Source organism: Lutjanus erythropterus, chromosome 13 (assembly GCF_056507025.1).
Source record: "Lutjanus erythropterus isolate fLutEry1 chromosome 13, fLutEry1.hap2, whole genome shotgun sequence".
Classification (NCBI taxonomy): Eukaryota; Metazoa; Chordata; class Actinopteri; order Lutjaniformes; family Lutjanidae; genus Lutjanus; species Lutjanus erythropterus.
In genome coordinates, this window is record NC_139329.1 from 29450962 (window position 1) to 29515126 (window position 64165).

Consider the following 64165-nt stretch of genomic DNA (forward strand, 5'->3'; position numbering starts at 1 on the left):
AGGCTGACATTTGGCTGATGTCATTTTGCATGTAATGGGTCAAATTTTGGGCAAATACATTTTTTGATCTGATGATGGAACTAAATAAAAAGATCAGGCGACGCTGAACTTCACAATTCACCTGGAATGGGGCATGGATGTGTGCGTGCAACAGTTTGCAACCCAAGCAATCGTTGTTCATAAATATCATTTTGGACCGTAGTTGTGGACTGAAAAACAATTACACAGGTGCACATGGTCAACAATTCACCACTGTCATCAGTTTTTCTTTATTTTTGTATTAAATCATCAAATTGATTGAACATTTTGAATTGGTTTTCTAAAACAATTCAAAACAGACAGACCAAACTAAACTGATGGTTGAGTAATAATGGTGAAACTTGCACGGTGTTTATTTTTTAACTTTCACATCCTCACTCTCTGCCAGCTGGAGTCACTGACATGCCAAGAGTCAGATGACAAGCAAGAAGTAACATGTCTGTTTCGAGATCAGTTTTCTCATTTTTCCAACGTGAAGTGGCCATTTCACTCGAGTGTTTTCTACAATTTCTTTTAGAGTTGAACAAATTAGGAGAAGATAGAATTTAGAGAGCAAAATACAGGACAGATTTTACCTCTCAGAGTCAAGATGAAGATTGTTATTTTTCAGGTAACCACACAAAAGTCTCTTGAGCTGTCTCAAGCAGGCACAACCCCACCGCAGCTCAGGAGCCTTAACATTATTGCTGCGTCTCACGTCACAGGGGACAGCTAAGAAGGATGGGGCTACGTGGGATCACCGATGAAGCTGTTCCTTTGTCGTGTCCATTTAGATCTGCAGTAGCTTCTTGGATTACTGCTGGATCAGTTGGCATTTCAATAAGTGCCAGGGGAGTTTGAAAATGACTCTTTCACTCTGTCTCACCACAGTTGTTGGGCTGGTATCCCTGCCAAAGCCTGTGAGTTATGGCAGCCTTTTGGCCCCCTGACATCGCGTGGCTGCAGATTCCTGAAAAATGATAATAAAAAAGCTGATGAGATGCACGTCAGGCCAAGTGGCACACTGTTCTGTGGGACCGTGTGAGGACATGATGTTGTAGGAGAGCTCATGAAGCAAAAACACAGCAACAGAAAAACAATCTCTAATGAATGTTTAATTCAATTAAAATAGTGGATATTTACAATAAATCTATTTTTCTGACTTTATCTGCCCATGGGCTGCTGTTCTTCATGTTTTTGTTTTTCAGTGCCAGACATTTGTCATGTCCGTGAATGAGCCCTCTTAATTTCTTTCTCTCATGGTGCATTAAACGGACCCATAACATCTGAAAAAACAACTTTACATAAAACCTGAGATTCTGTGAGATTTACTTGGCTTATTTTGAACTACTACGTTTCCATTAGGCGCTCATAAGTCTATGTGACAGGTACAGAGTGAATATCTTAGATTCTTTGCCTTCAAACTGTGACTGATATACTGTCTGTATCTCTGTACACCTTACATAACATGTCTGAGCAGTTTAAGAGCCTCTTCATCTCAGCATCTCTTAAATTAAATCTAAACAGTGCATTAAAGAATCTGCCAGGGACAAGATGAGACAGTACAATAAATCCATGGAGACCTTTACATTGTAAATGTTTTTTCCTTAAGTGGAATAATGGTAAATTAAATAGATTTGAAGAAGCCAGAGAAGTGATATTATCATCTCATCCTGCATATTTTTTCTTTACATACTATCTCATATAAGAATGATGCAGAGAGCCCTACCATTTTTCAAACTCCAGCAACCAGTTAAGTTTTGCATTTCTTAGAAACATCACTTCAGACATTTAACATGCAGTAAATCTGTGACTGGTTCCATCAATCACCTTAAGTTTCATGTTTGTCCCCTAAGCAAAGGGATTCAAATAGGAGTGTTGCATAAATCCATTTAGGTTGTCGCCTTGTTTACATCAAAGGCCTTTTCACTCCAGTCGCATTGTTTTTCCATGTTTTTAATTTGCACATTAATAAAATCTTCCAAACCTGTATGTATCCAATGCAAGCTTTGACATCGCTGTTATTTTTTCCAACCAAGGTGGATGTTTTTGAAGTTTTGCTTCCGACATGAACACATCTGACCAATCCAACAGCATGTTGCCGAAGTTGCATTAAAAACATCCAACATGACAGATCGCTCGTTTCTCATATTTCTCCAGACTCATTTCTACATGAGAAAGGGGAGAAGCTACAGAGACAATTCAAAAACAATTTCAAAGACAACATGTGGAGAGGAAATAAGAAATAAGCTTCAGGAAATAAGAAATAAGCTTCAGTATGGTGATGGTGTGTATATAAAGCATCAACAGTCTAGGGAACATATTTTTGTTTAAACCAGACGAGGTTTAAACAACCAGGTACGTCCTGATGTGAAACAGTTTCAGCTCCTGAACCAAACAGTGAAACTTGCCAAGTACTCCTAATTCTCTGTATTGGCTGTGCCCAGATTGTAACGGGTACAGGTAAGACCGACTAGCAGCACACTGGCAACGTCAGACATTTGGTAATGACCTTTATTTAAACAACAGCCAAACAGGAACTAGAACAGTTTAAACAACACCGGTAACAGTTTGATCTTTAGGCCAGGAGCCCAAACGCAGTCTCTGGCTTGAGGAACAAGCCAAGCCGAACCCGCAAGCAGGGACGGACCCAAACAGTTCATTTTGTCTGTTGGTGATGGTACCTGAGAGGGACTGGCAGGAGACAAGGTCGATGAGGCAGAGGATCCAGAATAAGGCGAGCAGGCAGACAAGATAGAGGAGGGATGAGCAGGAGGAAGATCAGGGCCAGGCGGAGGAGTCTGAACCAGGCTGACGAGCTGACCGGGGACGAGCAGAAGGTAAGCAGAGGCTAGACAAGGGATCGATGAGCCGACAGGTAGGTAAATGGAGGACACACACAAAGGGACACGTGTGGTCTCTCACAGACAGTCTCTGAGCCACAACAGACAACAGGTGAGCAGGTGGAAGCACTCAAACTGAAACACTATCAAGTGGAAACACAGGAAAACAGAAACCAGAGACACTGAAGCAGAACTCATGGTCAGGGATGGAAGGCCGGTGTGTTTAGCAAGAGACAGACGAAGCAGGCAGATCAGAGGTGGGCGGAGTCAGCAAAGGGGAATCAAACAGGAGAGAAATGCTGGAAAGTCTTGCATCAGGGCAAAGAACAATCTGGCAATGAGTGAGTGAACTGGAAAGGCTTATATACTGGGCTGATTGGTTGATGAACTGCAGCTGTGGAGCCAGGTGAGTGGAGTGGGGTGATCAGGTGGGAGTGGCTGGCAGGTGGAGTGAGGCAGAGGCGCAGAGAGTGGAAAATTACTGGAAGAGCAGACACAGACAGATTTGTTTCTTCTTTTTATTTAGTAACAAGAGAACCAGGTCACGTTCACTTTATCAATTGATTACAATCTCTTTTATTGCCAAGGTGCAATTTATTTTTAGAAGCTTAATAATTTATTCACAAAATCGTGTCACACTTTAAGCAAATTGTCAGGCGGGTGAAAATGCCTCTAAAATATTTGCAATTTTATGCTGTTATTTGTGTCAGTTGCTGTCATAATACGCAGTTATCATGGTTACGCTTCGCTCATATCAATCTTTATCCAGAAAAAATACACACAAGCAGACACACTGTAGATTAAATAATGAAGAATAAAAAAATATTACTGTTGTAGCAAGAAAAGAAACATCCAAACATTGTCAACAGTCAACCAGAATGATGAGTTTGAATAAAACAAAGTTGCTACTGCGTAAAAGCTGTGCCCAACAAGTTGCATATCGCTTATAGTGTCCAGTGGGTTTTTCCTGTCCTTCAATATGCAGTCACCATAAATTCAGCCATTGCATTATGTTTCACAAATTGTTTCACCTTCAGGAAACTGTTATGTGTCCCTTAACATTTTCTGAGGAAAATGGTCGCCAAGGAACTTTTAGTAATACATAAGTGAAAGAGGAAATCCTCATGGCGATTTTATGCAACTCATTTTTTCCTCGGGGATCTTTAAAGAAAAAAAATCTTACCCAAGTAGTTTTATGCAACCAGCACATTTTTTTAAATTTATTTTTTTATTTTTTGGTGCCAGAAGCTGGCCAGAATTCATGTTTTTATTCTGGCTTGTGCGTTTGGCGTGTGTATTGTCGATAGCTGTCAAGAGTTTTGAAAGTCTCCCATTCTTTGAGATTAGAGTCACCACTAACTGAGCATTACAGAGTGAGCTGCTGCATTAGGTCACTGCCAGCGTGGAAAACGTCTGAGACTGCACAGACCGGCTCTCCAGTGTTGACTGAAGGGTCTGGATTGGACTCGACCGAGCTGTCGTCCTTCTCTCCACTCAGGGTGGATTGCTTTCAGGGTCTTGCAGGCGGTGTCACAAGGTTGTCTGCTGATAAGAGATTTATTTTTTAAACAGAGTGGTGGGGAGGATTGGTTTGCCTAGTGAGCTTGTATCTGGTCAAACCTCTGCTCAGTATCAGAGGTTTGATATATGGTGTTGGTTTAACCTCTGATTATTGACACAACTGTCGAAGTACACATTATATATGATAATGAAGATTTATGTCATGCAGAAAGGAATACTATAGATACATAAGCAAAGCCTACAAAGCACACAACCTGATCTCACAACATTTACACCTGGATGCACACACACTGTCAATACACCATCCTCAGTGGCCACGTTACACCCAGGCAATATCATGGTCATGGATGCATCATGGGAAATGTTGCAATGCTTACAAGTTAAAAATCAAGAATAATTTATTCAACAAATGCATTATTATTACGCTCATTCTTGAGCATTGGCACAAATCTGTATTTTTAGGGGTTTTTGATTTTTATTCATCAGTTACACTGAGGAAATATATTTTAAAAGATCAAACTCTTACTCTCCTTACAATGGGCCTCCTAGTGATTTATTTTTTGATAAACATAGATGCCAACATGGACAAAATGTTTTTTTTTTCATTTCCCACTATGGCTGTGGCAAGTAGCCATTTTATTTTTAAAGTTGCTAAGAGCTCTCCTAATGCTAATCAAAATACACATTTTTAAACCATAATTCTTATTCATTTTTAATTTAGAATGGCCACGGAGTTGACATGTTATGCTTGAGACACATCTGATAACAAAATTATTTAAGGAATTTGTTGAAAAATAGAAAGCTTATCAGTGTTTGAACAGTATTCCTGTAATTTTTTAAACCCGAAAGTGAGTAACTGATTAAACTGATTAAATAACATTTTTGAACAGAGTTAGAAGAATCTGGGACATGACTTTAAAGGGCCAACATTTTCATAACAGAATGATTTTAAAACAAATTATAATAGCAAATGTTTATATATTATCCATATGTATCGTTAGTTTTAGATCTTGAAAGCTGTGAATTCTTGTCTGGGCCAAGAACACAGAGCAAGTTTAGAAACAAACTTAAAGGAAAAACCAAAAGATGTTATAAATTACAGATATTTCATGGATATAAATCCTTAAATAATACATTTTCACAAAATAAAAAGGAAATTAGAGTATTGATATTCATAGTTTTTAAAGTTTGTTTTTTGGTAGGACATGATTTGTCCCAGTTCTCAAGAATGAGAGATTATTATTTATTTAGTGGTTCAATACCTACATGCCAAATTAAAATTTATGCAACTGAGAAACCGTCGTTGTTGGCACTAATCCCCCCTTTTCCTATCATGCCAACACAGGCAGCTCGACAGAACAGAGCTCAAATGAAGTGGCTCCTATTCTTGTCTCAGCTGACAGGACGTGTTTCCTTAGGCCACTTATCGTGTTTGTCTTGACATTCCAGACCCAAACAACGTGGCGAGGAGGCAGAAATAAGCTCGCTGTGAAGTGCGGCGTTGCACCTGTATTTCTAAAGGCAAATGTATTGATTGAACAAAAAAATATAAAGCTTTTATTCCGCTGCTTCACTGCCACAGAACTGTTCTTGAGGGTTTTTTAAACCAACCTGAAAATATTTTATGTTGCTGCCTATTTTGACCAAGGAGACACTTGAAAAGAACATTGTGTGGAGGAAGTGTTTGTGTGTTTGAGTCAACCACACTTTGGGTTGGGATTTATTATCTTATTATTATTATTATAACATGGCTACACATTGCAGCTGCCCTAAAGCTCACTGACAAAACACATTATACCTTGTTTGTTTAACCCACAAACTGGAGTGTAAAAGTGAAAAGGTGTGGTTTTACAGGAGGTGGTGCGTCGGACTATTTATCGTCTGGGAGCAGTGGCTTCCTTCCTCCTTTTTATGTTCATTCAACATGTCTGAATAACTCATAAAGTTTAGTTGTGTTTGACTACAAGTCACATGACCTTGGTACTGTAGAATCTTTTCAGCTTTAGTGAAACATTATAAGAACAGTTTTCTCACTTGTTGCATGTTAATGTATGTAATGTATGTAGTACTGAGAGTGAGGCATGTCACATTGAGTTGACTGCCTGAACTAGCTTGCAGGCGTCGCCACATTTTAGCGACCTACAAAAGGGTCCACCCAAAAAATTCAATATAATTTAAGTGTGTCATATATTTAGAATTTTTTCACCGCTTTACCTTGCCACCAGACTGGCGTTAGACTATTTATGCAAAATATTGCTCTCTCCTTTTTACAAAAACTGTAATTTTACCCTGCAGAACATGAGAATTGTTGGTCTACAGCTACCTCGATGTTGTTGTATGACTTTGGTAAATCTGAACTAACCTTTCCAAACACTGCAGTTACACAATAACAAAAACAAACAAACCAATCATGGCAGTGGGAGATCAACAAGTCCAGTGGTCCGCGAGTTAAATTACAAATTTGCCAGTGAAGTCTGGTTGAGCAAGAGAAAATGATATTTGGCTTATATAACAGTAGTTTTCCCATCGGTAAAAACCTGCCTAATGGCGAGGTAAATTATGAAAATATTAAAAATTTTGTCTTCTTCAAACTGGGAGCATATCTTCTGTAATCTACTGCAGGTAAAACACTGAATTACAAAATTACAAATCCAAACTATCCCTTTAATGAAACAGTAACTGAATTAAGTTATAAAACACACACAGTAGAAGTTACTGCAAGCACATTTTAGGACTTTTTATTTAAAAAAAAAGCCACAACAGAATATGACTTTTTTTTTAAGCTACCTGGGTGGTGTATTAAGAATTCAAACTGCTCATAGTTTCTGCGCTCTGTGATAGGAAACTGCACAACTTTTACTGTCTACCTTCCACATCAAGTACATATTTAATACTAAAAAGAAAAACAACAAAATGATAACAAACCAGGTAATTTGCTTCTGTCAGTCATTTTATTTTAGTTCGGCAAGTCATTTTCCATCTGCTTATTTTCTTTCATCTCTCCATACTGAGGCCCCCCGGCAGAGGAATGTTTTAATTAACTCTATTGAAATTCAAAACATGCCATAGTGTAACAGTAGCTAGTATGTGGCAGTTTTGAGAGCTAATTTAGAAAACCGTACAATTTCCAGCGGCCCAAGGCTCATTGCACTTGAGAACAGAGCCATTTACGTTTCTGTGATTTGAACACAGTTAATAGCTGCTGTGGATCGGGGAATGATTTCATCATGAATATTTTCTGTACTCACACACCGGCACATATACACGCTGTACTGTGAGGAACAAATAAAGCTTTAATATATGTGAGGGGAGCGGAGGTGATCGAGCTACATCAGCATGAAAGTCATTGTTGAGGATTAGACAGATTGTTCTCGTTATGGCTGCCGCTTCTGTGAGCAATTATCCCACCACACTACACTTCCAATAAGTGTTCATGCAACATGATTGTGTGGCAGCGAGGCAATTTTTTTTTTTCATCTGAGACATGTACACGTAATCCATCCTAATTCAGTTTTAATTGAACTGCAGCAGTGAGAGGACATTTCCACCTTTCATCAGGCACAGTGAGAGCTGAATGTGTACAGTGTGACCCAGGCATCACCCCTCTGACACTGCTATCTTGGTCTGGGTGATATTCCCAGCAGTGTCTTTTTACTGTTTGTTAGGATTTGTTGCTACAGACCCCTCAGGCAACAGTGTCGTGTCTCCATTTCATATCCTGAATCCCGTCACCGAATGTCGTAAAGGACAGCAAATATTGATCCTTCTTCTTTGGTACATGGCAGCACTCACGTCTCAAACAGGTCTTTGCTTCCGATAAGGCGGCATCAGTGGGAAAGGTCAACAAAATTTTGTCAAAAGAGCAAAAGATAAGAGAATCTTACACCTCGGGCTGTCTAATGCCCCTGACCTGACATATATTAAAATTATATAACTAGTTAGATTTATGATGCCTGTGCCACAATTTGGAAAAAGAACTGAATGAGGATTGAGTAATGCGTGCTTTATCATTTTTGCTTGCTGAAAGTGAACCCAAAGCCAAGTGCGTATTATGTTATTCAACTTTAAAATGTATATAATTTGACATCAAAAATCAATTTCTCACAAATCTAAATGGTTAAAGATTAACAGGCAAGTAAACTGGCTTCACACAGAAAGTTTGTTGGCCAACACTGAATAATAATAATGAGGGCAAACAAATACTAAGGTGTTAAGGAGGAGTGATGCAGTCTCAGTTTATTACTGGTGTGTCTATATCAGTTTCCCAGACTTTTATTCTAGGGACCCTCTGTTTTTTTTTTTTTAAAGACAAACCATCGCAACCTAATTCACAACAGGCCTTATCAATAAATCTCGGGGAGGAGTTAATTTCTGCCTAAGTCAACCTTCCTGACCATTTTAATGGTTTTTCCACATCACCTTATGTTATCTTGATGCGTACTATTGAGGATATACTTTAAATACTTTATAAATGAGCAATAAATGTTTTTAAGCTGACTTAACAAGCTATCTCATTGTTTTTACTGTTTCAGGACATTTTAGCCTACTTCATGAATGAAACATAATAAGTGCACTTTGATGGAATTATCAGGCTTTCATTTTTTCCTCTCATCAGAAAAGCAATATACACATTTTTGCACACATGCTTAATAAAAGTTGACCTGCAGATATAAATCTTAAATTTGCAGAATGTCTTTCCTAATCTTTCATTTATTTGGCAACCTGAATAAAATCTCTTGTGACCCACCTGTGGGTGTTGACAAGGCGTTCCACAAACTACTTCTATAATAGCTATTCTTAACGTCTGCTACCTGGTAGCATTTTCTGTGAAATCAGATGAGACGAACCGTTTACATTTTCCTAGTCAAAGTTATAGTGAGTAGTATATTAACCAGTTAAGAAGAAGCAGGATATTTTATTTAGAAAATTATATTTTGTGGTTATTATGGTAGAAACACCAACAACAAAAATATTAAAGTTCCTTGTAGTAGTTTAAGCATTATTTAAATAGTGCATGACACAATTCAATTTCAATTTCTTTTCTTTTTTCACTTTTCTTTCACTTTCACTTTATTAGCACAACATTTGACATGTTTGTTAAAGGACAATTACACCATTAAAAGTGATTAACAAAAATAATGTACATAGCAGTGATTCATAAAATTACATGGATAATGAAAAAGATACATTAAATAAAATATGCAGTGTATGAGTAGCCTATTTAAGTTATTATTCAATCAAATCAAGTTATTACTAAAATTTCAATATGATTATGACAGTAGCAATGAGGATGAACTCATGGTGATTTGATCAAGAGTTACTGAAGCCCATTCTAATGCCAAGACATTTAATAGACCGACAAAGCACTGGTGACTAAAACTAGTAAAACACATTTTTAAAACTACACAATTCATAATTTCTTCAGAATTGTTCACTGTGATTTGATCAGGTTAAGATTGAAAATGAATCAATCGAGAGAACCTGACATATTAACATCTAGTCACTGAGAGATGACAAACAAAACAAATAGCTGCACTGACACTTCTTCATCACCAGCGGATTAAAATGTGTATTTTGCATTCAATGTGCGCACATTTACTTTTATGGTAAAGGATGAGCAATTTGGAATCTTTATAAAATGTTGGTATGATTGTAAAAAAGTCCAAATATTGCCTTGAATCACTGCTGGCACTGACTTATTAGTAAATTCCAGGTCCATTCCAGGTCTACACTGTTACTGCTATTCCCACTGTCCTGTACTCAGCTGCTGGGAGACATACTGACAGAAACACACCCCTCCCTCCAGGTGACCAGTGGAGCTGGGCTGAGGGAAGGGATAGTGTCTTTTAGCGAGGCAGCAGGCGTAACCTGATGAGAAGAAGGTCAGAGCTCTTTGAAACGTTTCCTCAGCAACAACCTGCTCAGAAAATGTTTCTGCAAACTCTTGTTTGCAACCGTCCAGAGAAACATACACCAGATAGATTTTTGCATTGGACCGACAGCCCATCAACACTTTCTCCTCACAGAGGATGGCGTTTGCCTGACTTATAGCTTTCTGCATCTCTCTCAATATGTACTTCTCATCATCCTTCTGCCAGAGACACAGTTGAATAAGCACCCCAAATGGAAAACAGCAGAAACCAGAAATAATGATTACCCATACTCCAGTAGGGTATGTGTTTATATGTGCTGGTAGATCACGGATAAAACAAAATATAACTATCAAATATGCAGAAATAGATGCCAATATAAAAAAAAGTATTACACCAGTGATATAGAGCAGCACTCTGACCCAGAGTGGGCGCAGCCACACTTTATTTTGAGAGACACTATTGATCATCCTCACAGCCTTTTTGTACTTCTCATGGTCCTCAATGATCAGGCGCAGTTGGTCAGGCACCTCCATGTCACTGAATTGACCACAATCCCACTTATTGAGTCCCTCATCATTGACAGCACTCAAAGGCTGCAGGGCCTTCCCATTGTAGATAGAGGGAGGCTGGAAGGGTACCACAGTGGAGCCCTGAAGCTGCTGGTTTGGGGTGCAGAGCACCTTGAGCAGCTTATTCATAAAGTTTGGAGCACTGGCCTCCAGGTAGGTGAGGTGGCAGAGGTGCAGAGGAACAGACACTCCTGGCTCCAGCAGCACGGGGACGATGGGTTTCCTCTCCAGGCAGTCTCTGAGCAGAGACATGTTGGCCTCCAGGAGACACCAGCGGCTCCTCACAAACTCTGGGCTGAGAACCAGCAGCACCTTCTGACTCTCCTGGATGCAGTCAGACATGTTCTCCAACACGGTGCGGCCGGGAGTGAAGTCACGCTCATGGTAGCAGACCTGCAGGCCGCAGGACTCAAGCTGGTCGATGAGGGAGTGGGTCCACTGGTAGTCGGTGCTGCTGTAGCTGATGAAGACATGGTAACACTCACCATCCCTCAGTGTGGGGGAAACATAAACAGCAGGAGACAGTGGTGCAGCAGGCTGTGACTGAATGTGTGCAGTCTGGAAGCCATTGACTCCATTATCTATTAAGGAACTAAAGGGAGAAAAACAAATTGTTGGCATATTTTTTTTATGTATCCAAGTTGATTGAAGCAGCTGTTGATCACTTGGGACCCCTAGCAGCCAGTTAAGAAAATTGCAAAGTCTGCTATTAATAGCCGTATTATATTTGTTATACATTATGTTTTCAGGTCATCCCATTCTTGTGAACTTGGCACAAATGACCACTTGGATTCAAGAATGAACTGATTAGATTTTGGTGGTTAAAGGTCATAGTCACCGTGACCTTACTCAATGGGGAGCGCTTGTTTTGTGTCAGCGTGGCAGCAGGCGTCCAGCGAGAGTGGTGCAGGCAGAGGCAAGAGGAGAGAGAAAATGGAGGAAAGGTACAGTGGCAGCTCCCTAACGCCAAAAATGAAACATATGCACATCCTAATAAGATGTATCGATGCTTCATCGATTTGTTTCCGAATCATGTTCAGTTTTTTACCGATACAGGGCGTCTGAACTGATGCACTCATATCATACACATTAAAGTCTGATGCATCAGATGCATGAGTGAATTATTACACCCTTACCAGATAACCAAGGCATGCTAAAGGAGGGAAATTAATTAATTTCTGAGGACGCGCACAACCATCGTTCCAAATGGACGCAGGATACGCGAGGCAGCCATGAAGCGTAGGGATGCGTAGGGGTGCGTATGCGAACGTGTAGTTTAAAGCAAGTATATCTAAGCCCTAACTGGAGGAGAGCACCTAGCAAAAACAATTAGACAAGTAGCTCACCATGACAAAATAACCTTACACAAACAGGAAGAATAAACAACACCTAAACCTAAAGAATGAAGAGAAATCGAGGCAAAAAAAAATTAATAAAGTGCTGCAACTACAGGCAGGCTGAAACAGCAGACGTAAAGATGGAGCTTTAGCTACATAAAGATAGGCTAACAGCCAAAAATAGCAGCAAAGCATGGCAAAGCACCATCACGGCCCAGCTAAACACCCAAGTCAAGGTGCGAGAGAGTAAAGATAACTGGGCGGTAGCAAGGAGGAGGCTAACAGCTAATCTCAAGGCTGACTAACACTGAGAGACATCCACTATTACTCATAATGCTAATTTTTATGACCCGAATGACACACAGGTTAACCACAGTGTCTGCATCACTATGAGTGGGTCATTTCAGCGTCTTTGTTCACTTCTCCAATTCGCAGAATCTGTCATTTAAATATTGATGTGCCAGAGGGAAGCACACCTGGTTTGTAAAGGGAAAGGGAAATGACACTCTGACACTTCCTTTTTGTCACTGGCAGTTGAGACTCAGGATCATGAAAAGTCTAATTCTTATGAGTAAATCCACAATGAAAACAAAATACTTTGTTAATTTCTTCCAGTTTTCAGTCATATATTCATATTAATCAGTTCCTGCATTCACATTACAAATAAAGTTAGTTTCTAAACAAATCTAAAGTTCTTAAAGTCAATCTGATACTCACACACATAATACAGAACAAATTCATCTCAAACAAGTTTAGTTTAAAATTTTAAAGTTTAAAATTTTGAGATTTACAAAGATCCATGACTAAAAGTGTACATAACAGACTGAAAATCTTCATCAGAGAAATAAATACATTAAAAAAGTTCTACATTTTGTTATCTGTCATTTCATACCTCCACTGATTTTACTGAACTAAAACATCAACATGTGTCAAACTCCTCTAATCACACTGAAAGGATAACATACAGTAATGTATATGTCATACCTGTTCATGATACGGTAAATTCAAGCAAATATAATGAAGAATGATCACACTGTGTCTATGAGCTGAACGAAACAGGAAGAAGAAAGCGTAAACCCCCTTCTACCATTCTTCTTTTAGGTTTGTTAAAGGGGCAGCATCTGTTCTGATGTCTGAACCACATCTAACATGCATTATGTAACTGTGCTTTTAATGATTCTCATTGGCTGGTTTTAATCAAATAACCCCTTGCTCAGCTGCTGAGAGACACACCCCTCCCTCCATGTGACCAGTGGTGTTGGTTTGGGGAACAGGAAAAAGCTTGTTTATGTTGAATCTGTTTCAGACTTAGATAAATGTGTTTATTTTCAGGGGATTGCCCTGTGTGCTCTTTCGGGAAGAGTGCATTTTCCTGACCATTTACACATGCTGTCTCCACTTCACCTTATATTATCTTGAGGCATGTTATTTAAAACATATATATATTGTTTCCTCTTATTTCCTCTCATTTGGAAAACAATATAGGACCTTACATGGGAGCCTACTTCATCAATGAGACAACAAATGCATTTAGGCTGAGTTAACAGGCTCTTGTTCTTTTCCACTTATCAGTAAAACAATATACACATTTTAAATGCTTTATTAAAGGTGTGCTACTATAAATTTGCTGAACTTCCTCAAGTCTTTTCTGTATTTGGTGACCCAAATAAAATCTAGCAAAAGATACAAACCACAGAAAAGGAATCGGTTCAGAATAAAAAAAAAAAAAAGACTTGTGTCTATATATATATATGTTTACAGAGATATCAGAGTTTCCTATAATGTTGTAATGCCAGTTTTTCTGCTGCTGTCATACTGCACCAAATGTTGTGGTAGATAAGCTGACCTTAGCTCAGGTTGTCTTTTAGGCAAGTGAAAAAAGTGTGCAGTGTGAGCCTCCGACATGAACCATTACTCAATAAAACCTAAGAATTTCAATGTACGTATTGTAACAATAGATGGCTGGTGACTGATAATGCCCCTTTGGTCTAACTGATGACAATGGTTGGTCTTAACTGTCATTTTACAGTGTCACTGTTATGACTGTTCAGCTAAGGTTAAAAGGTCTGTCATTGCAGTTACTGAGTTTTCCAGGAAGTCACTGAATGTGTTATGATTAGTGAAGTGTGTGTGTGTGCTCAGAGGCTGTGAAGCCTGTCAGTCACATCAGCTATGACAGTGATTTGTGTCAGATAGCGCGCCTATGATTGGCAGAGGCTTTAGGAGGGAAGGTTGCTGTTGTTTGTAGCTGTGTCTTTTTGCTAGGGAGATGAAGTAGTTGAAGTTGAAGTTAAAGTGAGATGTTAAAGCTGAGAACACACTGTGGCTGTGGGGATGTCTGCAGAGGTTGGCTTGCTCTCCTCTGGTTCTTTCGGCAGTAAGAAAACAGTGGCGGCCAAATTTACAGACAGGAACAAACAGTTTGAGCTGGGTGGGGTAGCCTTCACACCTACGATAAAAACTCACAGGTATGATGGCAAAGATTTTCATGCCCAGGTTGTGAACTGTTAGCCCACTGGAGAGAAAGCCCTTCAGCTAGCAAGATGCCTACTGGTGATGTTTTGTCAAGCCTGCTACAACTGGGTCCTGACGATAGGAGTGACTGTGATGATTTAGTTGGAGCTCTAAAGAAGCAGTTTGGGTTTTGCTTAATTGCAAGCCTGCTGTGCTCTGTACTGTCCAGCCACCAGTCACGACGTGGGGAGCTGTCACATGTCTGCCATCCAGAGTGAATTACCCTGAGATCATTTCCTCCAGGCGTTGATACTGGTCGACCTGCATGTCCAGACACTACTGACTCACTGCAGGTCTCTCCGGGACGCTTTGCAGTTAGCTGCAAAGAGAGAGATGCTGTGAGTCCCTGGTCAAAGGTTGTGGTTGTGTTATTCACACGAGGACAGGGAAATCTCACTTTCCAGATGGACATGTTATCCGGATGTCATCTAAGCCAGCTGCCCTGTGATTCACACCATTGCAGTGCTAGCAGGTGAGATGACACACAACCCACAATCACAAACTTGATGCCTTCCTCCGGCAAAGCAGATGACAGCAGACAAAGCTCTGCAGATGATGTAACAGGCTGGACTCATAAAGCTCGAGTCTCTTGTATAGCTGCACCCCATTCCTTTAGTCTGCTGCAAAATGGGGAGACATTTTTGTGGACAGAGGATTGCCATTCATTTCATTATTGACACAGATGCCAGCAACGTTGGCTCAAGTGCTGTGCTGGCTCAGGTCTTTCAGGGAAATTGAAGGCCAGCTGGTGCGCTGGATCAAAGAGCTACACTTTCTCAACGCCACTGCAGCATCGACAGCTACCATTACTGTAAGGAAAAGACAATGAAGAGAAAGCGGCAGCAAATTAATATGAAATGTGTGGCAGGAGATGGTGCTCCAGGAGGTGCATGGAGCACCAGGATTTGGACACTCTGGGGTTGTCTGAGTAAGTGCTGCATCCCCAATGTCATGGACTATTTCACTATGAGGATGTTTCTGCAAACTCATATTCATCATCGACTCTCATCTACTTTTCTGCTGAACCATAATAATGGCAAAAAGCCCACTATAGTATACCAGCCCACCTGCTCCTGGTCAGATCGTTCAGATTAAAAAGTTGCTTCATGCCTTTGCTTTCCTCTTCTCCCTGAACCTGAATCAGCTATACCTGTCTGCCTCTGCCTGCCGTTCTACCTGCCGTGTCCCCTGTTAGAGCAGCCACCCAGCCCAAGTGAGCAGTGCGGCTCACACCCGTGTCACACGTCTGCATGCCTTCATCATAGTCTTGCCACTTTTTCCCGTGTGATACTCGCCGTTCTCAGCCAAAATACACAGGGAAAATGATCTGTTGACAGTCATATCGACATTATATCAGCAACACGACACCTTTCACTCCAGTTTCAAAGTTGATATCTGTATAAAATGCAGTAAGTGCGGCAGATGACGGAAGTATTTTTCGGTTGCGCTCTTTTTCGTTCTCTCTTATCTCTTCCTCTCTCCCCCCTCTCTGAACCAAGGAAAAAATCTGAGAAAATCCCACTGTTTTCTGGTCACAGATCTTTTCTTCTCTTCACTTGTCTTCTGTAAACTCAACGTAGAAAGACAGGGCTGGCTGGAGCAGAAATGCTGTCTGTGTGGACACTACCAGCATGTGAACTGATCCTGTCTGCCTGGGTAGACACACCACTGACACACATATATCAGTGAGGGTGGACTAAGTACAGCAAAAACATCTGATAAACACAAAACAATTCAATAAGACCACAAATGACAGAATACACCCCAAAATGACCACTTATTTGAATCCAACCTCCCTAAAACAGTTTTGACAAAAATTAAATATGAGAATTGTTTTAAAGTTTGAATTGTTTACATTCAAATTAAAATATTTAAATATATAGTTATATTCTATCAAATCATCAATCACAAAAAACAAACATTTTCTCATACCTGTAGAGCTGATGGTAATAAGCACATAAAGCAGTGCAGCAGTAGGTCACTAACAACAGCGTAAGGTAGTTGAGAAAGTGAGAGAAAAAAAGCACTTCTGTGTTGTTGTTTTTTATTAAAGGCATATACAATTGTACCAGTGGTTTTGAACACGCTGGTACAGTGACTTTGCCTTTAATGACAAGTTATCAATTCACATGATCGAGTTACGTCGTCCTCACCTTGCATGCTCTGATGCATCTTGCTGGTTGTTTCACTTTCATTTCACTAAACTGTTGCACAAACAATAACCAGAGAAACAAATCATAACTGAAAAACTGGTGTCAATAATAATAATAACAATAATAATAATAATAATAATAATAATAATAATATTACCTCTATAATAATAATAATAATAAGATGAAGAACTTTGTTCATGGAGAACTTATCCAAACAGAGTTGCAAAGTGCTTCACAAACAGAAAATAATAATATTAAAATAATAATAAAATACCAAGAGAGAGGTGAAATCCATATTCAATAATAAGCAAGAAATTAAAAACAATAAAATAAACAGGCAACTAGGGTACAATCGGGACATGCTTTCTGACAAAAGTAAGTTTTTAAAACATTCCTTTTAAGAAGACACTGACTCAGACAGACTTATTTCCTCTGGCTGAGCCTCAGGACCCTGATAATATAACTTCACTCCCTGACTGATGGAAGGAGAAGTCAGTTGTCAGAATAAATGCCAACTTGAAGCTTATGGATTTGGAACGTTGATACAATGGACCACTAGAGTTGCTGTTAGAAATGCTTTATTCCATTTGCAAAGCTTTCTCCAAACTACTACTTATCTTTGGTGATTTAGGGACTGTGGGGGGTGAGGAGGGGGGGCTAAATCTTATTGTTTTTATAGGCATAAATACTAAGAAATAAAATATATTAGACATAAGCATGAATCATTTACATTTCATTTATTTCACAAGCTTGATACGGTTGTATCATGTACTTCAATATCTTTTGGTGTAGAAATGACCCGAGCATACCTCATACAAAGAAAAGCTTCATGATTCACACCCTCCAATCCCAGTTGTGACTCCTCCATCTCCAAGAGGAGTGCCTCCAGACACAAAAATAACAACAATAATAATAATGTAAAATTACACTGTGTATGTACTCACATTCGTGAAATAGCTTGTGAAAGGGACATCAGCACATGAGAATTTGTAAAACCAAATATACACCTGCAGGCAGCAACTATAAATTGAACATTTACATACAAAGCATAGAATAAAAAGGATAGAAAATGATTTATGTATAACCAACACTGAATGTCTGTGACCTTTGACCCCTTCGGTAGCACTTCACTAAAAACCCACACAACTGTCTAAAGGATACTACATGGGCTGAGGAAAACTCTTTCATATTTCCACATTTCAGATATCAGAGCTCATGGATGTTGTGTCCTCTGTGCTAAAGAGGTAAAGGACCATACAGATTGTGTTAGTTCCCATGGCATTATGGGTAAGTGTCACATCTGTGAAGGCCCCATTAATACTTAAAGGTACACACAGGTTTAAAGCAAGATATGCTGCCATCCAGACGACGTCTTTTTCAGAGACGTCTCTGTCCCACTTTTTGAAAAGTTTTATAGGCATCAAATTCAGAGAGAGTGTTTACAAAAACAGTATCTGTTTTAACATGACATATCTTGTCTTTGTACTGTATTCAACTGAACATAGGTTGAAAAGTTTTTGCAAATCTTTGCGTTCTGTTTTTATTTATCATTTACACAACATCCCAGCTTTTTTGGAATAGGGCTTGTAATGACAAAATTTTGCCATGATGTAAACCACCTGTTTAAAATCACACCAATCGTAATTTGTTTTAAAAAATTGTTCACACACCATTAATATGACCTGTAACGTTAGCAGCAATTTAAATTGAGAGATGACAAAACAAACAGCCTTTTGTATATTAATACTACATTTTGTCACTTTAACAATGTGTTGTATTTGTATTGAATCTTTATAACATGTATTGTTTCTAAAAAAAATAATCCTGACTTACTTTTACTAAATCATACAGGTCCATTCTAGGTCTACACTGTTACTGCTATTCCCACTGTCCTGTACTCAGCTGCTGGGAGACATACTGACAGAAACACACCCCTCCCTCCAGGTGACCAGTGGAGCTGGGCTGAGGGAAGGGAAAGTGTCTTTTAGCGAGGCAGCAGGCGTAACCTGATGAGAAGAAGGTCAGAGCTCTTTGAAACATTTCCTCAGCAACAACCTGCTCAAAAAATGTTTCTGCAAACTCTTGTTTGCAACCATCCAGAGAAACATACACCAGATAGATCTGTGAATTGGCCCGACAGCCCATCAACACCTTCTCCTCACAGAGGATGGCGTTTGCCTGACTTATAGCTTTCTGCATCTCCGTCACTGCATTCTTCATTAAATCTCGCTTCAAGAGAGTGAGCTGAATAATGAACCCTAAAGAAACACAGCAGACACAAGAAAGAATGAGTGCATAAAGGATGGTTCCTGGTGTGTTCTTGCCAGCACTTACAGTAAATGCTAACTTAATCACTGTATAATATACAAGACCATTCAAAATTAAAAAAAATACTACAAAAGTAATGACCATCAGTACTTTAACCCAGAATGGATACATTTTATTTTGAGAGACACTATTGATCATCCTCACAGCCTTTTTGTACTTCTCATGGTCCTCAATGATCAGGCGCAGTTGGTCAGGCACCTCAATGTCACTGAATTGACCACAATCCCACTTATTGAGTCCCTCATTATTGACAGCACTCAAAGGCTGCAGGGCCTTCCCATTGTAGATAGAGGGAGGCTGGAAGGGCACCACAGTGGAGCCCTGAAGCTGCTGGTTTGGGGTGCAGAGCACCTTGAGCAACTTATCCATAAAGTCTGGGTCACTGGCCTCCAGGTAGGTGAGGTGGCAGAGGTGGAGAGGAACAGACACTCCTGGCTCCAGCAGCACGGGGACGATAGGTTTCCTCTCCAGGCAGTCTCTGAACAGAGACATGTTGGCCTCCAGGAGACACCAGCGGCTCCTCACAAACTCTGGGCTGAGAACCAGCAGCACCTTCTGGCTCTCCTGGATGCAGTCAGACATGTTCTCCAACACGGTGCGGCCGGGAATGAAGTCACGCTCATGGTAGCAGACCTGCAGGCCGCAGGACTCAAGCTGGTCGATGAGGGTGTGGGTCCACTGGTAGTCGGTGCTGCTGTAGCTGATGAAGACATGGTAACACTCACCATCCCTCAGTGTGGGGGAAACATAAACAGCAGGAGACAGTGGTGCAACAGGCTGTGACTGAATGTCTGCAGTCTCATAGGAATTCATTGGCTCCATTATCTAAAGAAAAGACATGTGAGAACATCAGAAGCATCCATTAATGCTCAACAAGAATACTATTCAACCATTATGGTACTGCTACAAAGTGTATTTAAAAGTATATTTACCTACAACAGTATGCAAGACATAAGTTAGAGTGGCCCCACAATGTCTTAGCAGTGTGGTTTTACATGAGATATTTATCTTCTCACTAGCTGAGAGTATGGAAGAGAAACTGAAGTCAAAATTATAGTCACAGGAATTTGACACAACATCAACACAGGTTATATTATCTATGTGTCAGAGATGTAAAAATATTTCTACTGAGATGTAGTGAATTGCCTCATATCTTAAAGTATTTCTGTAAGTTCAAAAACATGTCTGTTCAGTTCAAAAATCAATGTTGTTATGTATTTCATGGATGCAAAATCACAACAGCCACTTGCTGTTGTTGTCTTTGTGATGGCCACAGGCCTCAGATCAGTTCCTGCTCCTGCCTCTGCTTTCCCTTGCAGGTTCCCTCCCTGGTTGCTTGCCCCTCCCTCCTCATTGGTGGATTGCTTCCACCTGGGCAGGGCCTTTAAAAGCTGGGGAGAATCCAAGATGGCTCTCTCTCTCCCTCCTGGACGGCTGGTGCCTTTCAGGCACCCACTGGTTTTGTTTGGTTTGGTTTGGTTTGACTTTGTTTAGCTTAGCCTTGGTTTTCCTTTTTACACATAGTTTATGTTATGTTATGCTCTCCAACGAGCTGGGCATAACATCTTTCAGTGTGCACAAATTTGGAAATAAAACATGTTGCTAATATTTTAAAATTCCACTCAAGCTTCATATAGATACACTCATTTTAAAGTTTATTAGGGACACATAACTCAGACTAATACAGTCTCTTCTAACAAATCCTACTTTCGTGAAGATCATAATGTTTTAATGTATTGTTTATGCTTCCATACATAATCCTTACCATATGGTGACAACAGCTGCCTGACTTTTCATGCTTCCTTACGTGTCTGTGAGCGCATGCGTGTGTGTGTGTGTGTGTGTGTGTGTGTGTGTGTGTGTGTGTGTGTGTGTGTGTGTGTGTGTGTGTGTGAGGCAGTGCTTGCCTTGAAGTGTTGCAATGCTATGCCTGCAGTGTGTTTTAGCCAAAACCATTATCTGCCTGTCCCTGCCTGTCTGATTGTACATTTTCCTGCCTTGTTCCCTGTTAACCTGTGGATTCATGCTTGCTTCTGTTTGCAATTGCTGTGTTGATCTGTAAGCCTTTCTATGATTTTACCATTAAAATCACTGAAAAGATCTTGTGTCCCTGGTTGGATCCTTTTCCCTGTTACCTTGTACACGTACCCCACAACACATACACAATTTATCAAACAGGGTGGACTAAATGTAGCAAAATCCTCTCATTGAAACACAGTAAAACTCAATAAGACCACAAATTACAGAAGATGTGAACATATATTTGAATCCATACCTCTCTTTTTCAACAAAAACTAAATGTCAGGATTCAGATATCTTTTACGTTCAAATGTAATTTTTTTCATACAGTTATATTCTGTCGCATCATTAAAAAAGAAACATATCCACATACCTGTACATTCGTAGGTAAACATAAACCAGTAAAGCAAAGGTCACAAACAACAGTATAAGGAAGTTGGAATAATAAAAAAAAAACCTCACCCTTGCTCTGTTGAGCGTCTTGTTAAAGGCATAGTGTTATTTTGTCTTCTGCCAGTGGCTTTATAACAAGCTGGTACAGTGACTTTACCTTTAAATACCATAACTATCAACTTACATCATCCTCACTCTGCATGTTCAAACTTGGCTGAATGGCTGGCATGTTTCTCTTTCATTTCAGTGTAAAGCATAACCAGAGGAACTACAAAACCCAGATCCTAACTGGGATACTAGAGTCAGTTTATATGCACTCCCTGATTGGTGCCAAGTCAGTAGTCAGAAAGTAAAGCTTTTTATGATTACTAACTTGAAGCTTATTGATCACAAAATTTGGGGGAATTGCCACAATGATAGGATGAACGCTAATAATGCATTGGAGGTCTCTCTTTTCTTTTTTATTGTTTTATTCCATTTTATAAACAAATGCTATGGCAAAGTTTTCACCATGGAAAAACTGCCTTTAAACATGACGGACAGAAAACAAAACCACTGATTTTTGTTGACTTAGGGACTGTACGAGAATTACTGAGGTTGGGAGCGGGGCAGGGATTGCCCTGTCGTTCGGCGGGTTGGTCAATCCACAAAAATTCCCCACACTTTGGCGGCCACGGTTTTTGGCTGAGGAGGCTGACACTCAGACAGAATCATGGGATGCAGTGATCAGCTGCAGGGCTGTGAGGCGGTGTGTGTGCGTGTGTGCGTATTTGTGCTCAGAACATGACCCCTGTGAAACAATAAGAAAATAATGTTTTATTTCTCTGATTCATCGGACTTTCCCCCAGTTCAGTCTGTACCCTGCACGGTTTCTCTCCCCCTCTTGTTCCATCTCAAACACACTGACACAAACAAATATTTTATCAGTAACAATCTGATAAAATCTGATAGCTAATGTTAGCAAAATGCTAGCTAACTAGCTGGCTAATATTCATCAATCATTAGCTAGCTTACAATGGGTTAATTGGCTACTGGGGGCCATGGCAATGGGAGTGGCTTATCACAAAAATGTGATAACTTCCACATGAATTTGCAGACTTGTACAATATTTTGTGGAAAGGTTGGTCATTACCCAAAGGACCACTGATTAACTGTTTAAGTCAACTGGCAAAAAAGTGGCATGGCAGGGGGCGCAGCCTATTAGCAAAAAGCAAAAATGGATCCACATAACGTGACCAAACTAATGGACCATTTGTCACAGACTCTTGTAGGAGGCACTGGACTCACTGGACTCCACAGAGTTCCTTCTTCACTGATGCCACATAGACCCTCCCCCTACACATTAGCCACACACATTAAATAACTCATTATCTGTCTGTTTTAGCCCCTTCTGGAAGTCTGGTCTAAGCAGAGTATATATAAAGAAGCCAAAGAACAGATAGAGATTTAGAAATATTAATTAATCCATTTAAAGTAAATTTATTTCATAAGGTAGATAAAGTTGTATCATGTAATTCTGTTGCCGTACTTATTAAAGGCCTGTAGATGAGGTTCTATGACAGCCCAAACATATATCATATAAAGAACACCTTCATGATTCATACTCCCCAATCCCAGCTGTGAATCTTCTACCTCCAAGAGGAGTGACCCAATAAAGATTAGCAAGCAAAGCCTGTCTGTGTCAAGGACCTAAGGCCCTTTTAATATCTGTGAGGTATTGAAAACCAAGGAGAATTTCATTCATCAGAACCAACTTCCTATCCTAGCTGACATTAAAGACCAATTTAGAGGATAGGAAATCAAACTGCCATCTCTGCTTTGGCTTATGTTCAGAAAAATTGGGTTCTCTGAATCCTTACACCTGGACAAACACAAAAAAATATGAAAGTTCTTGACCTCAGGGCTGGGAAAACATGTTCTTTTTTTTGTTCAGCCTCAATGTTTTCATACAGACTGGTAACCACTTCTAATCTTTTGGTGACAGAGCTGAACAAGTGCCGCAGGGTAAAGAGGAAAGCAGCTCTAACAATGTAACACAGCTGTAATCTCGACCGACATCTGCTGCTCTCTTGATGCACCCGGGCTGGAAGAGCATTGAGCGGGCAGGATTCTGAACGCCTTAACACCCATCACTCAAGTCAACCGCAGACGGAAAATTAAAGTTTTAAAAGCTGACAGAATGAAAGAAACTCCACTTACTGTGTACAGTAAGCACTCAGGGGTTTATCTCACCTGCACTAATACATACATTTTGACCTGCTGAAAAATATTTGTGGACTTTTTAGTACAGGCGTAAGAGTAGAAGTGATTTTAAGAATTTTTGCATGGTGAACAAATCACTGTTAGATGATTTTTTTCCCAGCTTTTTGCATGGAAAAGAAAAGAAAACAAACACAACTTGTTATTCAAATGAAAATTTGGAGGGGATCTTAAATAAAGAACCTATTTATTCCTTAATGATTATAAGCAATTAGGACAAAACTTTGGGTTGCCAGGTCTGAAAAATCCTTCCAGCACACTCAAATTGTCTTTTTAACACTTTAATTCATCAGGAAAACAGCTTCAGTAAGCTGCACCTTCTGGAGGGTTTGCAGAGAATTTTAAAAGCAAACATTAAATTTTTAGTAACATTATCAACTATTGACTTATATATCTTATAACACTTTATAAGAGCAGATTTCATAACCTCTAACGGATCTATAAATCATTAGCAAATAATTTATTAACTATTATTAAAACCATTGGTTACAAGCTTAGAGTGTACAGTTAAGTTTATACTGGTGGCAAAAAATAAACTTCTCACTTGAAGTATGACCTTAGTAAACAGTTTACTAATGAATGTATGGTCTCAATATTTAGTTTTAAGTCTTCTTCTATACAGCATGATGTTCATTTAGAAAATTATGGTCTCATCTGCAGTAAAATAAATGTGATAAATTGAAGTATATTTTATTGCTTGACTTACAAGCCTTTCTCACTGAACAAAACACAGGTCTTAAGACAGCCAGAGAAAACCGTCAAACTAGACAATGTTGATCAAATATGAATCAAGATTATGCCTGTTTCTTGCCTATTATGTTTTAGTGCACTGTTTTGTTGTAATATGAGAAACTTTGTGGTCAGGCATTGTGTGTGTGGTTTCCAAAATAAAAGAAACCGTCAAACCAGGCAGAGCTGATCAAATATGGATCAGTATTCTTCTACTAAATCGCCAATCTCCTGCCTCAAATGTTTTTAGAAACACATTTTAATGTATTATTTAACTGCAATACAAGAAACTTTGCGGCCAGGCAGGCCGCCATTATTTCTTGCTGAATGAACGAGCCAAACCAAGCGCCGCCGAGTCTCAGTACTTCATCCACCAACTCCCCACGCTGCTGCACAGGCTCACACTTGGGTTACTACTGATGAATACTGAAAATCCATACTCTCAAAAACTATTCAAAGTATTAGTTACCTTTTAACTATTGATGTTTGATGCATTATCAATAGCCGGTATTCAACTGAAAGGAGTTTCTGTTTCTCAGAATCTTCAGTCTAAATAATTCCCAACATGATCCTGTGCCGTTGTCATCAGCAGTCATGGTCACCTCTCCAAACATCAGGTCATGGTTTTGACTGGCTCATTAAGTCTTACTGGCCATAAAGATGCAAGTGAAAGGTTTGGATATTAATTCCAATTGTAGGCCTACTCAGTTGTAAATTGTGATTTTAAAGGTAACTAAGTAGATTACATAGCACAATGCATATAGTTAAGTCCTATTAAAATGACAGACTTGAAAAATATTCATAAAAGTACAAGCACCCCCCAAAAAATGACTTAATTACAGTAATTTGAGTATATGTAATCTATTACTTCCACCCCTGACTACATATAAACCATGATAAAGTATGCCTTTACAGATGGTATCATTGTTTGTCATATTCCATATGCACAATATCCCCTGTAAATAGCAGCTCCACAAATATTCAAATCAACAAAAAATTGGTTTCTGTCCAAAAGACAGTTCATATATTCCATCTGTGGATGGCTGATCAAGTATGACAGTCCTATAAGAAATGTCATCTCAGTTTACATTTTGAGTCAACTGAACCTATACGGCAAACACTTCCACAGCATCATATTCTACACTCCAGCAATATTTTCCACTTGCATAAGCACATAAATCCCAGGTCCTGCAGTGCATAAACCATTATTCATGCATTTTTCTTTTTACTTTGGCTGCGACAAAAGCATTAAAACTATTTATTAGTTGTGACAGTTTTAGGACAGGTAGATCACTAATGAGAAGATGGAACAGGCAGTGGAACATCATGCGTGTGTGCGTCTGTGTTTGTGTCTGCGTCTCCAGGTTAGTTTTAGGCATTACATATTGTCTGAGCTATGAGGATGAAAAATGAAGTTTGACCCAGCTTCTTTTGTCACCACCTCTACTTGCTAACATAAATTAGCAGTCATGGCTGCTGTAGTCTTCTTTGTCTTTGTTTATATGCCAACTGAGACTCAATTAATCGTCTTCTCCTGTCTTGGCAGACATCAGTGGCCTCGTGGTCTGCCTGTCGTTAAGATGAATATGGTACTGTTATGATATGGCTTATGTATGTCTGTTTTTGTTCAGGCGTGGTCCATGTGTATTTGAATTATATGCATTTGTGCATGAAAGCATAGCTGAGCATTGACATCTAACGGTGATTTGTTCACCAATTTTAATACTTGTCTTTTTTTTAACCAGTCCAGCTGCATGGCTCAAGGGATGTAACATCAGTCTGACAGTCTGTCTGTCCACCACTTTGATCCAGATTGAAATATTTCAACAACTATTGGATGGATTGCCATGAACCTTTTTACAAACATTCATGTTTACCACAGGAAAACTCCTACTGCCTTTGGTAATCTCCTGACTTTTCCATGAGTTTGACATTTGTTTTTTTTTTAAGTGAGTGAAATATCTCAATGACTGCCCTGACATTTTGACAGGTAAGCTAACAGCTGTGTATAGCCGCCCTGTCTGCCCCTTGAATTGGGTTGTGGGTTGCCAGGTTACAGTGACAGATGAGTTGAAATTGTGTGTGGTGTGTGCATTGTGCGTGAGAGTTTCACAGACTAAACTTATGGATCTGTTTACGACAGTTATTCATAATGGGAGTTTCCCAGGAGAAACAACAAAATGGGACAGTGTTTGGAGTTGGACTTGAAAGACGGGATAAACCTGTGAAAAATGGGAGTATTTATCACAAATGCTATTTTATTCCCATCTCATATGGTTTAATTTCAGGCTTGAAATCATAAGATGTGGATTTTAATGTTAACAGAAAATTGAGTACTATATATCATTAACATTAAGGCTGGGATGAATATTTAATGTTATGTGCTAGAGGTGCACAGAAACATCATTAACTGCATCTCCTCACCCAAAAAAAAAAAATGTATCTAAATTCAGACAGAAGACCAGAAGTGTCAGTGGTTTAAGTCACATTAAATCTGGCAAATGTTTTATTTTCTTATGCAATATACAGTGACAATCCAATTACTGTGCCTTCAGAGCGTCAAGTTGATTTAAAGGACCAGTGTGAAGAATTTAGTGGCATCTAGTGATATAGTATATTGTAGCCAACTCACCTGCCAAACATGGAGAAGAAGAAGTTGTTTTATGAAGTGAATTCCATCACCACCACTCCTTTAAATATGGCACACTGAGCAATAAGAAGCAAAGAAAAAGTTTTATGAATGCTAAATGCTCCACTGTTTACGTCTGTACTGTCTTATTATCAGCATGCCAGTCATCTGTGAAGTACTTTGAATTTCACTAACCTGTATTAATGGTGATATAAAAAATAAAGCTTGATTGATTAATTACTTTTGGCCCTTGTGTTATGGGTTTTCATGTCACAAAAGAATAGTGTTCAAATAATGATCAGATGCACTTGTGGCATAGAGGGATTGAAAGCTTAAAATTTATGCAGACGTCAATGTCCAGCACTCACACTGAGGTCACAATAAAGCACGGCATGTTCCAAAATTGTTCTAGTGATAAAAGTAATTGAAATATTTTATTTCAATATGCAGCTGACAAAGAGCTTTTACCAAAGTGGGTCATCAGAAATAAGCTTATTGTATACATATGATGATAAGACTGCATTATCATAACAAATCCCTTGACAAACAAAGTATATAATCACAGCCAATATTTAGCTTTCGTCTCGGTGCATAATCAGCCCAGATTATGGAGTTTATTTAAAGAGATAATTGAATGAACAGGTTTAAAAAGGTGCAAGTGGGTGGAGGAGGACTGTGTTCTATACAGTAATTTGATATAAACAGAGGAAAGTGACATCAAGGTTCTTTTTTTATGATAGATGAAGTCAGAAACCTTAAGAGCAGCAGAGGAAAAAAGGAACCTCAGAGATTAGGATCTTCTGAAGAAACAGTGGCAAGTCTTGAAAGAGTATGGAAAGGCTTTTTGCGAGACAGCCGGATATTTATCTTTTTACGGCACGTCTGGATCTCTGCGCGTGCACACACACTGAGAAATGTGTGCTTTTAGCAGCCCTGAAACTTCCATAAAGGCAAAAAGAAAAAAAAAAACATAAAGGGAGCATATGAATTCAAAGAAATCTTACTAACACAGATAACCTGATTGACACTAAGACCTTTTTCTTAAATTTCCATTGCAAATTTGTACAAGGACAAATTTCGCATCTCTGCCTTAGAAAGACTCTTGTCATTCACTTGAAGAAAATAACTCAGCTGTTTTAATCAGACCAACTCATCAACCGATGTTCATACAGGACTAAATTCTGAAACATCATCGCTAACTTGATTTTATACAGAAGAAACGTTTTTTTGAGTGAATGACTTTGACACAATTCTCCAGCGTTTGCACACATGTTCCCATCTAAGGTTAGGGTTAGGCAACATGAACACTTTGGCTAAAAGAGATAATATTTACACCCAAACTTCTGTGTATCTGCAATAGATGACCCATTTTTATGGACATCCATGAATATAATAATGAACCAAAAACTATAGATTCCTTTACTACTACCTTTTGAATGATGTCGAGCAGCGCAAGCTTTCCAGGTGATTTCTTTATTGTGTGTTGAAGTGATGTATGAGTGTTTTCTTTAACAATTTACTTTAATGATTAGTATTTTACTTGCTGCAGTAATCAATATGCAATGGAAAGAATGACTGTTAGGTAGATAAAAGGTCTTACTCACAACGGCTACACAAGAATTCTGCTGCTCGATGGAGCGTGTCAGCTGTTTTCATCTTATTGTCTTATTGTCTTGTCTTACTCTCATCATGATTTCCAGCCACAGCAGGTTTTCAACAAAACATTACTCTGATAAACCCTCCATGCTACTTGTCCGGCACCAAAGGGCAGACAGACAAAGTTAGCAAGTAGCTGAAGAGCAAAGGAGTGGGAGGCGGGCCTCTCCAGGGGCTCCAAACGGTTTCAGAAGAGGCTCAGAGAATGGCAGTGACGTAGTATCACATTAGTTATCAAAAGATCATGAAAGCCTAAATGTGTGTGTTTTGGGTTAAAGAGATAGTATTGGGGAAGTTTACTGATTTTTCGACTAAAACATGCCTCTGGACAGAACTGTTTCTTTGTATAACGTGTGTAGACTGAAGTTATGTCAGACATAGTAATACTGGGCGATCTTGGCTCAATTACTCAGTGTTTGTGGGCTCAAACAACATGATCATGATCCTACAGAGATCCAGGAATGGAGCCAAACTGAGTAAATTAAGGGGAGGTGCCTGGGGACATTTTCCTTGTGGTAGATGGAGACTGTGAAAAAAGCTAAAATGACAGGAACTATTGGACTTACATTCATCATCTGACCAGAAATATGACTCCAGATAAATGCTAATGATGTTCAACATGGCCAATATATCATATAAAGTAATAATATGTCAACACTGTGTTTACAGCCACAAAATCAATTAAAAACTGCTATTAGCAGATAGCAAATAAAACCAAAAATTACTGTTATTGAGTGGAACTTGTCTCTCAGGAGAGTGACACCAGCTTACTAAATGATCTGCTGACAAAACCAGGGAGATGAATGCAGATAAATTTATTCTTCAAACTCAAAACTTTTAAACTTGAGGCCCCTTGGGCTTTTTTCTGAAAACATATGATACTTCAAAAAGGCAAAGTCACCCAGGACACAAATAGTTTTAAATTCACTGAAAATAAACAAAAATCTTCAGCAAATCTTTCCGGTGTGATCGGCCCGTGACTCCAACAGACAGATACTCACGTTCACTCTCTAAAACCAGTAAACTTCCCGTTCCAAATCTAATTGACTGGTATCAAATTGATAGAGCCAGGTTCATCTGTGATGTAACAATGGTAAGCAGACACTAGGAAATCTAATGAGCACGTCTGCCTTGTGTTTATTCAGTGTTCCCATATTGTTCATTGGCGTATATCCTGTGCAAATACATTATGGCAATCTGTGTTGACACTGGGAATACACAGACAGGGGAGGGCATTATTTGCCCAGTTTTAAAATAGGTCAGCTGGAGGTGCCGCAGACAAGGACCACAGCACAGCCACATCTCCAAAAATTTAATTAAGTTAAGCCTTTGTCTACAGCATAAAGACAGTATGAACATGAATAATTACTTTTACCATCAAAAAAGTAAATTAAGGGACAATGACATTGAAGTACTGGTGTGGTCATTGTGGTTATGGATGAGTGGTGTTGCGATGTTTGCCCTCAGCTCTGATGAAAGTATTTAAAAGTATGACAGTATTTAAATATTGTTTTAAGTTGAGAGGCTTAATAAATAACTTAATTTTAATTTCACAGTTTCTTTCTTTTAATCTATAAGATTATCTTCCCCAATCTGAAAGTTTTAAAGCCTTTTATTTTGTCTTATTGTCATCTTATTTTTTGTTGATTTTCCTTTCATTTGACTTTGTAATTGACTCGATGTCACTGGAAATGAAAGTCGTCCCTCAATGATTCTTGAGTATAAATAAAGGTTGAATGAATAAATGAATGAATGAGCTTTGCTCTGCAGGACTCACCATTTAGAAAATCAGAACTGATTCAGCAGAACCAGCAGAGGTGGCAAAAGTACATACATTCTGTACTCATGTACTTGTGTAAAAAATGACAGGTAAAAGTAGAAGTACTGATTAAAGTTGTTTACTCAAGTGAAAGTGAGAAGGTACAGGCTCCAAAGTATAAAAGTATAAAATTCTACCTGCTTTTTCTGTGCAAACCTCACATTTTCATCTGCTTTGTTTGTTTCATCTTGTTAAGTCTGTTGTATGTCATATGCACTGATGGAGGAATCATCTGTTCTATGTGTTATTGTCCCATCCACTTAAGATGAAATCAGTCTTGACGTTGGGAAGGTGGCACGTAATGATGCAAAATAAAAATAATCAACAATTCCCCTCACATGCATTTTAGCTCAAGTAACGAGCCTGTCAGTGCAGATGTTTGTGTTCAAATGTAGTGTGACGCAAAGTGAACGAAAGACCTGTAAGTAATATGAACCTGAATGTATACATGGATTGAATGTTGTGTGGATCTTGGTGTGCAGGGGTTTGGAGAGTCTAATTAGCATTCCATTTTTTGTTATTATCTCAGCATTTTAAGAGTCTGTATATAAGTGTTTCCCCTTTATTTATTTGTCTTTTTATGTTTTAATTGATGTTGTTTGTTCTATTATCCATTATTTGGTATTCACTTTGGTTATATATTACAATGGTGCTTCACATTTTGAAAAATGCAGCATAAAAAAATAGGTGCCTACAAATAACACAACTCAACTGACAGTTTGATCGGGTTGTAAGGTTTTATAGTGGCTAATGTAGCCTCAAGTAGCAACGAGGAGTGGGCTACAGAGGACTGTTGACCTCACCTCTTTCTAACTCCACACTCTCAGATTTGCTCAGATTTGTAGCCTTCAAGCCCCAAATGACTGAAGTGACATCAGTTCTTTCTCCCTCTGGAGCCACAAAGAGGCCTTATACATCTTTTACCATCTACTATATGCAGCAGCACTCCCCAAAACTTTGTTGTGTAAAATCAGCAGGGTTTCCCTTTAATTTAAGTATTATTATCTGCTGCGCTTTTATTTTGCATCCTGTGTTTATTCCTTTAGGAAATTTTACACACAAATGTTTCTGGTTTGGGAATTCACCACAGCGGTGCTTACTGGCAACTGGCTCTGTGGTAATGAGAAACTGTGGAGAAATCTAATTTCAGACAAACCGGCAGACAGACCACTGTGTCAATCTGCTGACCTGCCTCTCCAGAGGTTTCCTCCACTTACTTCACTTCCAAGTTTTTCCTCGTCTTCTGAGAGAGTTCGCACTGGGTCAGGGAGCCGTGCTGTTGTGGGCCTATAAAACCCTATGAGACATTATAAATGAAGCTGAACTCCAAAAATAAACTTGACATGACTTGGCTACTGCCTGATAACAATCACCCAACCTGTGCAACAGGCAGTCAAAAGCATTTTGTCAAATCCACGTCCCACGGGGGGCAATCTGGCCCACTGGGAAACTGTTGAAATTGCACTTAATTTTCTTAAGACATCTCAGGTTTTTTGTCACCTGTTTTGTAAATGAATGGTTCATTCATTGTGAGTTCATTTTAGTTCATTGTTTTTTTCAGAATGTTTCAATTAGTTTTCAATTAGTCTCATTATACCTTATTTTTCTTCCTATAAAATGCTTGTAATTCTCATGTCTTGCTTCTTTACTTAATTTATTTTATTTTGTATCCCAATTGGTTTTAATTCCAGTATTTTTAATCATCTGTTCTTGTGGTTTCATGGCTCTCTTTCAGCACATTGTGCCTCCATGCAGAATGCCATGTGCTATACTGCATAAATAAAGGTTTGCTTGCTGTACTTCTTCACTAAAAGGGGGGGAAATGGAGGTGGTGTTACTTACAGGTTATTTTTCAGTGCTTTTACTGGTCTGGCCCATTTGAAATCAAATTGGGCTGCATGTGACTAAAAATAAACCGAAATAGCATGGAGCATGGAGACCTTTTTGTTGTTCCTATGCACGATATTTACTTTATTTGTTATTTTGTACTAGTATCCATAAAAAAAACTATTCAGTGAGTTCAAGCAAATGTTGAGTTGAGATGCAGTTTACATTCATAGCTCAAGGACATACAGTTCATTAACCTGTGGCCATTTGACATTTACATAATGTTCTTTTGCAACCGTCTTGGAGACTTTTGCAGTATGTACAGACAATACATTTGAGTGAATCTGTCAACATTTTTTTAGTACATGACTCCATGTAATTATCTTGTTGAAACCTCTCAACCTTTGTTATGTAATAGAATAATATCCTCCAGACATGCATCACTTCAGACTGTGCAGCAGGGATTTTCACAGCTTTATTGCTATTCTCTGATGCTGTAATCATCAAGTTCCACATTTCCTCAAATTTAAAATGTAATTAAATGTAATCTAATCAATACATATACCTCAATATTCAGAAATATGTCCAGGAGCAGACTGTGATTGCAAAATTTGCCTTACTTTTTTTTTGTTGTGCAATCATAGAGGATTGTATCTAGAGGGGTACAAGGGGATGTATTTGACTTGTTTAATCCTCAATGTTTGTTTCTCTGAAAAGAGCAGTTTAGTGCTCTGTTGAAGTGACACATCAGACACAACAAGTCACAGCAGATAAAATCATCCAGTGATAGTGACTCACATCAATTTCCAGCCTTGTCTCACTCCCAATTCATCAGATATTGATGAAGTGTCACCTCAGCGACATTTCATCAGTACCATCAGTACCTACAGATGCAGGCAGCACCCATTCGCGGCTGAAACTGACTTTCCGGACTTTTCAGTTGATTTCAATGTAAACCCATCCATGGTTGTATAAGACACCCTGGGCTGTTGACATAGCATAAAGAAGGAGAAAGTCCACGCACGGAGGAGGTCGGGTGGATGGATTGTTCAAACAAATGCAGGACTTTCAACTAAGGCTCATGTCCGGTGTGAAACCAAAAAGTCGTGAGGTACGTTATCTGTGGCATTACAGAGTGACACGTGAGTCAGCAAGCACGGAGTGACATGTGAGTTATGTAGTGTATGTCACGTGACTTTCGTAATGTGGATCGCTGCAGCGAGACTTGACTTTTATCGCGTGACTTTTGTAGTCATGGTAACCCCAAACAGGGTTTTATCCTAACAGTAACTGTAAGCACCATTTACTGCTGGAAAGTTTATTTTATTGTTAGATGATAATAGTTGTTTAGGGAATAGTCAATATAATGTCTTGGAATATTGTTGAATATTTGATGTAAACTCTTCCTTGTATATTTGGACCCCTGTGAGTTTTTTGTGGTCATCCTGTGCGGCCTCCGTAGACCTCTAACAAATTAACAGGAAGTGGAAGTTTATTGTGAAAGGTTCTGTTGAGTAAATAATTGAGTGGATGATGGAGCAACACAATAGTTTACCGTTGGCACTGCCACCAAGCTGACTCAATGTGTAAATCAGTCTCACGTTGTCCCCAGAATGTGGTTAATACAGTGAGTAAGTTGTGAAAAGGAAGATAAGAACAATACAGACTCCACTGACCAAGTAGTTTTAGTTTCCTAAACCTTACCACAGTAGAGCTGTAAGAAGATTTGAATCATCAGTCAGAGACTCAATTAATTCTTCCCCTTTGTCAGTCAGTGTGCATCACAGTGGCAGGATAAAACAGAATGCAAACAGAGGTAACATTTCAATGAGGAATTAAAAGGCATCAAATACATTTAATATTAGCTAGTGCACATATGAGCAAAAGAAAATATCCCTTGGGACCAAATAAGCTATTGGTTGACTGATAAGTGAGGGTGAAATGAGCGGTTGGTAAACAAGTTTCAGTTCTTTTTTTTTTTTTCATCTGCGTTGTTTTATCCAGAGCAATGCAACAGCATGACAGACTGTAAACTTTACAAACCGATCCTTAAAGTCACCACAAACCACAAAACTAACTGCGATGGAAGCAGAGAAGAGTGATAGAAATTGGAATTGTTAGTGTCTGACTACATTATGTAAAGGATCACAACAGTGGCAGACGTCAAGATATGTTTTGTTTAACCAGAAACAGCTGTTTAATTGCTCTCGCAAAATTCACCAGAATACTTATGCATCAGTTACAGAATCTAATATCCATATCTGTTCAAACTGTGACCCTTTCTTAGTCTTTATCATGTGTTACAAATGGCTTTCTAACAGATACTTTCTGGCCGCGTCGGACACTGCAGCTAAAGGGTACCGTCTGCCTCAGTATCAGCCGCTGAGAGGCGCTGACATTCCCTCGGTATGTGACGAGTTTGGATGAAAAGGCGTTTCAGTTTATTAAACATGCTTTATCTACTGTATATACTGCAGAGAGTGAGCTGGCATCTACAAAACGCCACACACCACTTTAAGGAAATTAAAGAAAAACATGCTCTGAATAAACCATGACTGCAAAAATAACACATTTGTCTTGATTTCCAGTTTGAAAATACTGTCATTGGCTCTTAAGTCCTTTGAAATGTTTTGGCGTCTCTCTAGAAATGCTTAATTGTAGTGTTTGCATTAAAGCGTTAATCTATGAGTACCTGTGCTTACACTTTGCTTGTCGTGTGTGGTAAGTCCCATCAGCCTCTGAAATTTCAAATATGTAAACCTGACCAGGGTGAATTTACTATTACAGGCTGCAGCAACAGTGTGTTCAAATATTTTTATGACCCATAACGGTAACATGACATATGAGTATGAGAACTATATGAATTTGGATGTTGTGCAGATCTCGAGGGACCTTACAAGGCTTTTGCTGGAATGCTGAGTTCTGTAAGGACTGGACGAGAACGCAATCAGGATTTGTTTAGTCAAGTCTTTAAATATTCAAGCATGTCAGTATATCTATAAGACATTTTCCTACATACAGTGTTGTGGCTGTTTTCTGCTAATTCCCCAAAATCTGACTGTCAGAGCTGAATTGCTGAGAAGAAAGTGACCTTACACCATCTACTCCCTCCTATTGGCTCTGACCGGATCACAAAATATCACAAATGTCCCAGACACATTCTTCCCTCTGGGCTCTTGGTTCCTGTGGTTGAAAAAGACAAAAGGCAACATTAAATCTGTTTCTTGGAAAACTGCAGCCAAGACTGGAGGAACAATAGCCAAACTTGACATTCAATACTATGAAGAGATAGACATTAAAATAACCACAGATACTGGATTTTCTGTGTCTATATGAGACAATGTTGCACATGAATGCTAATATTTTCGCTGAAATTCCAAGAAATCATGTATCATAATCACACAAATAAAGCACACATGGTCATGGTTTCCAGTTTGGCCAGTTTGGTATTACTTTACATTAAACATTACCATGAAGCTACTTCTGTCAGCCAACTCATATGGAATAGATTGTTGTGTGAATATATGAAGCATTAATGTTCTGGCTCTGACCTCATCACTTCCCAAAGAGAAACGGCACAGCTGAGAGTGTTGAGTGAACATAAACTTACCTCCTTCTGTCGGTAAACTCAGGTGGATGCTGTGGCTGGAGGTTTGGTTTTTGAAGTGCTAAATGAACAGCAGCACTGGTATCAGCAAGTGACAGTGTGGCAGCAGGCGTGATCGTTTACGTGCAGAAAGGGCTGTCATTGCTTATAACCACCTTACAGCTGGTGTTGATTCTTGGTTTGTAAAACTGGACCTGTGCAGAACTCAGTCTTGTGTTATCTGGAACAGACTAAGAAAGAGAGCCAAACTGAAGACCGAGCATTAAACCAAGGAAACCTCTCCAGGTATAGTGGTAGATTTTAGTTTGATTGATTTATTAGCTGCTATATCCTGGCTTGGGTTATGTAAGTTCTATATTATACAGCATAACATGAAGAAAAATTACATTTAAAAGCAATATCCATGACAGTGAGTGCACTCATGACATAGAGGCATGATAAGAGAGAATTTTAAATCAATAGGTGTTGACATTATGTAAGAGTATTACAGTAAATTCAGGGAACATCAGAACATGGGCTGCTTTTCATCTCAGGAAAACTTGACCTTTTGTTTGTGCCAAGGTTCCCTGATGTCATGCCAAAGAAATATTACGCATCGATCACTGTAATGTATACAACATGTCTCTGTGAAGGTACACGCAGCTGTAGAAATTTACAGCTCTATACACTTCCCTCAATAAATTCCTTAGTGTGTTTAACATGCCAAGATGTTAACAGGTTCGAATATATTTTTACTTTAAAAGGCATAGGGAGTCTTTCGTTTGACCTGCCGTCACTATTAATATGTCTCATAAAAGATAAGAAAAAAAAGCAGCATGTAAGTTTTCTTAAGAAATTGTTTCTGCTAAACAGTTTTTTTTCTCATATTCAACAGGAGTGTTAATCATCAAGGCATGACAGCACAAAACACTCTGAAGCCCTGTGAGAATGGTCAACCTTTTTCAAAATCCAATAAGCTTCTAAAGTACTTGTCTTTTTTTCTAATTTCGTCTTTGTTTCCAGATACGTCTGTGAGCTAATGGCGGGGGTTATGCACACAGTCAGGTTTTTGAAACTATCTCATTTGTTGTCATTAAAGCTGTGTTATTGCAGAGCATGCATTCATTTGTCCCCTGCTACCTTTCTGTCTTTATTAAAAATGAATGATAAAAGCTATGAACAACAACCCAGAGGAGACAAGAGACGGACAGTCCCTCATCTCCCTGTGAGTCAGTGCTGATGTTGTAATTGATCCAATCAGTTTTTATTACACTTCCAATATGAAGGCTGTGGAGGATAAAGTGTTCATGTTGTTTTATAAAAGTTGTGGCAGAGGCTTACTTGTCCTGTCATTTATCTTCATAGAGTCTTCATTTTGTGATTGTCTTATTAGAGAAGCTGCAAGATAGCAGAGTACTGAGCCAGAGCAATGTTAAAAAAAAAAACTTTATGGCTTGGGACCATTAAAAAAATGTCACACAGCTGTCAGTCTCTGCATCACAACATACTGTCTAGGCAGTGGCAGACTTGATATATGACACAATCAAGATGCAAGGATTAGAAATTCAGAAGCAGAATTCAGAGTCTTTATTGCAGCAGGACGAAACTGATGTTGCTGTCTTACATGATGACCGTCAATGGCAGATTATCAGCTAGTAAAAATAAAAGTTTGCTCCCAACATTCCCACCTCACTCATTTTAAAATGGAAAATCTTCAAAAGGGGTCTTAAATATACAGTTGATTGACTGATTGATTGATTGAGATACATGATATTGTGCTGAGGCAATTGTGCATTGCACCAGTTGATGATCCAGAAGACATAATTCTAGATAAAGAAACAGCATTTTTATTGTAGTGTAGAGCTAGTTAGTCCTAGTGTGATAAGTAAATCCTCTTTGGCTGCTGAGCTCACATACTTGTTTGTGGGTTTTTAGGCAGTCTGTACTCAGCAGAAATATGACTGTCTAGGTCAAATGTGCAAGCAGCTTATCCTGACTTATATTTCCATTTATTACAAAGCAGAAACCTCTAGTGACCATAGTAATAAAGACAGACAAGTATAAAGAATAAAATATAAATTGGAAGATTATTTGGAAGAAGTGGGATGAATGGATGGCTTGAACAAGCACAGGCCTTTCAGCCAGAAGACCAGGGTTTGAATACTTAAAGAAAGTAACCAAAAGTTTTGTTATGTTCTTCCACTGTGTCACTTCCATCACATGACCTACAGAACATACTTATTTTAACCACAACTATGATCTTTTCCTCAATCTGCCCAAGTAGTTGTTGGCTAAACTTGCAAGATAGTTTTTATGGCTAAACAGAACCACACTGTGACCATTTTACAACATGAACCACCTGCGTAATGTCAATCAATTGTCATGTGACCTTTGGTGGGGTCCAGACCCCAAGGTTGGGAACCACTGATTTAGACTTTACACAGTCCAAAAGCAAGAAAGCGAATCCCTTCCAGACTCTCTGCAGTCTGCAGCGATCAGGAAAATCACCGTTTCGGAAACTTAAAATCATAATTTAAAGAAATGTTTTTGATCTTGCTTATGTTGAGTGCATGTTGCATAACTGTCTCCATCTAAAACGCTTTTCAGTCCACACTAAAACCCTAAAATCAGTCTTACCAAGAACTATCACTTTCATCAGTTCTTTGTAAGCACTAACATGTGTTAGACCCAAAATAAAATCCTTTGAAAAGCCAATAATCCATAAATTTTATTGTCCTCTGCATTGCAACAAAACCAACAGGTGTCTGGCACAACCTGTTTTTGATTGAAGTGCTTAAATCCCATTTTCACACACTGATGAGTGTGTGTGTGTTTTGTAAACACTGTACTGTGGAGAGCCATCAGGAAAACAGTGATGTCTTTTTAAGAGCTAATATTTCACAACACAGAATGCTTTCTAATAAAATAAATTTTGTCATTTGCTTTTTTGGCTTGAGAACACATGCATGAGCGTGTTTCTTCTGAGTAAAGAATATGAGCTGCAAAGTGAATTCAGACAGACAAAAGTCTCAGCATCTGGCAAAACAATCATTGCATAACTTATTGATCAGTGACAAACAACCCCATCAAACCTTCACCAGTGTAGTCTGCTCTTCAGGGAAAAGGATAATTCATTGCAGTTTTCAATTTATAGGTCAGAAATACTCTGAGAGATAGTTATTATCAAACCCTTTAACAAAAAACTATCGGACAATGACCCCAGATAGTTTTGGCAAACTTCTGTAAAAAACAATGATAATTCAGGATCTCTCTGACAGATTTATTATCTTCTCATGGAACATTCAGCAGGAAAAGTTGGAATATATCAGCTACCAAACTGCTGATAGAAAAGAGGCTTAATCAAAACCAGATTTTTCATTCATCGCCAAATTTCAGCTTTGTCATCAATCTTCACCTAAGTTCTGTTACTAATCAGAAACAAAAGCACAAAGAAAGAGACAAATAAGTTAACAATATTGTTTTGTTTTCTAGGATGGTCTAAAGTTATTACAAACTTCTTATCCAATCCTTTAACAACGTCAAGCAATTAGAATACTTAAAAACTTTATTAGTGGGTGTTTCGTGGGTCTGCATGTCAGGCACAGGGAAAAAAAAGTTGTCAACAGTCTTAAGTGAAAACAGTATGTTGTTGCTTTTCAGAAACAGTTTGCCTTATGGGTCAGAATGGCACCAATGATATGTTAAATCCGCGGCATCTAAGAAGTGCCACAGCAGAGAGCACCGCTGTTACGCACAGTCCTTCACTGTGTTTATCTTCATTATACAGCCTGAAAACGTGACCGTTTTAACTCTGTATTCTGCTAATCAGGAGACATCTCATTACCAGGGCTCATTGTTGACTCTTTTCCAACTTTCTTTTTATCCTATAAACACATTTCAGTGCAAACTCTGTTGTGCAACATGAATTACTACACTATGTGATCATATAATAGATGAGAAGCATTAGAATTATTGCTGAGGGTGAAAAAAATGGTCACAATGCATGCTTTTGCAACGTCGTAGAACCGAGCCTGAAAACAGGGCTGCTAGCTATGCACTGAAATGGGAATGACGATGTTCTAGAAGATACAATTTCACTAAAAAAGTTTACAACAAAACAAATTGCATGATTTTGTGGGGTTACTGGTTATGTTACAAAAAAAAAATCACAATCAGCACATTCACTATGTAATATATTCTGACAGTGTGGAAAGCCGATCATAGATGCTAAATGGGGTAATATTAGCAGATCTGTCCAGCTCTGGATTTTATCTGGGGAAGTTTGCAGTCAGTGTTTCCTAAGATATTGTTACAAGTGACAAACACATGAGCCCTAATCCTAAGAGCCCTTAACGTTACTCTTAAAGTTAAAAGTGAAAACATATGGCAACAGTTGGGTAAGCTAAGAAGTCAAACATGATTATGTTAGAATGAAATAACAGTTCTACACTGCAATACAAGAGCAGAGCTGTTTCTGTATTTCCATTTCTTCTATACATAATTCATAAACTGATGAGGGTGCTGACTTCAGCCTGGGACATGCAGCTTTAGCCTCAGTTTTTAAACATATATCATGTACGTAGCCATTGAGTACAGATTTTAATTTAACCTTTTTTCCAAAATTCCCACTTTGGAAATAATTTGGAAACATTAATCAAATCTATTGGAGGATCGTTTGTTTTCCAAAACTATACTACTAACTTTAAGTTGTACATCTGCTATTATCATCATTGTAAAGTGCATTGTGTGATGTGCTTCAGTGGAGCGTTTTACAGGCCTAGCAACATCTCTACAGATGCAAGTGGTTACTTATAACATTTTTGGTGGTGCTACTTATAATTACCCACCCAGCAGAGGAAAATATACATAATATTTCAGGAAACATATCACTCGTTATTAGTTTAGTGTCCTTTCACATGTCTGTCCAACAGCTGCAGGAAGAGAAACTTATGGAATTATTTTTTTAAACTCTACAAAATGGCCACAAAATTGATTTTTCCTTAAGTGGGTCAGCTTGAATTACTATATTTTTCATTTCACTTCAACAAGCTCAGACAATAAAATTATAAGGTTCTATCTGCATCAATTATTAGATATGGGTGGGGTGTGAGACATTTTTCCAAAGATCCTTTTTTGATGATAACTAAGAGATTTTAAAAGGCACTTACCAGGACATTTCAGTTTATGGACTAAAGACGTTCTATAGATCATAGAATTGGAAGAGATTTATATGTTACAGTATTCTAGGAAAACATTTTTAAAAGTTAAATGTTTTGACGATGGTTCTGCAATGACAGCACGTCTGTCAACACGTGACATTGCATGTGCGCACAACTCTCTGTGCACATTATATTTGGATAGACAGATGATCTGCAGCCCAGTTCTTTTGCTGTCAGATAAAAGGCCAAACTAAGTGGAAACATGCCTTCAGATGATGAAATGGACACCAACCTGGCATGCCATCTTCTTCACCCCTAATCCATCTTAATCCCGGCCTGCTCAGGTCAAGCATCATTCCAGATGAGCTGTCTGGAGGAGACAGCTGCTGTCTTCAGTGTAACGGGGCTGCAACAAGCAAGCAAGCACAGAGAGCAGTTTGGCTTTCGAGGTCCACTCATCAGGAGGATTTCATGGCTGTCACCTTCCTGTGTCTACCGCACAGCGTCAGTTTACCCTCATTTATATGATAATTGAACTCTGGTTGTGCCAAATACACTAGAGGGAAGAGCAACAGAGGCATTTAATGTGGTCATAGTGGGATATTAACTCGGCCTTTCTTGGGCTTTGTTCCCCTCTTCTGAATGACTGAGGCCCACGGGCCATGTAAATTTACGATATTGTGAGTTTGTTGAGTGAATCCTGGACCCTGGCTTGCTATTGCTCAACTCAGTTTCGAACACAAAGCACGCAGAGGCCATGCAGAGAGGCCGGGGAAAAAAGGTCGACAGAGGGTTGGCATTGATCATAAACTGGTTCAGCGGGAGGTAATGACACATGATGCGAGTTACCTGACCTGCTGCTTTGAGTATAGGGACCGGCCTTCACCCACACTGAGCACAGTCACTATGAAGTGAACATATGTATCACATTGGCTACACTGGAAATCATATTTCTTTGCAGATGTTCACGTTTTTCCTCTTTTTTTCCCTCTCTTTGTAAGTGGTGAACCGATACCAGAAAAGGGGAGGCTTTCTCATTCACAGCTGCAATAAACAGCATCCATGCCAAGTTTCTGCTATCACTCTCTAATCTACAGTATTTAGCCATGTTTTGCAATATCTAGAATGATCATATATTAGTTTTGAGTGTCTGCCAGGTTTTGACCCCCTTATCACACTTGATGATGATCTGCTGGGAGAGACAATGGCATAAATCATAAATCATAAAACACTGTTGAACACACACCTCTGTAAAAAATCATTGGTTGGTGACAGAGTTGGAAGGTAAATCTTGACTGTAAAGGCTCATTCACACCTTCGGTTTATTGCTGACAGGTGCGCAGCTGGAAATATCTATAGGCAAGAGAAGACAGAACTCCAGCAGGTTGTCCTTGTCGATGTAATTGAGGTCAAAGGAATTATTTGGGACACTGTTATAAAATCTTTCAACAGTGAAATTTAATGGCACCTTTATGGCAAGTCCAAATTGTACCACTGAAACTGCGGTCAAGGAAATTATTCATGATACAATTATAGTCTCATGACAGCCAGTGTCAGAACCAACCCCATTTGACAGCTTAATTTACTGTTAACACGAAAAGCTTAATAGTTTCTTTAGTTTGATAATTATGCCTGTTAATGACAGGTTATGTCTTGGTTATGTCATGTTGTTACAATAAAGACATCTCAAACAATGTTAGTTGTTTTGTTTTTTTTTAATAATGACATCATTGACTGAATTAGTGGAAACATTCTTTAAGACTCCTTCATGACAGGTGTCATGTTATGGTTACGACCAAATACTGTCACGCACCTTGGCAGCTCATACAGACGCACAAGGTAGCCGTTAGCAGCTGTATGAGATGCACCGGAGCTTTCGATGTGTAAACAGGAAGAAAGTCTGCATATAAAGGAGGTGGGTTGGCTGGTCGGGTGGGTCAAACACACACAGGACTTCATGTCCATCTATTGGTCAACTACTGGACTACAAATCTAATCAGTCAAACTCCACTGCATCTGTCACACTAAGAACATTTCATCCAATGAAAGCAAATTGCAAAACACTTAAAAATATTTAAAGAATTCAACGAGTAGCTTAGATTTAACTACAGAATACACACAGTGGTACTCTGAGGCATTCAGTTTCAACACGTTCCATCTGACCTCATTTCCACAGTAACATCTCAGTGTTGTCTGTAAATAGCTGGCATAAATGGGTTACATCAACTGATCAACATGTCGAGCATTTACATTTCACCAGCTGTTAGAGCAGCTGAAGCGATGGGAGGAATGTCAGAGGCAAGAAGAAGCCTCAGTGGTGTCTGTGAACACTAAGCCAATGAAGTCTATCGACTTCCTGCTGCTTGAGTGTGCAGGGCTGAAAGGATTATTGACCGCTGTATTGAATTCATCTGTTTGTCACCGAAACCCCACTTTATACCTGCCTGCTTAAGTTTTGCTTATCTAGGTTCTTCAAAAAATCCCTGGATCAATAAGTGCTGTAAATGCAATATGTCCCTGACCTGTGCTCTGTTGTTGCAGTGGTGGAATGTAACTAAGTAGATTTACTCAGATACTGTACATAAGTGCAAATTTGAGGTATTTATACTTTAGTTTAGTATTGAATATTTCTTTAGTATATCGTGTATTATAACAGTCAGAGGGGACATTTTTCTGCATTGAATACTACTTTAAGTAGTAGACTGGATAAAGTTGGAACAGTTTTGTTGACTTCTAAATTCATGGTTCGCATGAGTCCAGGTCAGTGTGTCTGGCTCGCACATGATGTTCTGTCACGGCTGATATGATGAAAATGGTAAATAGTTGTTTGCAGCCGCCCCAAAGCCAAGCAGCCATATCAAAACAGACTACGCAACAATATTTGTCAACATAAACAAGTCATTGTGGGGTACATAAAAGGATAGTTCACCCAAGTACAAATTTGTAATGCTCTTTTCAACATACAAAACTCATTTCGAGGTAAATAAAGTTACAGGACAGTTCACACACTGGAGTAACAAAAATCATTATTCAAAACAGATGTAACATTAATTTATAATAATAAAAGTTGCACTGCAAATTGCTCAATTCTTCCAGTCTAACACTGAAATAGAGAGAGATTGAAGAGCATCTGTAACATCTGCACATCGACTCAAGGTATGCATATCTTCCACAAATGAAAAGAAGAAAAAAAACATAAATTATACTATAATATTATTGTGTAATAAATAATACTATTATATATATATATATATATATATATATATATATATATATATATATATATATATATATATATATATAAAACTACATAATACTAATCTTGTAAAACAGTGCATATTTTCAGAATACTGACACAAAAAGCAAAAAGTTAATTAATAAACGTTAATGTATTTTTGACATATTTCAACCGTCCATTGATTGTGTTGCAGCTGTCCCCAGTGTTGCAGTCAATTGGCTTCTTCCATTCAAATAAATATTGTGAACAATCTGTCATATATTATCATCTTTAAATGGTATGGGTAATTAGCAGGCAGATGTAAGAATAATATATAAAAATTTGGTCGGTGTGGTCCAAATAGTTTCTTGTAACTGAGAGAAAAGCAACAAAAAAGTGTTGCAACTGTCCCTAGTCTCCCCTACATACATCTTAATTGTACTAATATACGTTATAGTAAAGTCACATTTTCAGTGCAGTATTTATATTTGTAACAGAGCATGTTTATAATGTAGTATTAGTACTTTTTACTGAAGTGAATGATCTGGATACGGTCTTCATCACTGTGTTCTTGTTACCACTTCATAGATGGTCGCATAGCTGACACATGTTTGTTGTTTCCTAAGTAGTTTCACTGTTGGCTCTGACAAAATGAGGATTACACACTTCTTCCATTGAAGAATTCATTGTCTTCTTTCCAGTTTAATGACTGTGCCAACAACACTTTCCCAAAAGAAAAAAAAAAAAATCCAGACTGCCTGACTCTCATCTGTCACTTCACAGTGGTGTTCTGCTGGGAGTTGCTCCTCGCTGAATACCAGACTGATGTGCCTTTATAAATTGTATCTTGCCATTACTGAGCCACCATATGCTTCAATCTGCTCAAGAACTAAATTGCTGCTGACATATACTGTATGTGGAGCTTTTGTAATTCACTACCCTCTGTGGAGCTTTATATCTGTGTGTTAACACGGTACAATTCAGTCTGTACTTGTGTGCAGAAAGTAGCAAATATTTCACAGTGCTAGATCATTTTGTTGGAACGAACACTTCCATATGATTATTAGTAATTACAAACAGGCAAAGCATATTCTTTGAACTTAACGGCAGTTGACACAAAATTTCAGGGTCTGTGATCACTCGGTACATCTGTAGCATTTTAACCCAGATATTCCAGACTAGTTTTCAGAATAAAACCAAAACTATTGACATAAATGCACACATACGCATGGCCGAAAATATGTGCACATCTCCCTTCACATACTTCATTGTCTTTTGCTGTGAGGTTTGGTTTCTTTATTCCTTCCTTTTGTTTTAAAAATCTCACTTGCATTTTAATCATGATATTCTTACAATATTGAGGCAAAAGGTTGGGTAAGGATTTTCGTGTTTCAGCATGACAATGCTCCGATGCACAAACCACAAACAAATTGTTTTCAAAAGTTTGATCTGGTAAAACACGACTGGCATATGCAGTCAACAAGCAATTTATTTGAATTAATTTGAAAGCAGCCTACGTAGTTTATCCTAAAATTCAGTGCTATGGCAGCAGCCACACACCAGATTTTTGCACAGAGGATGATTTAAAGTAGAAAATGTAAATATGCAATATATTGCACAGGGCAGTTACACAATAGAGATGTGAAGGTTTAACAGTATTTATAAAAATAAGAGTATATGAGGATATAATATGTCATATTGTAATGTAATGTGTATATTAGTAGGTACAGTATACACCCTGAGACAAAATAGTGCAAAGAAGCTGTATGCTGATGTTTTAAGTGATGAATGATATAACAGACACATAACAGTGCCACATTAAGTCCTGCTGGTGTTAAATAGTCTTAGCCCTGTGACAGACTGCGATCCTGTCCTGGGATGTACCCTTTCTTGAGGGAACACTGACTGCAAGCCAGGCTTTGTCATTTCAACATGTGCGCTCACATATGCTTCTGTGGCTGAATGGGAGCAAATCCCTGTGGTTAGGTTCCAAAAAATCCTTCCCCGGGGATTATTTTCAACACCTAAAACAAGCAAAGGTGCCATTACCTCATTATCACCCTCTACTTTTCCACAAAGCTCCTTATTGCTGTACTCTTTTGACAGTTTCTCATTCAGTCTTTCGTAGTTTAGTCCTAATCACATGTATGTTAAAGGCTCTGGAGAAAACCCCAGAAGCTGATGCCCATCAGTCTCCTGCTGTGATTCTCCTGCTGTATCCACTAAGCTGTTATTAGTGGTAAAAGGGGCCTGAACTGAAGTCACAGGGCCAGCCTTATGTATATATACCTCAAGAAGTGTCTGTTCAAAAAAATCTCTTGAATATATAAACCCTCAGTTAAGTGCATTAGAGACCAGACAAGGGAGGAAATAGTATGGAGTCTTACATAATCTGAGTCCAAACAATGTCCAATTATGTCTATTAAATTCTCATAATTAATATACATTTTAAAAGCAAATTAGTGTCAGGCGTCATGCCAAACCCATTACTCTTCTATATTACTGCAGGAGTTCAGTGAATGATGCATATAATTTGGATGTAAGCTACTCCAACACAAACATGCTATTACCTCAGCATGCCTGAGAATGTTTAAAGTACAAAGCAAGATGCCAAACTGTCTTTGTTAGTCAAATAGTCTATAGATATTGTTTTTAGACGGCAAAAATAAAGTTCAAAGCAATTTAAACTTTACTAAAGGCTTTGCTCTTGTAGATAAATTGAAATTAAACAAACTAAATGATAAAATGGCATTTTTTTAAGAAAGTGCAAACTTGTATCCATAAGAAACAAATACTCTGTGTTTACTCTAGCCACAAAAATACAAGTGTAGACATTCATTCATTCATTCATTTTCTGTAACCGCTTATTCCGTAAGGGTCGCGGGGGGCTGGAGCCTATCCCAGCTGACATTGGGCGAATTAAGTGTAGACATAATATATATATTTATCTTACTAATAGATGTTCCATTTTTCATTATATTGCTATATGAACCCTCTCACAACCTACTTCATGAGGAACCAGATGACTGAAATAATTACTTCGATCCTTCCTGTCACTTTAGATCTTCACCCTCCACTGACATGAAACACATCTCTAGGTCCCATTTCCCAGAACACTGGCTTTTGCACAACAGCTGCCTTACGTGCAGTATAATCCTCAAATGTTTTTTCCAGAGGCATTAGGTTTATATGCTGTGGTATTCTTACAGATTATAACAGCATGGAAATCAGGAACCGACGTGAAAAATCATCACAAGTAAGGAGGAAAAAAAAGGAGAAAAATTGCAGTGTGGCTTTTACAGGTCAGGAAGCACTATTAAAATGTCTCTGAGGAAACCTTTTGATGATAATGGAGTTTGGCAAAGAGGCTCAGAACAATCTAGCGATGATAAAGGAGTTGTTTTATGGCCTCAGAGGCAAATAAACTTCATTAATGGAAGCATCTGAGTATTTTATGTACAGCTACACTGCATTCCTTTGTTGTTGACAATGCACAAAGCCACACTGAATAAAAATCTAATTAATTTTTAGAAATACACGGTGCGGTCGCATAAGATGTAGCAAGCTGTACTTTGTATCAAATTACACAAAAACTAGAAATAATATGTTTACTTTATTAGACATTAAACAAACACAATTATATTAGATGCAGTACACCCAACGGCACACTTATAAAGATGTAATGAGCTGTACTTTCTATCAAATGGACAGAAACTAGAAATGTTTTCTTTATCAGACAGTATACGACCCTTTATTTGACTTTATTGACTGTACTATAAACTAAAGAGTATTGTTTTCCACTGTAAGACCCATATCAGATTCTATCCCTATTGTTACTATAAACTACAGAGAGATCACATATCTGCTACTTCCCCATTTAAAAATGTGATTTGATTAAAGAGAAGAACAGTAGTATGAGACCGAGCCAAAGAAAATGCGTCTCAAGTTTTATTAGTGTACTATAAAATACAGTGTGACCCAGAGCGCTCACAGTCACAGTTTTGTATAAATGTCGTATGTATCTGTGCACTGTCATGTGCATCATAGTTAACCTTGTTGACTTATCTGAGAATAGTCGAGCGATTTTGTTGGCAAGAAGCGTGGGCCTGGCCTCTCAGTGTGTGTCTCTGCCTTATCGATTTGTTTGGCTGAGTCACCTTCCTCACATATAGAGCTGTGACATCCTCATTTAACGAAAAAGGAGAGGAGAGGGAAGGTTCTGTTTGCCAAGTTTGTGGACCTGGTATTAAATTCTGATGATTTACTCCTGGCACTGTGTTAACCACAGAAGCAGCGCTTCATACATGATGGGAAAGTAATTTAAATGGTGAAACTGAACTGTGGTAAAAGATGCAGAAGGTAAAGCAGACCGCAAGCGATCATACATATGGCTCAGATTTTCCTAATTGCAAACCTGTTATTTTCAAACAGGGTACAGGAGACCTATGCTGCTTTAATCAATTTATGCATCCCAAAAGGTCCCATATAATATTACACAAAAAGCACAGATATATAGCTGCTTTACTTTGAAAACCCGGAGAGAATATTTACAAATTCTGTCTCCCAGGACATATGCAGTTCATTTGCAGATCGCGATTTATGATCGCTGGAAACATTTAGCTCCGCAGCGGGAAGAGAGCTCCTACGGCTCAAGGAAAAGAAAGAATCAGGGAGTCAAAACCAAAGGCGTAGATTTGTGTCCCTCCCATCTCATACTTAAATACTTTCAGTTAGTCAGTATTTACTTTTTCCAAATACATAACCAAGACTACAATAATTTTTTAAACTTTAACGGCAAAAATACCAGCATGTCATAATTTTGTGCTCTCCTGCAAGTCTTATGCACATGTTTTGGCTTTGTTCATCTACAAGTAAGTGCTGGAGAAAAATTTTTAACACCACATAATAGATAATACATAATACTGAAGATAGCTTATACCTCTCTTATACCAAAGAAAGGTAATATAGCTTTTGTCACCTTGTTAGCAGGAGAAATGGAATTAATTGTAAGTTAAAAAATCTCTTTCTCATGGGATCATGTTCTGTATTTCCTTTAAGTGGAAAAAGATCATCAAATACCAACGGCTGCTGAGTCGGACCAAGCTACTCAACAAAACAGTCAGTCTCAACAATCAACTTTCTTTCAAATCTTGTACTCATCCAATACATTCTGAAAGGTGTAGCTTTCTTTCTTCAGTGTTTTATTATTATCGAGCAACAAGGAGGCTGTGTTTTTGGTGCCATCTGTCTGTCAGTTTGTCAGCAGGAATATGGAAAAATGTTTAAACTTCATGCTTTATGGTCTATGCATATCATAGAAGAGTGTACCATTGGCCTTGGCTTATGTCTGTGCACTCTGAGTGAGCTCTAGTTGCATAATACTTACAATTTTTTTGGTGGTTCTGTTTTGTATCACTGTTGTATTTTTTTATGAGTGCATATTGATAGTGACAGCTGCTCTCTGCTGTCTGTTGCAAAATCCAATAAACAAAGTGATGAAATGAAAATATTCACATAAATTTATTAAAAACTACTCCTGCTGCACCATAATCCACTTTTCCGCCGTTAACCTGTATATTTAAAGTAATCCAGTCATTGCTTCTGCATCTGTAAATATGTTACATTTGAGGAAGCAACAGCACCACAAAGAAGCAGTATTTTTAACTTAAAGTGTGTATACGTAGCTGTGATTGTTTAGATCTTACAGAACATATGGATCATTTAGCCCAAACTAATGACCCCTGAAACTGTTCCAACCCACCTGGGATTACTACTGAAATTCCTGACTACCACTCCGCCACTGGTTTCTCCAAAACATGGGAACAAGATCGGGGGAGTTTGGGATTCTGTCTGTTGTTTTTAGAGCCAACCCCCGACGATTTCGACTGGGTTGCATCACATTTATTACCATTTTACAAACACCCAGCACTGGTCTTGTTGGGCTTTGATTTGCTTTAACATTATACTGTTATGCTATACGTAAATAGAATCCATATTGGGGTTTAACCTCTTCTTTAAGCAGCATGGGATATGGATACCACTAAAAGGATCTTACAGCTATCAAATCTGAGACCTAATATGGTAAAAGGAGGATAATCAACAATTAGATCATTAATTTAAGGCAATATGTTTTAGTATGGATATGTTTTTTCAGTGTTTTTATCATGCTTCAGTTAAATGTACACCTTGAATCCATAGCGTGATCATTTATCTCCACTTTCTCCAAGGAGAACTTTGATGTATACATGCATCATAAAATTTAATGGTGCTTGACTTGGCTCCAATTTGTTAACACAGTTGTTGTTTTCTTCCATATGTTCTGATTTTAGCCCACTTTTGGCACATGCAAACATGCAAACACTCCAGTGAGGAAATATTTAGACAAAGAGCTCCTTCACTGTGTCAGGATTCTCACTATGAATGATTCCCTGAACACTCTGCACAACAGGTGGAACCAGTTGCACTTCATTAATGTGTTTATGTTATGAGGATATTTAGTATGTGTTGCTTGCCGGGGCTTTACTGTTTCTATGTTTGTTTCTAGGAATCAGTCACTAAGTCATGTGAGGGTTTGTTTTTAAACTGATTGGAACAAAAATTGCATTCTTCCAGAAAACAAAGCATGTTACACGTGTTCTTATTTTTTATCCAATTGGAAATTTTGTGGTTTTTGTTTTGTCACTCACACACACAGAAAAGAAAAAATAAACAAAACTAAAGTGTTTCTGATGTGGATATAAACTGGTTGGACAAAACATTAGAAACGCCTCTCAGTATAACACAAAACAATTCAACAGGATGACAAATGCAAAATAACCAAGAAATTGAATCAACAGCTCTCTGAGACAATATTAACAAATACTGAACGCTGAACATGTAGTGCAGAACTTATGTCTCCCCCTTCTGGCAGGGAGAGTAATTGCACAAATACTGTCAACACTTGCTTATGATAATATGCCTACAAATGAGACAAAAATACAGAGAAATTTCCACAGTTCCTAGAAAATAAGCCATTGTTTCTGTAGAATAAATATAGCCTACTCTAAATATTTTGCAAATACCAGCCTTTCCAAGAGCAGTAATATGACGTCCATGCCTGCCCTTGGTCCCTTCTCATCTCTTTGTTTTTGTGGGGAAACCTTTAATAAGTCATTTGGGGCTGCACTATTAACAATTTTGTGAACCTGACAAGTTTTGAGTTTTATTTGTCACTCTGGACTCAACGGGAGCGAGTTTAGATGCACGAACTGAATACCTCACTGTGTGCTCTCATGGACCAAGACCTAAGACCACTGTGATCACTTTAGTTTCTGGGACCAGAAGTTTTGTCTTCCATTGCAGTGGCATTGGATTAAGCCAGATCCCATGAGTTTCCAACTTTCCATGTCCAAGAACACTGACTTTCTGGCCAAGAACTTAATTCTGGCGTTAATTTTTCCTAACTCTTTCAGGGCCAACCCTGCACCCCCTACATTGCTGTCAAGTGTGCAGCCCAAGTAGTTGACAGATGTTTTAACAGAGATGATCTTAACATGCAGCTGTTTAATTGGAGGTTCCCAAAAACAACAGAATGAAAATCGTGAATGCAGCATTTTTCGGTAACGCCCCAAAGCTCTGGAACACACCACCTACCCTACCGTTTCTCTCTACTTTACAAACAGCCACCAGAACTGGATCAACAGGTCACAATTAAATGCCTCTTTCATGTTATTGATATATACCGGTTGGTATTCATAAAGCTGTTCATGAACCAGTTTTTCACGATGTTTTGATGCAACACTGGGGACTGATCTGGTCTGTATCTGCTCCCATTTTTGAATAGCAGAGTGGTTTTAGCATGCTTCATATCTTTGGGAAATCTACCCTGATCTAGTGAAAGGTTAATGATATGAGTTATGCTGGGGGAAATTTGTTTAGCGGCATTGCAAAAGAACTTAGCTGGGATATTATCCAGCCCTGTACACTTGTATTGCATCACTGAAAATGCTTTCAGTTGCCACTCCATAATGGTTTGAATCCATCTTATCCTTTCTTATCTGTATAGCCTTTTTATACTGTTAGAGCAATGGTATTTTTATCAGTAGATACATCTAAAAGTTCAATGTGCTTGGATACTCAGAACTTTGGCTAAAGTTAATTCTTGTATATGATATCTACCTTCATTCTACATTCAATATCACTTTGCATTTTTGAGCTTGGGAATAGTTTGGCAAAAAACAGAGAAAGTTTCTAACGTGCTAAATAAATAGAAAATTTCCAGCACGTTTAGTTGAACCTTGTGGCTTTCATCAATAGATGGAGTTTGTCATGAAGATGGATTATCTGTTCAACTGTACAAAGCTATAAAAATTGTAAAAAAAAAAAAAAGAACCTAGAAAATTTGTTTTCTTCTCTGTAGCCATAATAATGCAACATGGCAGCATGTCATATATCTACTTCTCATGTTCACTTCCTGAACGGTCAAAGGTGATAGCTGCTAAACACCACCTATGATTCTGTGAGAGATTCATTCTTCTACCTAAATGAAAGGAAGTTTAGTGTTTTGGTGCTTTGGTGTTGGCCAAAATATTGGCTGGGACCTCATTTGTCTCAGTGGTCCCTTTACTGGGTGACCCCACTGCTCCATTGTCCTTAAAGTGTTTTCTCATGGTCGGCACTGACTCATTAAATGTTAATCGTTCCATTGAGTAATTGCATGCACATACGCTTCCTCCAGCCTGTTTGATTCTCAGCTGATGTGACTTGGGGTATTGCTGTGCTTTTCTGACAGCAAGCCAAGGTTCCCAGACGAGCAGACGATGAGAAACAGGCAAATCCTTTCCAGATGTTCTGACCAATGGCGCTCATTTACCGACCAAGGAGTCCAAAACAACAGGAGTGATTTGCTTTCCTTCTACAGCGGCAGGAGTCGTCCCTGGTGTCCCCGATCGGTGGTGAAAATATATGCCTGTGTTCGCTGACCCCATGGATGCCTCATAAATTGAAATAACACTTCCCCGTCAATGCACAGCGCACATATTTATGTTACCAGCAGACAATGTTTTCATATTAAAGAAGGGAACGAGAAAAGCACATCTGACTGTCCGATCAGATTGAACCTTTTCATGGCATGAAAGGAACATTGTTTTAAACTCAACCAAGAAGCCTGCTTCATGTTATAGAAAAATAAACCTAAGATTTTGTGGCTCGTGCTCCTGTGGGTCCAGACATGTGCGCCAATATAGCTGTCTTTGCTTGTGTTACTATTTCCTTCCTTTATACATCACTCATGCAGGCCATCATGCTCCTGTCAGGCACGTGTGCATAATGTTTTCTCATAATGAAAAGGATCATGTTGCTGCTTTTCATGTGGTGACAACTCTAGATCCAAGTCACAGGAGAGGAATAAAATTAATCAAAGATAAACAAAAAATGGATCTTATTCTGAATGTTCCGTTTTGAAAAGGACGTGGTCCCAAAATGACAGCAGCAAAGATGACTGAAAGGTAATTATGAGGTACAGTGGTCTGCTACCCTGTCCTTGTAAGATCACCTGGCTTTAAATATCTGCTCACAATTAACACCTCTGTTTTTTCCCATAAACAGCTGGCATGTGCAGACACCTGGCTGCATAGTGGATGCCATAAACAGGTGGTAGCCGTAGGAGTTATGGTCAAACGTTATATATATGAGATTTTGAACATTAATGTAGGAGAAAACAACTATTTAGTATGTAAAGATATAATAAAATAATGGTGCCCTGCTCAGAGAATGAAGTAACGTTCCCTCTGGAGGTATATGTGTTGTAATCTGAGCTTCTCTCCTTGTTGTTTTGGTCACTGGTCTGAATTTGAATCCCTCTTTGAGAAACTGTTGGCTTTGTAAAGAGCAATATAACAGCTGTTTCTTTTCACAGATAACAAGATAAATTTAGGATTTCCACCAAACCAGACTCATAATTGTTGTTCTGTTGTTCTGTTTTGCTTCCATCAAATTTGAATGAAGCAGCTTTTATGATGATCTGCAAGGTAGAATTGTTGAATTTGTCATTGGAGTCAGGTGGGCTGGTGTATTCATTTTTTTTACAACCATTTGCTGGTGCTCTAGTGCGACATCTAGTGGCATGTTGTAACTCTTTTTTTTTTTGTCTTTTGGCTGCTCCATTAGGTGACACAACAGTGGATCCTCTGCTCACTGGCAGACCAGGCCCCATCCAACACAATGGATCTGCATATTTGATTTGGCATTTTTATGCCAGATACCCTTCCTAATGCAAACCTTCCCATTTATTGAGGTGCAATCTGCAGCTCTCAAACCTGAGTATGTTATACATAGAACCTTTAAATTTAGTGTGTTTGGTGGTAGTGACCTGATTTTGCTATAAAACTTATATTACTGTGTCTTACGTTTATATTTTCATGAATCCTTTAAGGATCAGGGTGACAGAAGGGACCTCAGAAATTCCAGGTTCACCATATGTCAAAGGGGTTTTGGTACATTCATTAGTTACAAACTTGTCAGACATTGTCCACCACTAAACTACAACTACAAGGTGGGTCCTACATTACTGACTAAATAATGCAGTGCCCATTTAGAAAGTGAGCCATTTGGAATGGGACAATTGTTTGGTTCCTGGTGTTGCTGCTTGCAATGTTGTTGAGAACTGAGGTATGGCTGCTTACAGCATTCCCCTGGGTCATCAGCAATACATCTGCCAAGTATGAAGTTGATGAGGTGAACAGTTCTCAAGATATGCAAAGGACAGTCTTACACACATAACAGACAGGTTATGGTTAGATGATGCTACTACAGTGCCATCTATTGGCCAAAGGGCACCACATTTGTCATGGTCGCTCAGACATCATGTCTACACATGTCCATCAAATGTGGTTGCAACAACACAAATGTTCAGTAAATATGACACATTTTTGTAATATAAGCCCGGCCACCAGCATTTGTGCAGGGCCACCTGTAGCAAAACTGTGAGAGATATCAAAAATCCCCAAAAAGTTTATTTATTTATTTATTTATTTATTTTATTGGTGGAGAGATATTCTTTACCGATTCTGGTGATAATTGCTCAAAATCTGTAGGAGCAGTAGCAGAAAAAACTGATACAGACGAAATTCCAAATAGCAGAAAATGGTTGTAGGTGCAAATGGGCCTGGCTTATATGGATAGAACTACCTATAGACTTAGAGAATCTGGGCTTAAAAAAAAAGAAAAGAAAAGAAATTTTGTTGCAGTTCAAGTTAAAGTTCAAAAACTAAAGTTTGTTGTTATGGCACCCCCATCTGGCCAAACTGCACCAAATTCGATATTGCATTCTCTTGGGTCCTCAGCAATATAGCCACCAGGTGTGAAGTAGATCGTATGAGTCTTTTTCAAACAGACAGATGGAGATTCCTTCCTTTATGGCTTCCTTGAGAGATGATGTGGCTGGAGCTTTCAATCATATCACATCATCTTCATCAGCAGTTTGCTGAGTTGTCATGGAGGTCAACAATGAACTCTTCAATTCGTCTACAATTCCACAACAACTGGGCAAGCCTATATGAAACTAATGACATGATCAGAAGTTGCAGAAAAGCTACTTCACTGACTTTGTGGTGCGATTACTTTTGCAATAAAGATCTGTTTACTCAAATATAGTATAGGAGTACCGGTTGGTCTATGAGTATTTATAAGAGCTGCAATGATTAGTCAATTAATTGATTGGTTGTGAATTATTAAATTAATCACCAACTTGATAATCAATTAATCAAAAGTGTATTTTTATAAAGAAGAAATGTCCATACTCTCTGATTTCAGCTTCTCAAATCTGAATATTTTCTGCTTTCTTTAGTCCTTTATGACAGTAAACTGAATCTTTGGGTTGTGGACAAGACAAGACATTTGTCACCTTGGGTTTTGGGAACCAGCGATCGGGATTTTTCATCATTTTCTGACATTTTATGGACCAAACATCTAATCAATTAATTAAGAACAACAGATTAATCGATAATGAAAATAATTAGTTGCAGCCCTAGTGTTAACAGACTTCTGCGTGGAGCGTATTAGACTTAATTCAGACCTGGAAGCAACAGGGCACATATAGAGGGTTACATGTACAATTCAAACATTCTCAAAGAATGACTGATTGCACAAATATTATAATAAACTTTGTGTGGAAGAAAACAGACTCCTAGAAACAAAGCAGAGTTCAGGTCAAGGCGTTCCCGAAAGGAATTGCCTGGAGGACATTCAAAGTGTTTGAACATATCTCATAATACCTCACACCACCCAACTTAGCTGCTACTGGCTCTTATCATCGCTCTTTGGACAGCGTACTGAAGCCCAGTGAGATAGCTCAGCAACACATGTTGTAAACAGCATCAGTCATGTCTGCTTGACACCATTCCAGCTTAGCCAACACAACCTTTATTCAACCTCCAACCTTTCACTGCATCGGTGTCAGTCAATCCCATCTTTATCGTGTATGGTGTCTCTAATTAGTACACTATCAGTCACAGGGTCTCATATCATCGCATGTAATCAGAAAATCAAAAGAGAGTGTGACCTCCTTGACCCCAGTCATGCAACAAACAGAGAGGACATCTGTGAATATGATGTTAATCTGAATATCCATGATTAAAGGAAGTGGTTTGCGTCAACTGGTTCTTTAGACAAGTTTTCCTTCTCACTGACTACAAAGACTAAATATTTATTAGGCTGTAAGTTTACATGTTTTTGACTTTGACATAGCAAAGATGTACTTCCAAACTAAACACGGAATTACATTTTTACCTCAGGTTAACTCTTCTTGCCATTGGAACGGCTTGAATATTAATTCCTTGCTTTAACAGTGAACACAACTTGTCTCAATGATATGTGGTTAAATAAATGGAGAAGATTCCCTAGTGAATCAGATGATTTTCCCAGATTTTTACTGGATATTACTGCTATAAAATCAGACTCCCCGAGGTGTTAAAGCTCAAACAGCATTTGAGTCATTTTGAGTTTCCATCCCAACTCCTGGTTTTTCGCCTCTTCACAGATTGAAATGGATTTTAGTACAGCATGTTGGCTCACTGAGTTTTTCATGAACAGCTCTCACAGGGTTAATGAGCCCTGTCCAGTAAGCGCTCTTCTTCCACTGGATCCCCTCAGGACTCTGTGCTTTCTCCACTTTTATTTGCTTAATACACAAATGAGTGCTAGAGCAATAATGCATCATGATTTGTCTTTAAGTATGCCAATAATAGTGAGTCTTCTGCAGGACAGGGAGCAGGATCATGGTCCAGGCCGTGGTGAATTTGTTACCTTGCGTGACCAGTCTTTCCTCCAAATAAATGTGGCTAAGACCAAAGAAATTTCTATTGAATTTCGGAAGAGGCCCTCTGTTTCTGCAGTATGTTTGATAAAGGGTGAGCCACTGGCAGCTGTGCAGTAATGGTAGCATCTGGGCACTGTCTTAGATGAGAATCTTAAAGATCTTGTCAAGTAAACATTTAGATAAGTAGTAGATAAAATTAGCCGTCAAAATCTATTCTGAAATGGGGGGGGGGGGGGTGCCCGCTCCGTTGTCTCAGTGTCAAACACCACTACAACCTAAAAATGACCTCAAACACAGACGCTCAGTCCAGCAGCTTTATTGGACATGAGCCAGCCGAGCCAGAGGACGGTGACAGGATGGTATTTTTTTACTTCTGTGTTGGGTTGTTGGAACTGAAGTTAGCTGAAGTGAACTGCCGGGCAGATTTGGACTGAGAGAGATGCTGAGGTTTGTTTGTAACTGACCATTACGGAGGGTGAGGGGCGACTGTGTCATTTGTTTGTTGGTTCGTGGGGCTTATACAGTATTGGGGGATTGGGGCAATGTCACCAAGCCATGTGTCAAGTCCACATAAAAAATCCTCAACACAGAAAAATGTACTTCTCAGTGTTTTAACATGTTTTCAGCAGCTGTTCTAACCTGTATAATGTGTGTAGAAGAAAAACTCTGCAAGTACAGATGCTATTTATAAAAAGGTAAACTAATGGTTGTTCTTTTTAAGGAAGCTGCCATGCTGTGCCGTAAGATTACTGCTGCTCCCCTTAATGACCTTCAGCGCCTATATGAATTGAGGCCCGTTTCAAAGGCACAGGCTATATTTAGTTTTGGACCCTCAACATGTAAAGGATGTTGAGGTCCAGAAGCTTCCATCAGGGTGGAAGTTTAGTCTTCCTAAAAGCAGCACTAATAGATACAGAGTGTCTTTTGTTCCATCTGCTACTGGTTTTTTAAACAACATAAAACTATAACCCTCATGATTCATTTATGATGACAGTGTTAGAGATAAGGATCCTGTGATGTGCTGCGTGTGATGTATTTATTATTTTTACTGCATGTATTTGTGTTGGACTGCTGCCTATGAAGCAAATTACCCTTCAGGGGCATTAAAGTTTCTAAACTACTCTGTTTAGCTTTAGAAAACAGCTTTTGCTGTTATGAAATATTGAATTTAAGGTGCAGTAAGTGATTTCAGAGAAAGACAGTACAAAGTTGATCATTGTGTCCCATTCCCAGGTCGTCAAACACAAAAGCCACCAACACGAAAGCGTCAGTATTTGACTACCTGGAAGTGAGACTCAGCAATTAACGATCTTACCAACAGATTGACCAAGTTCTTCCATCATCAGCAAGATTTTCTAAAGCAACTAGCAGGACAAATAATTAACTGAAACATTGTAAACGTCATTTTACCCAATAATGCCAAAAATAAACTGCCAACAGGCAACAAAAACTACTAATTCAGTTTTAAAAGTATCAAGTAACATGGGAAACATATCATCATCACTCTTAAATTCACCAGTAATCTCTAAAAGTAAAGTTCTTTTCGTCACATTTCACCTTCATATGCCGGCTGAAGTTTGTCCAATTATTAATTCAACCTGTGCATATACACTGTCACATTAGTTTGTTCTTGTTGCAGGAGTGGTTTTGCATTAATAACGGTTTGTTTGCAGTGATAATTGATTTGTTCAGAAAACGAGCCATGCAGTGTTGGGACTTATCTTGGGAATATCCGGTTTGAATGTCTTGTGCTCCGAGCGCTCAGTTGAGAGAGAAATAAAGCCCTGCATGAGGAGATAACTCTGTTGACACCTGCTTCAGAAACGCAAGCACGTTTTGCCAGAATGTATGAAAGCTGTGAAAAACAATACAATCATTTATTAACAATTATATGCAGCAGAAGCCTTAGAGGATTATGTAAGAACAAGTCAGCACGCTTTCAGGTATTATTATTTCAGGTGTTATTATGCCAGCCATGTTTGATTTAGCTATATAGCAAAAATTCCTACAGTATCTGCAACATGCACAAATTATACGTCATGAATAAATATTACACCAAATAGGATTATCAATAATAGACCTTTTTCATGGCAGCCAGAGGAAATAGTTGAATTGGCTTCTAATAAATATATATTTTCACTGACATAATTTGTTTAGAAATCTTTTTTTTCCGGCATACCGATGTGATAATTAATTTTCAAGATAATGTTGGTCAAACACAAACAAACAAGTAAATATATAATTACATAACCTCAATTTCGTCAAGAAGATAATGTAAAACAGTCCACAGAAGAAAATGTGTTAGTTTCAGCTGAAAAGTTGTAGATGAAGTATTTTTATTTAATTGTTGGTAGCTTTTTAAAATATTTTTAAGTAGTAGTTCACAGTGAAGTGCCTGAATGAATTAGAGTTGAAGCTGAAACTGAAGCTCTGAAAAAAGTGGCAGTTGTCAAAAAATGCTTGAAGGAATTCAAGGGTCAGTTGAAGTATAAGCACAAAGTTTAAGTACAGAATAGATTTAAAATATCAGTTGAGGTAAAGTGATAAAACAAATTGGCAGTGTCAGTTAAAATGCTGAAAATGTCAGTTCAAGTGTTAGTTGAAGTGATCCTTGCAGGAAAGGGGCTAAAAGCAGTGGGAAATATTAGATTTTTATGAAATCTTTATTTCTATCACAAACCTGGTTTGGCTGATTAGATGATGATTCAAAAATTAGTATTATCAAATTAATGAATGTGGTAATTTAACACATATAAAGTTTACTGTAACTACAACTAGAACACTTATCCAGCAAGCTCATCACTTGTGCTGGGCTGTGTGACAGGGAGCCGTTTGATTGATCCAACAAGTTTTCCCTCATGATGCCAGAGAGGAGCATTTTAGCATTTCCCTAGCAAGCATTGGTGCAGTTTTTGCTCCACTTTTATAAGCACAGTGTGACCTGCAGATGAATCTTTGCCCTGCATTTCACCACACAGCATATACATGAGTATTCATAGTATATCCTTCCATGCATTCTTGGGGTCAGAGGGAGACCAATAAGAGACAATTTGTGGAAGGGGATATTTCTACATCCACTTCCTCAAAGCTTGCCCCATCCTGAGCTAAAAATGAAGCCACTCTAAAGCCACTTGGAGTTGTTTTAATTAACCTTACCACATGAATGACATCAGCTCTCTGATGACAAGCAGCAGATGGTCCAGATAAGGTCCAGATCATTGACTTCCTGCTGTAATTGCCTCAGACCAAAAGGCAACTCCATGGGAATATGCTCCTATTCATTTCCCAACTTCCAGTTAAATGTCACTTACTCACAATCACGTACCATTGAGGAAATGACACTTAGCCTGTAGTTGCTGGCAACTAAATTGCAAGAAACATAAAGATCATGTGACATATAAAAACATTTTCTGGTCTACAAGGAAACTTGAGAAGGAGAGAAATTCATTGGCACATCAACTACGATGATAAAGTATGAATTAATATTAAACATAGCTTTACATTAACGGATACTCAACCCATGATGTTGTTTTTGCGATGCATTAATAGCTAATCTGCCTCTAATGCAGGCAAAAACAACCCCCAAGCCTCTGTTTCCTGTATTACTTCACAGTTTACTCTGGGAGTTAAAACTGCATATCACTGTAAAGGTTACTGATTCTGAATTCACATGCGAATGTTGTTTTTCTTCCCCCCCAAGCCTTGCATGCACCATTAACACTAACACCTTTCACAGCCCCCGTAGAGGGACCATTTGTTGGCCGTCAGTCAACTTGGTGTTGATTAGCTTCATGTGAGATAAAAACCGAGTCTTGTGAGGCAGCGTTCAGATCCATCAGTGCTGTAGTGTTTTGACAGGAATACATGTTTGTGTTCCCATGATGTGAACAGAATGTAACTGTGTTATTCAAGAGGTTTCTGAGCAGTGGAATAGCTCAAATTGCTTTATTTATTTGGCCACTTTAAACAAGCATGCATGTGAGGACATGTAAGTGAGATTGGCATATGCAACTCCTGTCCTGTTTACCTCGTGAATTCTGAATAGAATTTGTGTACTTTGTACTGACATTGTTCAAGTATTATTAAGTATTAACAGTAGTAATAGTATTAAGTATTAAGTAAGTCATATCATTCTTTCTGTTTTAGCTACGCTGGAGGATTATTAATCCTACTGACTTTGGTGACTCATCATGAGGATAAAATTTAGTCAAATGTCTCAACAACTATGAAGTATTGCCATGAAATCTGGTGCAGACAACCATGGTGCGTAGAGAATAAATCCTATTGATTGTGATCCCCTGACCTTTCATGTAGTGTCATCATCAGTTCAAATTTCTCTCAGGTCCAGCATTGTAGTCTACAACAAAATAGCCTACCTGGAAAAATTCCCATAAAATTCCTATGCTAAACTAAGATGGTGTCTGTACACATGGTAAACATACCTGGGCTCAACAATAAGTATTTTCTGATTGCCACTTCAGGTTAGTACATGTAGCAACTCACTTGCCAGATCAGGCAAGTGTTAAAAAATAATGAAACACATAGTTTTCTCCAGAACTGATGATGCAAGTAACTAAGAAGTGAGCCATCTCCTTTCCTTTTTCTGTTCCCCCAGTGCAGGTCATAAATCCTGCTTTCCCAAATGAGGACATGGGCCAAACTAAAACATCAAAGTACACATCAAATAAATTTTTCACAAAGACGGTTTTGAAAGTTGGTGTCTGGTAGGGAGGTGTGGGGAAGAAGAGGTTTTAAATTATGTGGTCAATCGACAGTTCTTATCAGGGTCGAGGAGGAGAGCAGTGTGTTTCCAGTTAAGTTCACGGGTTCATGTGAATCACTGTACTGTATATACTATACTTTGGTGCAGTTTTGAATGATAAGCTGACTTTGAGTGACCACAGAAATCATATTACAGATAAGAGAAAACCATGGAGAACCTGGAATAACCCAACCTGACTATTGAAATAATTAAGATTTATGTCTGTTATGTTGTAGGACAGGATGGGAATGTTACAATAACAGAACTGAGGGAATAAACAAAGCATCCTGAAGAGCTGAGAGGTGGGTAACAAAGAGGACTCTGGACTCAGAAGATATTTTATGCATTCTAGAGACAAGGGTTCCAAAAGAGTTATTCTTGAAGAGCTGAAGTTCTTCCTACAACCATTATCATCTGAAGAACTCTTTTTTGAAAGAAAGGGTTTGTCCAGAGTTCAGTTAAGGGTTCTTCAAGGTTCTCAGTAGAGCCCTCTGAGTGGTGGGTTCTTGTTAGCACCCTTAGAAGGTGGAAATGTTCTTAATAGAACCCTAGTGGAGGGTTGGAACCAGGGCTGGTTCCCTGTTCCAGGCAAAGGGCCACACAAAATACCTATGAAGGCCCATAGAACCACCGTTCCAGCATCAAATTTTGAACTGTTTTGAGCATTTCCAGCAAAAATGAACAGGTTTGGAACATGAAAAGCTGGAATCGAAAAATATCCGTGTTTTTTCTTGGGAACCAAAGTGGGCGTGTCATATTCTACAGGTTGTTCTGCATTAAGTACGGCCCTCCATAGATGACATCCTTGAATATAATTTTTCCACACAAAACTGGTGGAAACTAGTGCTGTGATAAAACTCTCTGAAAGGGTTCTAAGTGGAACATGTAGAAAAGGTTCTACCGCGCACTAAAAATGGCACTCCTGTGAAGACAAGCAGAAGAACCCTTTATGGTTCTAGTATGCACCTTTGTTTTTTTTGAGTGTGGAATTATGGAGGATAAGAGTCATCCTCTGCATAAACTCATATTGTGGAGTGACATATTGAACACTGTGGCGGGCTGAAGCTCCTGGTCCTTCCTTATCCTCTTCATCCTTCTGGGTATCAGAAAGTATTGTATGTTTTTCATAATTCATGTGTGATACATTCTATCTTGTCTTTTTAATACTGGATAATGATGGTATTGCTGTAATTTTCTTGTTTGAATTAGACTGAATTAGATAAACTCTTCGCCTTGAAGCTCAAATTTTTGGAGTCAGACAGACAGATTGGATTTTAACTCTAGACCTTCAAAGTACACCCATTCAGTGAGGGCAGACAAAAAAAGGGCATTGGAGGATGATAGCTGAATGGCCTTGTGACAAGCCTTCTCCAATTTGAAGACATAGTTAGTGAATGAGGACAAGACACTGAGAGTGAAATAGTGCACCTGAAATGAAAGATTCCATTTAAGAATGGGAGACGAGATGCAGAGAAGTGACAATGATGTGCACCTGTGTGTGTGCTCCATCAGGAATGATAACAGGGAGTACAAGTGCCATAGAGGAATAACTGCAGTCTTCATCCTCAACGCAGCTCCACCTGTCACACTGTGAGTCACATAATTGGTCCGGGCAGATGAGGTGACAAATTGAAAAAGACGATGACATTAACAAAATTAC

The 64165-nt window shown here is 38.6% G+C and overlaps 2 protein-coding genes across 2 annotated transcripts; both read right to left on the minus strand.

Annotated features, from left to right (window-relative positions):
* Positions 1-9959: 9959 nt before the first annotated feature.
* On the minus strand, positions 9960-13153 carry LOC146316799 (uncharacterized). The gene is made up of 2 exons (XM_084734116.1): positions 13146-13153; positions 9960-11416 (listed from the first exon to the last, which is right to left on the minus strand). Exons 1-2 carry the CDS (start codon positions 13151-13153, stop codon positions 10123-10125), a joined length of 1302 nt encoding a protein of 433 aa, XP_084590242.1. The 3' UTR covers positions 9960-10122.
* A 5431-nt stretch (positions 13154-18584) lies between these two features.
* LOC146316800 (uncharacterized) lies at positions 18585-20345 on the minus strand. The gene has a single exon (XM_084734559.1). The coding sequence runs from the start codon at positions 19976-19978 to the stop codon at positions 18707-18709; it is 1272 nt and encodes a 423-aa protein (XP_084590685.1). The 5' UTR covers positions 19979-20345; the 3' UTR covers positions 18585-18706.
* Between the last annotated feature and the right edge of the window lie 43820 nt (positions 20346-64165).

Coding starts and splice junctions, on each gene's coding strand:
- LOC146316800 (XM_084734559.1), bottom strand. CDS start 19,978: ATGGAGCCAATGAATTCCTATGAGACTGCAGACATTCAGTCACAGCCT.